This window comes from Diadema antillarum, unplaced genomic scaffold (assembly GCF_040938485.1).
Source record: "Diadema antillarum isolate AM-2024a unplaced genomic scaffold, OU_Dant_1.0 seq00001158_RagTag, whole genome shotgun sequence".
NCBI classification, from domain to species: domain Eukaryota; kingdom Metazoa; phylum Echinodermata; class Echinoidea; order Diadematoida; family Diadematidae; genus Diadema; species Diadema antillarum.
The window spans coordinates 262,071-334,159 of NW_027271968.1; the positions used below are offsets into that span (position 1 = coordinate 262,071).

The 72,089-nt window shown below is 39.3% G+C and overlaps 1 protein-coding gene, 1 long non-coding RNA gene and 2 pseudogenes across 2 annotated transcripts; 2 read left to right on the plus strand and 2 right to left on the minus strand.

The window, feature by feature from the left end:
• Positions 1-219: 219 nt before the first annotated feature.
• LOC139744321 (uncharacterized) lies at positions 220-15,240 on the minus strand. The gene is made up of 3 exons (XR_011711823.1): positions 15,145-15,240; positions 2,683-2,802; positions 220-1,616 (listed from the first exon to the last, which is right to left on the minus strand). It is a non-coding gene; the product is annotated as an uncharacterized lncRNA (long non-coding RNA).
• A 17,911-nt stretch (positions 15,241-33,151) lies between these two features.
• Positions 33,152-51,327, minus strand: LOC139744318 (uncharacterized). Its single transcript, XM_071654762.1, has 3 exons — positions 51,311-51,327; positions 45,816-45,999; positions 33,152-33,838 (listed from the first exon to the last, which is right to left on the minus strand). Exons 1-3 carry the CDS (start codon positions 51,325-51,327, stop codon positions 33,152-33,154), a joined length of 888 nt encoding a protein of 295 aa, XP_071510863.1.
• Positions 51,328-58,523: 7,196 nt separating this feature from the next.
• LOC139744319 (uncharacterized) lies at positions 58,524-59,634 on the plus strand (annotated as a pseudogene).
• Positions 59,635-61,790: 2,156 nt separating this feature from the next.
• On the plus strand, positions 61,791-63,771 carry LOC139744320 (uncharacterized; annotated as a pseudogene).
• Positions 63,772-72,089: the final 8,318 nt, after the last annotated feature.

The window sequence follows — 72,089 nt, forward strand, 5'->3', positions numbered from 1 at the left end:
TTCTTTACTGGTTTTTCTCACTCACTCGTAACCACGAGAGTGCACACACAAACACACACACTTTCACACAGGCAAAGCCATTCATACATGCTGCCACTGCAAATAAAACAGTAATCACTTAAATATGCTTACTAAATGCACCACATACAAGACAGTTAATATGTAATCTACATTAGAGTGTGATTAGAAGACACAGGAAGGATTTTACAGACTCGAATGTACATTTTCCTTAACTTTATTTGACCTGCAGGCATGGACCAGAATGCACAGGTGGAAGGTAGTGCCATTTCTTGGGTCCTTAGAGCATACAACATTTCTTTTTGAACCTCAAGAGATTACAACAGAAGTCACCATACAAAAGGAGTGCTTGTTTTACAAGATTTTTTTTTCCTCGAATGTTGCTAATACTTTGATCCGTAAACCATGATACAGCATACAATGAAGACATTATACACTACACATATATGGTGCCCATTATTGTACTTGCTGTTCGCCATGACCAAATGTTACTCACAAATGCCGATTGAGTGAAAGATTAGCTGACATGAATGCTCTATTGTTCCTTCTTGTCTTGTTTTTTATTTCTTGTGAAAGAACATTACTATATTTTTCCTTTCTGTATCCTCTGGCTCTTATTGGGGTTTGTGGTATGGTAGAAATGTGTCCTGCCTTTGTGCTTCAGGTACATGAGTGTTTATTGCACCAAAAATCACAGAGACTTGTCATGCTAGGGGTGATCCATGCCTTGAGGACTGTACCATTACTTAATGGAAACCAGCATCTCTGTCCTTGTCAAGATGCATGGTTGTATCCATGCTATCGCTGCAATAATAAATTAAGCAAAAGGCACTGCTAGCAGTAAAACGCACCCCTACATTTTTATGTCAGGTTACGTTTGCCTAAAAAGAATGTAAACCATACACCAATCCTCGAGTACCCCTATGGAAGTTTGGGTTTTTGTACACGTTACAGCCAATAGTAGCAGCTGACATCACCCTTGACAATAAGTTATTACAGATAATTCTTGTTCAATCATCAAAATGTACTGTTCATCAAAGTTTGCCCTGGGCTTTGATCTTTTGATTCAAGCCTTCCACTTGGTGGAACTTTCACACAATACAAATAGATACATCCATGGCTTCATGTTTACACAAGTACATTTACAGATAGGTTGGTTATTAGCTGGCAAAGTCCCATTCATTTCCTCCTTTGTATGGTTTTGTTCAACAAAAAAAGATTCACACACATTTTTACCTTTCGCCAATGTAGTTACTGATGTTATCGTACGAAAGACTTGTTCTTTGGTGCATGTTTGGAACTCTTGAAACCAAAGCCAAACATACCACTGAGCTAAGCCAGCCAAGAACTTCCCAAAAATTAAACAAGAAAAATCATGTTTGTTTTTTTTTATTCTTTCCTGTACGCTTGAATTTATCCTCACTCAATATACAGAAACTGCTTTGTCTTCGATAATATCTATTTAAATCAGAAAATATAAAAAATGAATTTGCTAACTAGTAGAACAATGTACAGATGGGATAGGTGAAGAGGCCATGTTGTCCCTCGGAAAGTGATGACAAGACAACAGCATCAGCCCTGCTTCTCCTGCTCAATGGCTGGGGGGAAAAAAAAACAAAGGGGAAAGAAAAATCAGCCATTAATATCTATTAGGGGGCCCCACAGAGAGTACAAGTGTATTAACTTTTCTTAGATATAAGAACAGTACAGTACGAGCCGAGAGTTTCACATATGAATGCTTTTACAAATTGCTACTTGTCAGACATTTCATGTGTTGTTAATTTTGCAGTTGCAGGGGTCTCATAATCACTATTTCACCACTCATGAAATACATAGGTAATACCTCATAATCTGAATTAATAACAAGCAACAATACTGGTACTGAACGTTTTTACTCCATGCTTCATCTTCATAAATAAGTACAGCCAACCTCACTTACATTGACCTCATGCAAGTCAAAAAATTGGCTACATCAAGAGAAAATATACCACTTATAAATATGAACACGTTGATTCCATTGTGCATGTTAAAATTCACGCGAGTAGAAGCATTTTCTCTGATCCCTTTTAATTCAACCGAGGTAAGGTTGACTGGCGTGTGTTTTGCATTCAAAGTTCTGTATGATGTACTGTATTATACTGTAAAATTTCAGCTCGTACAGTATTCAGTATAGAACACAAGAATTCATTTCCACATTTATACCACCATTTGTGTTAAAATGTCCTTCAAAAGCAAAGAGAAACTTCCTTAGAATCATGTTTATAATTTCCCAACATTCCTGCAAAAATGGGGGGGGGGGATCTTGCCACTGTCAGGTGCCCTGGTTACATATTTAAAGCTTGAAATAGACAGCATTGGGCCTACTAAATTCAATGGAATATGATCCTACACCTTTTTAACCTAATTGAATGTGATTGTTCTTTTAAATCAATCAAATAGTAAAGTCAGCGCATGTACTTTGTCGATTCTCTTGGTTATTTTCTAAAATGCACAGATACAGTGTATGTGATTCTAATAAGAAGTGTGAAATATGCAGCATGATATGGTTTCCATTTAATGCATATTCAAAAGTATTTCTTTTTTCCCCAACAGGATAAAACTACATGAAATAAAGAGATCATCTGAATTTCATAGGGTAATAAAAGAAAAGAAAAAAAAACTTACTCTCTTTTGTTGGTAAGGGGTTCTTCTCTTGGGTCTCAGTTTTCTTTAGCTTTGACTTGTCGAAGGTTGTGACTTCTGTAACGTCTGGCTTGTCGCCCATGTTGCTGGAAGGTGGTTATTCTACATGTGAAACATGTAATGGCAAGCTGTGACTTAATTCATGCACCACCCATATAAGAAGCATTGTATAATTTCAAGCACTTTACAGAAAAACAGTGTTCTCAGCATTATCAATTAATTTTTCAAAACAGCAAAATCAAATCAATCCTTTCTACCTTACACTGAACAAATCTGCTACAGACATTTGTACTCATAAGCCTTTGACCTTTCTTTTCATCATGTGATGCAAGGTAAAGCTTTCCAATATGCTCTTAGTATGTCCTGGTATTCCCAGGCCTAAAAATGTGCTGAAGAGGAACTGCCTTTCATTGAGCAAGCAGACACATGTGTCAGTGTTACTGTAATTGTCCACATAATACTCGGGGAACACAGAATGCATCAGTTATTTCTGGTACATGTATCCACGATTGAATGAACACAAGCAGAGCAGGGATCTGCTCTTCTATTGATGCTTTTAAAAAGAACCTCAAGACCTACCTTTTCAATTTAAATTGACAATTGTTTACCGGTATGTATATATGTACGTATATTGTTTGTTTATAGTTCTTATATCTTCTGTGATACTCTGTTGTAATGTGATACATTTGTGTACTCTGTTGTACAGCGCCATGAGTATCTTTTTAGGTAGAATGAGCACTTTATAAGTGTTTCTCTATTATTATTATTATTATTATTATTATTATTATTATTATTATTATTATTATTATTATTATCTTGTATCCCTTTACATATACAGCTGAACACAATTCTGTACCAGCATCCAGTGGAAACATTTCAGCAGAGGTCCTCCAAAATAAATGCTCAAAAAGCCAAAGCTCAAGATATTTGACAAATTTTGGACAACACATGCATGAAGTGTATCTACAATGTACAATGCATATTGGAAAAAAAAAAAGTGGTATGGACAATTCATCAGTAACTGGATCAGATGAAGCTCTTTCGTAAACAATGTGATCAGAACTTCAGTGACAGGGCAGCATACATGAATACAGTGAAACCCCATTATAACGATGTCACTTAAAAACAAGGAGCTACTTTTTAACAAGGAGATGTCGATCCCATTTTCCTTTGCGTGTAAACCTAAAGCAGAACGGCTTGATTTTAACAAGCTTGGTTAGAGCAAGGACATTTTCAAATCACCATGTTGAAGAAAAACATAAGCAATCTGATGAGTTGCGAAGTTCTATTTCTTGACCTGCCACTTTAAAACACAAAACAAAAGAAAGAACTGCTATCCATTCATTCTCTTTCCCATTCTGCAGCTGTAATTAACGCATGTGCATTATTATTCAATACATGAGGAAGATGAGATAGGTGTACAAGGATCAGGAATTCAACCCGTCAACCTTTCAAGATCGCATGTTGCAAAGAGATTTTCAGAAGAGAAATAGGCAAGGCCTTTTTTCTCTCTTTCGTATCAATTCACAAATGATTCTTTTCATTCTTTCTCAGTACTAATGATCTATATTGTAATAACAATGTGAAAACTGGTCAAAGGTTTGGTTAATGGGTGTATGACTTCATGTTTATGTTTTTCTTTGTTGTTTAATGCATACAGTTATTGCAAGAAACAGGTTATAACAGTACAGTCGGGCCTGTCTGAGATAAAGACCACTCGAGGGAGACGCAAAGTGGTTTACAGAGTCGACCAGTCAAATCCATCTATGACCCCATTTTGAATCCCCCCCCCCCCCCCCCACAACCAACACTGTATAATCTAATCACATGTATATGTGAGCCTTGTTTTTTTATTCTACAACAGAGTGTAAAAATTAATTGAATCACGAATGTGACCACCTCCTTCTTACATTCTTTTTCCTTGAAAATCAATTGATAACTATACAAGATTTATTCATGAAATTCTATATATTTTCACAATTTTCTAATTAAAAATAAGGAAACAATTTTTTAAAGAGCCAAAAAAAATTTATTGCACATTTTTAGTGCAAATATCTATTTTGGTGTACAAGTGTAATTGTTAACGAGCCTGCCACATATCAAACCTTGAAATGTGAAGTGTGAAAATTTTAGCATATCGATCCACCAGCTTGCAGCATCATCCAGCTCATATTGTTACAAATTACTGAGTGTAAGAAACATTCCCTCTAGGTATTCTTTTCATTCTATAGTGTGGATTTACAGGGTGTTCAGATGCAAAAAATTTATGCAAGAACGGTATAGCTATACCAAAACGGTATAGCTAGATGATGGATTTACACATCTGAACGCTAACGAAACGACGTATAACGAAACAATGCATAGTGAAACTACGGTCAGAGCATCGTTTCGAACTAGAACTCGATAACAAATCAGCATTCCATCGTGTCCATTGTACATCTGAATGTATGGCGACCATAGAACGGTATAACTGGACAGGGCTTAATGCAAGAAAGGTGACCCTTGCACCCTATTCCTGTCACTCATGACCATAACAGCATGCGCAGTGAGAAACTGCACATCTATACGATGTTCTCCAGAATAGTCGAAATTAGCGTCTGAATGGTCTGTCGGCTATACGACGATTCTTTATACGTCGTTTCTTTATCGAGTTTTGGTATAAACTGGCTTGCGTCTGAACAGGGGGTTTGTGACAATTCATGATTGAATCTAGACGTTTTCTTAGGCTTAGCATAGGATTCGGTCGCTTCAAACTGTGGTTTGAAGCGACCACTATTGGACTGCCATGTTTGTGTTTGGATATCATGATTTCGCAGTGGATCAACTGTGTTTTAGGCCTGCACACAAAGTGAATGACTGTTCACAGCTCCGCTGATGGGGCAGGCAGTCATTGTAGCAATGTTATCCCCCACAATGGGCGACAAAATTGGCGGTCGCTGGTCACATAAGACAGGTGGTCACTATACATACACAGGTATTTAGTACATAGTACATAAATTGGCTGTGGGGGAATTATAGTGTAGTTATTGGGGACGGGTAGTCATTGAAAACAGGTAGTCATTAAGGTAGGTTTGACTGTATCAGCAGTCCAACAGAGTTTCACTGTCCACTGAAAGACATGCAGGCACTAGCACACCTTCTGGTATAACCAACGCTTACAAGCACACAAAAATTCTTTCACGACAGGTTCTTGTAAATTCCAAACACATACCTGTCCATCATGTGGCAGTATAAATATTGACAAACGGAATAAATTTACATCCACATTTACAAAATAGGGACTTCTTTATTCAAAAAAAGGGGGAATTTTCATAATAAAAAGGAAGAATTGGAAGGTATGAAAATTCCACATTTGGGGGATATACACTGGAAAGTGACCAACTCAATAGCACCACTGAGAATATGAAAAAGAGACAACCTCCTGCAGTTCTTGGTAATGCATGCAGAATTTCACCCTCAAGAAGCATCCGATTCTTCAGAATCATAAATCCGTGTCTATCATACCATGTCTTCACTGAAGTGTAATTTGCTGGTTAGAGGTCAACATGTTTGCCTTCTTTCATATGATGATGATGATGGACGTGTGACAATCCTATTTCCTTTTATCCTGTATTCCTATCCACATAGTAGGTAAGTACAATAAATGCAGTTTCAATTTGCTGATGCTTGGCATGGTGGAGACATAAATTCTTTGAACTTTCTCCTCAAGTTTTAAACAAAACCAGGGAACAAGACTTCATTTGTGGAGCCAGAGCTGCCTTCACAACCTAAGATCTTTTAACTTCCATCAGAGGTCAGTGTTATCACTTGACAGGTACCACCTGTATAACTAGAGGAGCACTCTGACAGTGCAGACCTCTGCCAAGCAGCTCATTTCCACCACTGATCTTGTTCTTCCGTAGAGATCAGTGATTTTTACCCGTGATACGTATGTATGCTGAAAATCGCCCAATTTCCCATAATAGAAACCTTTTGTTACGTCATCAATGCCAGCTGCGCGGCACGCCTCGCCCCTCGCCCTGGACCAGAAACTAGAGCACGCCTCTAGTGTGCCTATGAAGACCTCAAAAATACGCAGCTTGAACTCCCAAGTTCATTGACCCTACCTGCCAAAATATTGAAAATCCTTAAAGTCCATAAAAATTCAAGGATCACTACCAAAATTAATCATCTGTTCCTTGTGTCATTATCAACCTTTTCTGCAAGTTTCATCCAACTCCGTTCCCACCTTTTCGAGTTATTTCGCACACAGACAAACAAACCAACAGTAAGGAAAACATAACCTCCTCCCTTGGTGGAGGTAACAACTTAAAGGTAGGGGATACCTTTTACAGACCTCCCAAAATGCAGCAAAACATTAAATATGAACCTCAGGGGACTTGCTTAGGCCACTGCTTAGAAATTTGGAAGTCAACAGTTATCTAAAATTTGAATAATGCACAAAACTCAACTACTCAGTAGTTCTGTGTGTCAGCCACACTTAAGCCTTTTTGTTGCATTCTTCTGTATTTGTGATCTATAAACACAAATCTAAAAGTACAAGAGCTGATGTAATAACATATATATGTGTGGTAAGAATGTATATAGAAATGTTTGTAAGTGTTGATGAACTTTCTTCACAAAATATACATGATGGACACACATGCAGTACATGGGTCTGCAAAGGTAGCCTAGTAATGTATTGGAATTTACGGTGAGCCCCGAAAACAATTCAATTCAAAATCTAACCGTCAAAAAAATGAACTAAATGTTACCTTCCACTTTTAATACTTTATGGGAGTTTCTAAAATGATATTCTCTTCAACATACCACTGTATTTATACAACTCTTCATTTAAGGCGTGCAAATGGGATTCCCTACCTTTAACAGGTTCAAAAATCTGTTCTCTGATAAAAATATCAGAAATTGCATGGCTAATTGCCCCAATCACAAATTAAATGGATCACCTTATTTGTCACTTACGACAAATTTCTAAAGTGTAGTGTTAACCTGATAATTTTGGCATGGACCTAATATAACATGGACTATTCACGGCAGTCTCTCTTTGATGTAATGATCGTCACCGACACCCGATCATGTGCATCTTAATGAGTACATTCAGTTGTCTCGACAATAACAATTGTGTAATCATGTATCGTCACTAACAAAAGAATCGTTTCCCTCATTTCAGTCTTGTTTCGCTGATGTGCCTTTTTTCAGACAGAAATGTCTTTGAATAAATACAGATGATGAGGAGCAGCAAACCTGAGATCATTACAAATTTTGTGTCAAAAGATGGGTAATTGCTGATTCGCACATTTTCGCACATGCATAACACCTTGCCTAATGGCAAGATATATCTGTTCTCTACCATTACCATCCCTTTTTGCTCTGGAATAAGCAAGCTGGAGAAAAGTGAAATATTGAGATCACAAATGACAATCATTCTGCCAAAATGTTAGCTTTCTTTTAAAAACTGCCTGCTTCTCCCAAACGATATTGTTTGAGGTATGATTTCCTAACATACACCACAACTGCACATTCACTTTACTTGTTTTTTTTGTGAGCTATTTTCTTCTGCGCATATAGTTTTAGATTTCTTAAAGCTCTGTCTTGTTCTTCTCCCCGGCTTGCTGGCGGTGACGATCATGGGATCAAAGCAGTGAAGCATGCTAAAAATGTCTTTGTGGCGCTTTTGAGATGTACGGGTGCATAAATTAATTAACGATACAATGAATGTCCATGTGTATTAGGTCCATGATTTTGGACATGTTCAAAATCAAATATACATCGGCTCCAGCATACCCTCTGCGAATCCCTACGAATAGCTAATGAATACTAAGAACTTCAAACATGTTATGAACTTATTGTAGTATCAGCAACAGATGCAAATGAATCTTAAAATTTTTGAATTCGTTGGGCATTTGTTGGCTTGATACGCTCTAGCGTGATGTGGCCTTTATGTTTGTTATGCAGCCACATGCTGCAGCAAATTTTGTTGTCCTCTGATCGAAAGGTTAGAGTCTTTAAGATGAACTAGACTTAGAATTTGTCAACACTGACAAATTAGGTGATCCGATATATTCGGAAATAAATGTTATGACCATTGACCCTAATTTACCGAGAAAAGACAGTGTCTGATTAATTAGTTATTTTATGAGAAATACGTACTTGACATGGACTAAACTTGTGCAAAATGTGGGGGTGAAAGGGCGTGTTTTTCTTGAGCTATTGCAAAGAAAATCACCGAAAGAAAGATATATCTCCTGACATTGAAACTAAGCGTCAATATCAACCAGGTCTTTGGACGTAATCCCGACTTCCAATAAAAATATGGATCACATGAACGATAGCTCAATCTACACTATATCAAAATCTGGGAGAAATTCACAGAAGGATGAATTAGCTAGTGCTCGATAAAGACAGTCATGTCATTTTTCATTTCCAGAAAAAAATGTACTCCCATAGAGATAATACCTCATTTGCACAGCCAAAATGGCGTCCGACCAAAGCGTCGTTATTTTACAAAATGATCCATCTATCGAGGTCCATGTGTGTGCAAAATATGACATTGATACCATATACACTAATGAGATTACAGAATGAAGTATACTTGACCTTTGACCCCACTTTACACAGACAAGATGGCATCTGCGCAAAAAGTTGTTATTTTGTGAATGATTCTTGCATGTTCCTTACGTGTGCAAAATATGGGAAAGACAGGACGTGTATTTACCAAGATACAGGATTAAACACTTTTTGACCTTTGACCCTAATTCACCTACCCAAGATGGTGTCGGAGGAAGTAGTTGTTAATTTATGGAATAATGTTCGTGACATGAACTAAACATGTGCAAAATATGGGGTTGATAGCCATTGTTGTTGTTGATCTATTGCACAGAAAATAGAAGAAAGAAAGACAAATAAAAAAAAAAAATGTTATTTTATAGAAATTTGAAGGAGACGCATAAAAAAATCAGAAAAAGATAAAAGTTAGGAAGGGAGAATAAGACTAACTAAAGAAAAAGAAGAAAAAAGTGTCTAAAAAATTTAAAAAATATATATTGGCAGGGGTGAGCTCCGAACAGGGACCTTAGGATCAATTGATTACGAGTCGGATGCGCTATGCACTGACCTATTTCATCCTCCATAGGCCCTGTGTATTAAGCAAAATGACGCTGCACTCGAAGCCAAGTGCCAATTTGAACCAAGTTTTTCGACGTGATGCCGACTTCGTATGAAAAAACAGAGGGCACACTAACGATAGCCCAAAGTCTCAGCTACAACATATTACAATCTGGGAGAAATTCACCGAAGCATAAGAGCTAGTGCTCGAAAAAGATAGTCATGTCAATTTTCATTCCCAGAAAAACTGCACTCCCATTGAGATAACACGTAAACTGGTCAAATTTGACAAGATTACTTTCAATCCATTTTTACGAGGTGATGCCGTTATCCAATCAAAATTTTGTAATTACACTTATGAAAGAGCATTTAATAAGCTACAACATACTGAAATCTGGGTGAAAATCGGAAAAGGATAAGTGAGATACGCTCGAGTGAACTTGAAATTTGATGACGTCATTTTGAAAATTTACTTTTGTTATTTTATTAAGAAATTTGATATCTTTTAATCATTTTTTCAGCATCGCCAACCCACAAAATGACATGTACAACTCAAAGAAAATGGGGGTCACCATCCATCCTGACGAGTAAAATTGGATTTAAAATTGGTGGTTTTTGGCATAGTTGCACTGTATATCGCCACTGACGCGCACGCGGACTTTCAACTTTGACGGGCCCGTATGACGTCATATTGAGTCGGATTGACTTGAAACTTGGTAGAAATATTCCTTGACATTTCAGACATCCGATCCGTGTGAAAAAAAAAAAAAAGGAAATTTCTATTGCATATGAGCTGTGCGTGCATATATGTGCGCGCGCATACGCATCCGTCCAATTTTTTCAATTAAAAAAAAAAATGCTCCAAATGGTCTGAAACGTGTGCAAAAAAAATTTTGAGCTTGATTGGAGCATGTAAATATTTCAACACGGGCGTACGCGCACGTTTGCGCTTGACTTGAAATATATGTGAAGTAAATTTCATTGAAAAATTCCATTCCATTACTGAGACATGAATGAGAATGTGTTTTCATATAATGACGTCATAGTGACATCACGGTCGACTGATCACTATGATTTTATTAGATCTGTCGTCTTTGGGACATGATACATATATGGTATTATTTTGAAATTGATAGGAAGAGGACTTTCTGAGCTAACCTCTTTATCCAGAAATAAAGAAGAAGAAGAAGAAAAACAAAGAATCAGTACAGATACAGAAGGTGATCCGAGAGGATACTCGGATCACCTAAAAAATGAAAAGGTGAATAGTTCATTACTGTCTGCATTAGACACTGGTTTGGAGACCAGGTGGTGACCTGGTGGCGCCCGAGTCTGGCTGGTTTTGGAAGGTGTTGCAGAGAATCTCCATGTCTCCGGAGACTAGTCTGATCTCCAGGGAGTTGACAAATTCAAACATGTTTGATTTTCTGAGACTCTTTCCAGTCTCCAGCTCCATCACAGAGAAGTCCTCTGCAACATCTCCTTGGTGCAACCAAGTCCTAGAAAATAACTTTTTCCACGAGGTCCACATGATGTCTCTACGACCTTGCAGACACATTGGCGACTCTCCCACTTGAAGGGGGGAGGGGTTCTACAGAACAACCCCATACTAAAAAACCCTCCCCCCTCCCCATCAAGATTGAATTGGGCATGTATTCAAAACATCCTGAACCCAAGAGTACCAGGTAACGGTACCATGGTTGCTCACTTTGTGTGTGCCTCCTTGTTCTCCCTTTGTCACACATCACAATTGATTGCAAAATGCCAGGTGTTAGTTGGCAACCAGACCATGCATTTAGCACACTATTGCCATATCACATGCTCACATTTCACATGGTAGGCCTAAATCAATTCTCACACACTGTTCTGTGTGGTAAGCTCAACACTAAACAAAAAGTAAAAATTTACCCACAAGGGATGCCTCAAGAGTCAGTTTGTGGATTGTAAATTAGTACATGTGAGGCATCCACTATTAGCTGAATTGCAAATCACATAACTCCTGTCATTTGGAATTAGAGATATACATGTAGTTAAAGTAAGGATATAAATGCTAGATTTGGAATTAATCTCCTCATATTTCCAGGGTATTTTTATCTAGATTACAATTGCTGTACAAGGGTATTGGCATTTTACAGTCGATCCATGTGATTTGGCCGGATATGGGAGAAACGATAAAATGGAGGACAAGTTGGCTGCCGGCCCCCGTGGTAGCTACTTAGGTAGTGTACACCTAATCAGCAGTGTAGGTAGGCCATACTAGTAAGTCATGGATTTTATTGTAAAATTCATGACATTATTTTGTTAGGAGTATCATAGGTAAATTACATAAGTTAAAATTGTGTTTGAAATCACTTTTTTTTTCTTGTCTTTATTGCCTGAAGGCATCTGGATAATAGAGAATTATGGATAAGAGAGGGCTGGATAATCGAGGTCAGACTTTCTATGTAAAGCTTAAATTAAATTCTTACTCCAAGTGTATATCAAGCTCTTTGGCAGTGTAGCCAGCCAAACTGTTGGTGGAGATTGCATTTCTCAGTCATCTGCATCCACCACTATGCCATACTCCGTTAACCCAGACAGCTTGAAAAATCAATGTCTCAAGGCTACTGGAGTTGGCCTTTTCATTCTGTAAGACTAGAGAGACAAATCAATAGCAAAAGTCTGAATACAAAAAAGTACCAAATACAGCTGTAATTGAGGTGTGAGTCATCCATCAATGGCAGGATGTCTCCCTTTCTCCCTCTTTGTGACTTGCTCTTTCTTTCTTTCTCTGTTTACCTCCACTTCTCCTTTCTATCAAGTGCTATCCCCTCCCTCTTTCCTCAATCTACACTCAGCCCTCCCACTTTTTAAAGAGATTCTCTGCATGTACCAGTCACTGTCAGTAGGTAATACATAGGATTTTGACATGAAATGCTCCAAGTTCAGCATTTTCAACAGTGACTTTATGGATGGATGTTTCAATTTTCATCTTGCATTAGCCCGACCAGACGCCGTGCGAAGCACACTTGTGTATAGTAACAGGGCTGTTATATAGGTAATCTTACATATAAAATGTAATCATTTGGGAGAGTTCCACATTATATTTTTGAAGCTTTTTTTTCTATAGATTAATCAGATTCTTGCACATGTGACATCTAACCTGGAATAGTCTTCTCATTCAGCAATGACTGCACAGAAACTTTCAAAATTCGTAACTTTTGAACGGATTGTCCAATTTTCCTCAAACCTTTCACTGACGTATTCTAATGATATTGCTGCATTCGCTCCATCAACATGTATACTACGGTGAATTTGTCCTTTAAATACAGAGGAAAATGCACTGGCCAATCACTTAATCCAAAAGACTTTACATTCACCTGGCAAACAAAATTATGCACAAAGTGCGCAAGGTGGTTAAATGTTTAACTTTTTATGCGGTACTTATACTCCTTTTCTGTCCTTGGGTATTAATAACAAGATATGAAAAAACACAGAAAGGATTTATACAATATCATATTACCAAAAAGTTCCATACTGTGTAGGATTTCAATATTTCCTCTGAAATACAGCTCAAAATTGTTAAAATCAAAACTCTGTGGAAGAGCGGCTTTTATTGGAGCATGGAACATAAAAGCCAGTGGAATGCTTAGCATTCAATTGTCATGTGCTAGAACCTACACATACAACATGTATATTTGCACAAATTAGGAAGACATTCCACTCCTTTTCTAACATATCCATGTACACAGCATTTTCATTTCATATTTTCATGCACACTCTACCTTATATTCAGCTATGCGTCATTTTGGGTGATTTAGTTCCATAACATAAATGCAGATTTGATGTTGGAAGTATGGATATTTATTTCAAGCATTAATTCTCTTCATACATTTCATCCTTCCAAAGCACTGAAAATGCAGGAGTCTTTCACTATAACACAATTAAATACCTTATTGAAAAATAAATTGACTTCACATCCAGGTTTTCCTTACTTTTTAGCAAGATCTACAGGACTTAACTTATTAATTTATACTTGGGAACAAGCATTAATGTATAATTATTCTATCCAATCCACTAGGTCCACAGATTTTAGAAGAGAGCAAACTCTATAGCTAAAAAAAAAAAATTTAAAAAAAATCTCTCCTGAAGAATTGGAAATTTAGCTCTTCCAGGATATGGGAAACATGACAGAGTGTTTTTACCATATCTTCATAGAGAAATTCACTACTGTATTAATTCCATGGCATACTATCCACTATCTCTGACAAATGCACTTCTCACATTTTCGCACACATAATTATTTCCGAAGGGGAATACAGGTACATACTGCTATAGCTTCTGACCACACCAGCATTGAGAATTACAGGTTTCTGGGACGAACACTATACTAGGGCTTTCTATAGCTCAGTCGGTCAAGCAACGGGCTAGCATCCAGAGGTCTCGGGTTTGAATCCCGATGGAATCCCATTTTCTTTGCTCATCTTTCCACTTATTCTGAGATTATTGGTCATGCTTGGGCAAAATGTACTGGGTAGTTTGCAGACTTTAAATAAACATGCGCAAACATAAATCTCGCCAGAACTCAGATTACAGCTGTGACTCTAGACTAGAAAAAGTAGGGTGGGGGCTTTACACGGGACCCTGAGGAAATATTTGCCCTGCCCTGCATGCCAAAAATTTATATAACCACAATATCACCTTCACAAATAAATAAGGTGATTTCCTCATTCAGTTCAAGATATCACACATAAGAACAGATGACTTCTGAGAAAGAATGCCCGCATGCAGCTTCCAGACCCGCAAATGAAATACATTAAAATCAAATAGTTCCTGGTTCGCTCACTTCCGCGTGCATTTACTAATACACGGACAGCGCAGCCGAATACTGGGCGTGGTCCGGGCCCTCGATCTCATTGGAAGAGGAAGTGGTCCGCATGAAAATGCTCGAACACAGACTAAGTAACAGGTGCAGACTTCAGCTCTGAGCAAGGGCAGTTAAAACTGGACTAATCTTTTTCCTCCTACGTTCCCACGAATAAACATTTCAATTCCATGGCAAATACTGCGATGCTTGGACCAAGTAGCGAACATGTCCATGTAACAAATCTTTCAAATGAACATAGAAATCTATTGCAAGTTTACAGTGTGTTAAATACACCAGTGCACACACCAGTAAATGTACAGCCCTCTTCGAAATCATTGTACTTTAAAAAAAACATAATGCGAGGTGCCGTTAAATTAAGATGGGGGAAAGGATTACCAAAGAAATCTCATTCCGATACAGAGACGGTAATGCACAAAATTGTGTGCATAGGGTGTACCAAAGAGTGGTTACGAGAAATACTCTATATATCTTACCTGCCTGCGCAAGGAGAAAAAATCTGGTTACAGCGTGTCCGCTAGTGTGACGTGTGCTGGTGTGACTACCTTACTGCGACAGAGACAGCGATTGCCACGGTTTTTATGCGTCGTAATATGTGTTGAGTAAACGGGAGAGGAACCTGACTGGAGTCGCTCCACCCCTCTATGAATAAATATAATTCCGTAATTACTTTGCCACACACCGCCGAGTTTGGCGAGACAGACCACACCCTATATTCCATATCATAATGATAGATGGCGCCCTTCAAGAAAGGCGTACGATACTGTATTACACCTCACTCCCTGTTCTTTACTGATCCGAGCAGAAGAATTTTCAAGTACGTGCATCTACTACGGCAATATCATTAATATTAAATTCGCATATAAATCAATTACTATGTTGTCTGCTTAAGTCTCTTTGCGAATAGACTTTCAAGACTGGATTCTACATTTCCAGTCATATTTTTTTTTCTGTGTACGTGTGTATGTGTATGTGTGTATAATTCGTTTGTGCACATGCCTTGTCGGACTTTCATACAATAATAACTTGTTTTACCTTAATCACAATGCTCATGGGTCTGTGGTTTGTCGGTATTGTCAAGTCTTTATAGTTATGTTAAATGTTTAATACATTGTATCCGTGATATGACATTGTAATTCAATCCAAAGTTAGGCCATTATTCATAAGGTTTATGTTCTTGCACAATCGTGTATCGTGTATATTACACATGGCTTGCACACCGGCTATGACAAATTTTGAATTTACAAAAGAATGAAAACACAGGATATGAAAAACACCTAACCCAGAGAAAGTACATTACAGCAAGCATTTAATGCTACTATATTCGACAGCATTTGATAGATTTGGCAGTGGCTTCTTTATCTGAGGTCATTATTCATAAGGTTTATGTTCTTACACTTTCGTGTATTGTGTAAAGTTTCTATATTGCTAAATGTATGATTATATCGTTCTCTTAGTTTTGAAGAGCATAATATCTGTTTAGTGAGATGACGGTAGGCCGAGATTAACAAGAACACACTAAAAATCATTTACCAACCTATTAGTGCAATGGTATACTGTTTATCCTCTCTTAAACACATTACGAAAAGACATGACATTGCGTTTGCTGAACTTCTTTTCTTTAATAAAAAAAAAGAATACTTTTATTCTTAGATGTTATGGACAAATAATCCAAATAATGAATCGGAGTTTTTGTTTTATAATTTGTGATGGTCCAGCATTATCTTCAGCTCAATTTCAAAACAACTGCTATTCTAGGTTCGAATCTTTTGGGCAATCTGTATTACCCACCATGTTCCTAATTAGTGTGTAATTGACAGGTGATCTTCGATAATGACCACACTGAAGAGGCTACTTACCTGTGGTAGATGAGATCACAAGAAGTAGTGCAATATATTATTGCATTACTTCTATCATGGGCAGTAAAATCACAATGGTAATGATGTGATGTACCACAGAGATATCCAATAACAACAATATTTATATCGAAAATGACAATGATGATGATAAGTATATTTTTGCATTATTCATTGTTATCATTATGAATATTACTACCATTTTTGGAGTTGAAATCATCTTTGGTGCTCATCAAACCCCGACATGATTTACAAAAGCAAATGTTGATGATAGGACATAAGTTCAACGATATAGGCCCTTTATGTGTATGTTGTAAAAATTAAGTAGCAGGTAGTACATGAGTTTAACACGAAATAGCTGTGGACGTTGATGTTAATTGAAATGACACTCCCGTTTCTGGGATATGGAAAGAGTATAATTATTGACCTAAATCGTCAAGAAGGCGTGGGGAGGCTATTTGCCTTGAAGTCTCAGGGACAAGTCAATGACATGTGTTCTTTTGAATTTCTGTGTTTCTTTTTTTCTCTCTTTCTCTCTCTCTCTCTCCCTCTCTCTCTCTCTCATTGTTATAGGGCTCACACCTGTAAATAAAATGGAATGTCCCAGACCCCTTCACAAATTCTGACCAAAGATACCAAAATAAATGAAGAAAAAAATTGATTAAAAATAATTAATGCAGTTTGGCATAAAACTGAATAGCTGCAGATATTGAGTATGAATTCCTCTACAAACTGCATTCTGGTTTGAAGATGAAAGCTTTTCTTATGGAATTTGAAGGGACCATATTTCATTGGGTACGTGTACGGAAAAAAAAAGGTGATTTTTTGAGTGACAAGAACTCGTAGTCTGGCTTTGCGGACCCTTGGACAGAGTTTGAGCAGAAGAACCTGCCTTGCAAATGACGGATGACAGGGTATAGCTCACTTATTCAGGTTAGTGAAGATGAAACACCTCATTTGAATTATTTACCCGTGTGAGCCCATTAGTGTGACATGAAGATTTGTTGGAGGCAGAGTTCCCGTCAAGAGAGGGCGGCATAGCTGGAATGCTTGCAGGTGAGAGTGCGTTAGTGGAGATGCAGCGCACTCGAGGGTACCAGCCTTAAAAGGGTACCACAGTGTGTATACCCGAGAGTTCCACTCCTGTCACGAACTTAAACCTGTGAATAATTTGTTTTATAAAATGAATCTTTAAACTATATTTCATTTACCCTTATCGGTAAATACCAGTCAGCTACCTGCAGAACTTGCTCAAAAGTTCGGCGTCCGATGAAATGTTCAAAGCACACTGAACATGAACTTAGAAATTGTTTAAAGTATATCAAACAAGACTTTGCGATTGAGTGTGCACTTTTAAAGTACCATGTACATTGCGACGTCAGTGAGCGTGCATTATCATGCTGCTGTTGTTGTTATTGTTGTTGTTGCTACACACATGAAATGGCACCCGCTTACTTACGTGATAAATTTATTTACATATCGGTTACTCTTTAAGACAATGTGAGAAATTAATTTTACCGAAACCTAATTCTCAAAATTGTAAACTTACGTTTTTATATCTTGGGAGTGAATTATACAATAATCAGTTAGACAGTCCAGCAGCTTTACTGATTTCAATGAACAAATCAAAAATTGTGTATGTAGATTTTGAAATGTAAAATAGTAGAATTATTCAAAATGAATTGATGAAGATATTTTTGTATACACGTATATATATATATATATATATATATATATATACATATACATATAAGTAAACGAATCAGTAGAAGAAGAACGCCGTAAAAAATAATAATAAATCCTAGATCTTGAAGATCTTAAAAACGGAGCATAGCTCTCAAATACTGAAAGGCAAGGTCACACTCTTCATCAGTGCCCATGGTGTGACAAAAGATCTTAATCAAACCCGTTTCTGAAACAGACATGAAAACACGTCTGATCATGGACGTGTTTTCATGTCTGTTTCAGAAACGGGTTTGATTAAGATCTTTTGTCACACCATGGGCACTGATGAAGAGTGTGACCTTGCCTTTCAGTATTTGAGAGCTATGCTCCGTTTTTAAGATCTTCAAGATCTAGGATTTATTATTATTTTTTACGGCGTTCTTCTTCTACTGATTCGTTTACTTATTATCATCAAGATGCCGAGCAGACCAATTTTCTTATTACGTTTCTGTACATATACATATATATATTATATATATATATATATATGTATATATATATTTATTACCCTATATCATCGGAGACTTTAAAAGATGAGTACCCTGGAGGGAAGGGGGAAGGGGTTGTTTTGGGGGATTGTTTTGTGATGAAATTATGATTGTAAAAGATGTTTGGTATGAATTAAAGACATGTTAGTTATTATATAGGTCTATGAATATTGGACCCCATGGAAGAACAGATCTATCATGTACAGCTGAACAACGGCGTAGCCAGGATTTCATCTTAGGGGGGGGGGGGGGGCGGTTAGTCTGCGAGGGAGCGAAGCGACCGAGCCCGAGCGAGCGGAGCGAGCGAGGGGGGGGGGGGAGGGTGTGGGAGGGGGGTTTCCCCCTCCCACGGTAAGAACTTTTTGCATTTGGATGTTGTAAATGGTGCAATTTGATGCATGTTTTTGCGCGTTTTATCGACGTGAAACAGTCCCACTTGTTTATAGTGGCAGTTCGTTTTGATGTAGATAATCATTGAACAATTTGCCTATAAAATGGTATATATTTTAGATTCACTTCTTGTATTAATTCTTTTCACTGAATATCATGAACGCAACTGAACCCGAGCGAGCGGAGCGAGTGAGGGGGTAGGGGAGGGTGTGGGAGGGGGGTGTCCCCCCTCCCACAGTAAGAACTTTTTGCATTTTGATGTTGCAAATGGTGCAATTTGATGCATGGTTTTGCGCGTTTTATCGACGTGAAACAGTCCCACTTGTTTATGGTAGCAGTTTATTTTGATGTAGATTATTATTGAACAATTTGCCTATAAAATGGTATAATTTAGATTCACTTCTTGTATCAATTCTTTTCACTGAATATTATGAACGCGACTGAACCCGAGCGAGCGGAGCGAGCGAGGGGGGAGGGGAGGGTGTGGGAGGGGGGTGTCCCCCCTCCCACGGTAAGAACTTTTTGCATTTTGATGTTGCAAATGGTGCAATTTGATGCATGTTTTTGCGCGTTTTATCGACGTGAAACAGTCCCACTTGTTTAAGGTAGCACTATATTTTAGTGTAGATTATTATTGAAAAATTCACCTATCAAATGGTATAATTTAAATACACTTCTTGCATTAATTCTGTTCACTGAATATCATGAACGCGACTGAACCCGAGCGAGCGGAGTGAGCGAGGGGGGAGGGGAGGGTGTGGGAGAGGGGTGTCCCCCTCCCACGGTGAGAACTTTTTGCATTTTGATGTTGCAAATGGCGCAATTTGATGCATGTTTTTGCGCGTTTTATCGACGTGAAACAGTCCCACTTGTTTAAGGTAGCAGTATATTTTAGTGTAGATTATCATTGAACAATTTGCCAATAAAATGGTATAATTTAAATACACTTCTTACATTAATTCTGTTCACTGAATATCATGAACGCGACTGAACCCGAGCGAGCCTAGCGAGCGAGGGGGGAGGGGAGGGTGTGGGAGGGGGGTGTCCCCCCTCCCACGGTAAGAACTTTTTGCATTTTGATGTTGCAAATGGTGCAATTTGATGCATGTTTTTGCGCGTTTTATCGACGTGAAACAGTCCCACTTGTTTAAGGTAGCAGTATATTTTAGTGTAGATTATCATTGAACAATTTTTCCTATAAAATGGTATAATTCAAATACACTTCTTGTATCAATTCTTTTCATTGAATATCATGAACGCGACTGAACCCGAGCGAGGGGGTAGGGGAGGATGTGGGAGGGGGGTGTCCCCCCTCCCATGGTGAGAACTTTTTGCATTTTGATGTTGCAAATGGTGCAATTTGATGCATGTTTTTGCGTGTTTTTTAACGAGTTGAAACAGTCCCACTTGTTTAAGGTTGCAGTATATCTTAGTGTAGATTATTATTGAACAATTTGCCTATAAAATGGTATAATTTAGATACACTTCTTGTATTAATTCTTTTCACTGAATATCATGAACGCGACTAAACCCGAGCGAGCGGAGCGAGCGAGGGTGTAGGGGAGGGGTGGGAGGGGGTGTCCCCCTCTCACGGTGAGAACTTTTTGCATTTTGATGTTGCAAATGGTGCAATTTGATGCATGTTTTTGCGTGTTTTAACGAGTTGAAACAGTCCCACTTGTTTAAGGTTGCAGTACATTTTAGTGTAGATTATTATTGAACAATTTGCCTATGAAATGGTATAATATGAATACACTAGTCTTCTTGTATCAATTCTTACACTGAATATCATGAACGCTGTCTGTTCAGCAATCAAACAGAAAAAGCATGCACACGAGGGTGTAGATAGGGGCATATCCCCTCCCACACGAAGGTGATTTTGCGTTTTCAGACCTGAAATTCCGCGATCTGGTGCAAATTTTTGGTGCGATACTTTTTCATCGAAGTGTTAAAATCACGGAATTTAGCTCTTATTCCGAATGTGCACCATCTGTGCGTATGTATAAAGTCTAGTGAGGTAGAGCTTAGGGGAAGGGGGATTTCCCCTCCCGCTCGCGGAGCTTTTGCGTTTTTAGAATTGAAATAAAGCGATCTGGGTATAGCCACAGTCTACTTCTTTGCACGGCGGGGGGCGAGCAGGGAGAATGCGTGGGCGAGTGTTATCTCCACCCTTCCCTTCCCATGGAGCTTTTATCTTTTTAAGGTTGAAATTGAGATATCTCGTATACGCATATTTGATGGAATCAACATTTGGGAAATCACAAAAAAAAAAAAAAAAAAAAAAAACCTGATGGGGGGGGGGGGGGCTGAGGGAGGAAAGGGTCGATTAAAATGGGAAATTCCCCTTATACATGAGGGAACCTTCAGTTTTCGGAATATACGTGATACGTCTTGTGCACTCAGAATTATTCAGAATTTTTTGTAAATCTAAAAAGTGTACTTAGCTAGGGAAAGAGGCACAGAGGGGGAGGGTTTGGGAGGGGGATACCCCCTCCCAAGCACGAGAGATTTTGCATATTTTGAATTGAAATTCAACGATCTGGTGCACACTTTTGAGTAAAATGTATGTGCATGCATACAGTATACACGCATATTTTTTTTTCCGCCTCCCAAATCCCCGGTCCAAATCTTAGGGGGGGGGGGGGCGACCGCCCCCATCGCCCCCCCCCCCCCCCCCCCCCTGGCTACGCCAGTGCAGCTGAAATGGGCTGTCCACCATTACATAACCGTTATCATTATTGTCACATGTCAATATGTTTTCATTGTGTTTTGATTCGTGTTTCAATTATGTCACGTTCAACACTGCTTATTTTGTACATGAAATAAAAACAAAGAACAAACAAACAACTTTTTCATGCCCGCGCATGTTATAAGTAGAAAAATAAAGAGCACACACGTGTATGACTCATTTCAGCGCTTCTGATTTGCCACATTCTTGAACCCGTTTTATAACAATTTATAACACTTGAAAGAATTATCAAACTCTCTTTAGAGGGAGCTTTAAAGAAATTCCACATTTTTAAAGTGTTTTCACCTGAAGACAATTTCACGTATTTTTTCTAACCTGTAAGATAGAGGACTTGATTTAGTATAGGGGGATATTATCCGAATAATGTCAGTGGCAAATCGTGAATGAATGTGCAGGGCCTACTTATCATGACAGTTTTCCGCTAAGTATTCTGCACATCTTTTCTACATTCACTTCATCTAAGTAAATGATTGGGGGAGGGGGTGGGGGAGAGGGGTGCCAGGTAAAAATGGCAGAGGTAAAAATGGCAGAGGTAAAAATGGCAGAGGTAAAAATGGCGGAGGTAAAAATGTCGGAGGTAAAAATGTCGGAGGTAAAAAAGTCAGAGGTAGAAATGTCAGAGGTTAAAAATGTCAGAGGTAAAAATGTCAGAGGTAAAATGTCAGAGGTAATAATGTCAGAGGTAATAATTTCAGAGGTAAAAATGTCAGAGGTAATGTCAGAGGTAAAAATGTCAGAAGTAATGAGAGCGATTTCGTCAGAGGTAAACTAATGAAGAGATTTTGAACAATAACCTAGCCAGAGCAAACTGTATTTATCGAATTATCAAATCCAAACTGCAGATTTGAAGAATATTTATGGAATTATATTTTTAAAAAATTAGAGCACTCTCATTGTTCTGAGTTTGATTTAAGTGCAGTGGCGTAATCTGTCTGTTCAGAGGAATATTAAACCAGCTAAGAGCCTAGTAGGCCTATGGGAAATTATTATTATTAGTATTAATATCATTATTACTATTATTTATCATTGTAAGGGGGTTCCAACAATGCTGCAAACCCCTTAAACAGTATAATCCTACGCTGTTTCGCCCAATGAAGTTATCACACACACAAACACACACACACGCACGAACCCACTTTTGGTATAAACATATACTTCTATACGCAAATATACATACACACTCTTACACAAACGAATTCCGCTCACGTCCAGGCTAGTATATATTTTTCATTTTTTTGAACTGTTTAGTGTAAAGAAGTGAAGGAGACATAGTCGAGGCAATTTTTCACCTGTTCTATGTTATTTTCTCACATTCAGGTTTCGTAGGAGCCTATCTATGTCACAAGGCCTGATCACGACATAATGTAGAAGTAAAAATACAAAACGCAAGAAACAAACTACAGCAGATGTATCGGCAGACACATTCATAGTAAGCTCTTGCAATATATCTTATTACATTGTTCAAGTATCACATGGCGCAAAAACAAATATCTCGAAGTGTAATGAACACTTTGCGGTCACTTTACAAACTTATGCCTATTAAAACTGGAGACGAACTTTAGCAATAAACTGTTCTAGTGAGAGTAAAAACCGATAGTTTGCCATGGGATTTCTTTCAGTTATTGTTGAACGAATCCGCAGGCGAAAAAAAAATGTAGATGTTTGATGCCTTTCAAACTTAGCTGTTGCTCCAAAGTCAGATTCCATTATGTTTAAAGGGTGTGTGCAGTTCTGGTTGAGGTGAGGATTTAGGTTTTAACGTTTTGCGAGATATTCAGAAACCACTCTCCCAAGATGTCAAAGAGCATGCAACTCTAAAGGGTATCAAAAATTTATTAGATGAAAATCGTTTTTGAAATGGCTGAGATATCCAAAAATAAGGTGAAAAAAAAAGATCCTAATAAAAAGCGTGGCCTGTCGCCTTTTATTATTGTCACTTTTTTGGATATCTCAGCCATTTGAAAACCAATTTTCATCAAATAAACGTTGAATCCTTCTTAAAATTACATGCTTTTTCATACTTCATAAAAGGTTTCTTATTATCTCACTTAGGAATGTTCAAAACATGAATCTCCACCTCAACCAGTACTGTACAGTCCCTTTAACGTAGTAAATTTATCAACATGGTGTGTTGCTAAAGATTGGTAGATTCAGCCTCCGAAAATGACGTTGTTCTCTCGTTATACAACAACAGTAAGAAAACTTCACTAAAAAGTAATACGAATCTTTCAGTTGAAATTACAAAAGGGGAGTAACAAAAATATACAGGCTCAAAATTCGTTAATATTTGTTAGCAAAAATATGGATATACCCAGGTGTCAAACCAAGATTTTACCATTCTGATCGTTAAAAACATTTCATGAGATTCACAAAGAAAACATTTTTTTTTTCGGGGGGGGGGGGGGTAGTTCAGTAGTATGTAGCACAGGAGTGTAGGAACATTTTGGGGCTCGTGATTGACTTCCAGATTTTGATTTATAATGTATGCATTCAAAAACTGTTTACAAATTTTGATTATCTACGTGACTATACAGATTGCACCATGTCAGTTTAAAGGTGAGATCTAATGCTACTCGTTTTCATGGGAAGTCACTGAATTCGGCAGAGTTTGTACTATAGGGCCTTTTACACTTGCTTGGAAAGACCACAATGCTACGAAAGCTGTGGCACTTTGATGATTTAATAGATGCAAATAGATAAACGACAATATTACGGTGAGCTTACACTATACAGGGTGGCCCAAAAAATGGAACAGCAGGTTTTTAGGACTTTGCTGGGATAAAATGCGATAAATAGCTTGTTGGGTGAAGCATCCATTCTTCATTGAAATAACATCAGAATCAATTTGGTGGAGAACTCTTTATTTTATTAGCTCACAATGCTATCAGTACGTATCTGGGTGGAAATCACTGATATCTCTATGGAAGAACAAGATCAGTGGCAGAAATGAGCTGCATGCTTGGCGGAGGTCTGCACTCTCAGAGTGCTTCTCTATTTTTTATGCCTCCGCCACGAAGTGGTGCGGAGGCATTATGTTTTCGGGTTGTCCGTCCGTCCGTACGTCCGTATGTCCGTATGTCCGTATGTCCGTCCGTCCGTCCGCTTTCGTTTACGCGATAACTTGAGTAATATTTACTGGAATTTTACCAAACTTGGTCCAAGTATGAAGTATGATGGGGCAATTATTTGATTAGATTTTGGGTGAAATCGGCTAAAGGTCAAAGGTCAAAGGTCAAGGTCAAATCATGAAATTGTATCCGTTTACGCGATAACTCAAGACTGGATAGAGCACATTTCACCAATCTTTTATGGAGGATGATGTATAATGGGACAATTACTTGATTAGTTTTTCAGTGAAATCGGACAGAGGTCAAAGGTCAAAGATCAAGGTCAAATCCTACAATGTATCTGTTTACGTGATAACTCAAAACTGGATGAAGCAGCTTTCACCAAACTTGGTCCAAGGATGATGTATAATAGGACCAGAATTAGGTGAGTAGATTTTAGTGACATTGGCAAGAGGTCAGAGGTCAAACGGTCAAGGTCAAATGCTACAAATGTTGCAATTTCCCCCATATCTATGCAATGCCCAAAGGTATTTTCTTGAAACTTGGTGTGGACATGTACTACTGCGTAGAGATTCTCCAGAGAGAGTTTCATGTCATAAGGTCAAAAGGTCAAAGATCAAAGGTTAGGTGAAAATGTTGCAATATCACTTTTCTCGCAAATGGTTCAATGTATCTTCGTGGAACTTGGTACATACGCATTTACTGACTGGCAGGGATTACCTAGGGAATTTAGGGGTCATGGGTCAATAGTCAGGGGGTCAAAGATCAAGGTCATCTCAAAATTTTACTTTTTCCCTCATATACTAGTATATGAGAGAGCGAGCTTGAAAATTTTGACATTTCACAGTCCAAAAATTGCCGTTTATAGCTATATTTTTTCGCTTTGAAAAATAAGGGGGGGGGGCGCACCGGGCGCAACTGCTGGTAATTACCCGGCAGCAACATCAGGGGAATGGCTTGACGATTAAATGCGAGCGAGCGAAGCGAGCGAGCTTGAAAATTTTGACATTTTACAGTCCAAAAACTGCCGTTTGTAGCTGTACTTTTTTTCGCTTAGGAAATTAAGGGGGGGGGGCGCACCGGGCGCAACTGCTGGCAATTACTGGCAGCAACATCAGGAGAATGACATAACGATTAAATGCGAGCAGGGTGGTGTTTCTCTTCCCACCTCCCTGATGCGAGCGAGCGGAGCGAGCGAGCTTGAAAATTTTGACATGTTACAGTCCAAAAACTGCCGTTTGAAGCTATATTTTTTCGCTTTGAAAATCAGGGGGGGGGGGCACCGGGCGCAACTGCTGGCAATTACCCGGCAGCAACATCAGGAGAATGGCATGACGATTAAATGCGAGCGAGCGAAGCAAGCGAGCTTGAAAATTTTGACATTGTACAGTCCAAAAATGGCAGTTTGTAGCTATATTTTTTCGCTGAAGAAATTAAGGGGGGTTGGGGCGCACCGGGCGCAACTGCTGGCAATTACTGGCAGCAACATCAGGAGAATGACATAGCGATTAAATGCGAGCAAGCTTGAAAATTTTGACATTTCACAGTCCAAAAACTGCCGTTTGTAGCTAGATTTTTTCGCTTTGAAAAAAAGGGGGGCACCGGGCGCAACTGCTGGTAATTACCCGGCAGCAACATCAGGAGAATGGCATGACGATTAAATGCGAGCGAGCTAAGCGAGCAAGCTTGAAAATTGTGACATTTTACAGTCCAAAAACTGCCCGGCGTTTGTAGCTGTACTTTTTTCGCTTAGGAAATAAAGGGGGGTGGGGGCGCACCGGGCGCAACTGCTGGCAATTACCCGGCAGCAACATCAGGAGAATGGCATGACGATTAAATGCGAGCGAGCGAAGCAAGCGAGCTTGAAAATTTTGACATTGTACAGTCCAAAAATGGCAGTTTGTAGCTATATTTTTTCGCTGAAGAAATCAAGGGGGGTTGGGGCGCACCGGGCGCAACTGCTGGCAATTACTGGCAGCAACATCAGGAGAATGACATAGCGATTAAAATTAATGCGAGCAAGCTTGAAAATTTTGACATTTCACAGTCCAAAAACTGCCGTTTGTAGCTAGATTTTTTCGCTTTGAAAAAAAGGGGGGCACCGGGCGCAACTGCTGGTAATTACCCGGCAGCAACATCAGGAGAATGGCATGACGATTAAATGCGAGCGAGCTAAGCGAGCAAGCTTGAAAATTGTGACATTTTACAGTCCAAAAACTGCCCGGCGTTTGTAGCTGTACTTTTTTCGCTTAGGAAATAAAGGGGGGTGGGGGCGCACCGGGCGCAACTGCTGGCAATTACTGGCAGCAACATAAGGAGAATGACATAACGATTGAATGCGAGCAGGGAGGTGTTTCTCTTAACACCTCCCTGATGCGAGCGAGCGGAGCGAGCGAGCTTGAAAATTTTGACATCTTACAGTCTAAAAACTGCCGTTTGTAGCTACATTTTTTTCGCTTTGAAAAATAAGGGGGGGGGGGGGGCTCACCGGGCGCAACTGCTGGCAATTACCGTACCCGGCAGCAACATCAGGAGCATAGCATGACGATTAAATGCGAGCGAGCTTGAAATTTTTGACATTTTACAGTCCAAAAACTGCCGTTTGTAGCTGTACTTTTTTCGCTTTGGAAATTAAGGGGCGCACCGGGCGCAACTGCTGGAAATCACTGGCAGCAACAAATCTCTCGTAATCACATTTATGATGTAATCTATGGAAATTTCAATCCCAGAAGTGTATGCTATTTTTTTTTTTTAGGGGGGGGGGAACTAATTGAAAGCATCTAGATGTCTCCTCCCACCCAAGGAACATTTGTATTTCTTTAAACTGAAGTAACAGACGTGGCGCACACTTTAGATGAAACATTTTGAAATCCGTCAATCTAAAGTGTATTAAGTATATGATTGAACGGGAGGGTATGGGAGGGGTTAGGCCTATCCCTCTCTTACGCGAGGGAGATTTTGCATTTTCAGAATTGAAATTCAGCCATCTTTGGGTGAAATATTTAGACAGTCTTCTATCAAAAAAAGTAAGAACATTTCCACATCTCGGGAGTTACGAAGAGGAGAAAAATGATCTGTTTGTCCCCAATACTTTTATGGGGGAACCATCCCACTCCCCCTCCATCGACGCCTCTGCATATGAGGGAGCTTTTGTAAGTGAAAGATCTGCTGCACACTCTTTGATAAATATAAGGAAATAAAACGTCAATCTCAAAAGTGTACAAAGTTTATCGAAAGGGACCCAGTAGCGGAGCTTTTTCATATTTATGATTGCAATTCAGCGATCCGGTGCATAATTCTAGCTGTAGTTGTCCAATTTTCCATAAAGAAAGTTCGAGATTTGCCCTCATCTCGGGAATTGCTTGGGGGACAAATGATTTGTCTGCCCCCAACATTTCCGTAGGGGCGGGGCAAATTCCCCTTTGCCCCCCCCCCCCCCCCCCTAAGATAGATTCGACGCCCCTGATCATCCCTAGGTATGCCCATAGCTGTATCAGACTCATCATCGTTTCAGGAAGGATTCACCAGAAATGGAGGGGGGTTCAATTATGGCGTTATAGTTTTTGTTATTGTTTGTTTGTTTTCGTACATAATTTGCAGATGGTCCCGAGTTGCTCGCTTCATAGCATGTTTACATGTAAGCCTATGCTAGCTGACGTTGTCAATGTCTGGACCAAGGGGGTATCTCACTGAGCGGCGAACGTTTACGAACGTAGCGAATTTGGGAATTCGCCAGGGTTCGTAAACGGTTGCAAAAGGTTCGTTAACATTCGCAAGAAAGTTCGCAAACGGTTTTTATTGTCGCAAACAGTGTTTCTTATCGCAAAGAAATTTTGAACATGTTCAAAATTTCTTTGCGAACCTTTGCGAATTCGTATTTTCGCTAACGGTTGCAAACATTCGCAAAACATTCGCAAGAATTCGCAAAACATTCGCAAGAATTCGCAAACGGTCGTAATAAGCTGTCGCTAACATTCTTTTTGATTCGCCACTGCTAGCGAACACGTAAACACATGGTTCCTATGTAAAATTGGTCCATTGAGAGAAATTTGTCATATTAGTTCGTCATGCCGAAGAAGAAAGTTGTAAAAAGGAAAGTTAAGGCCCTTCGGGGGACGGGGGAAGACCATGCCCTGGACCCGGTTGAAGAAGATCTCCCTCCAGTCCAGGAGGTTGCTGCTGACCCCCCTGGTGCTGCTGATGAACCCACTGAGGTTGAAGAGGATGAGGAGTCTTCTGTCTCATCACCCTCTGATGATGGGGAAGGAAAACAGACGAAGAAGAAGAAGTCGGGTGTCTCCTATACTTGGACATCAGAGGACAAAGAACTTTTAGCTGCTTTTTTTTGAAGAATACCCCATGTTCTACAACTCCTATTTGGAAGAGTTCAAGGACACAACTACCAAGAGAGAGGTGGTGAAGCAGTTTGTCAAGGAGAAATTCGAAGACAAGGGCCGGCCCGCACCGACCTGTAAGTTGATTAATATATTTCATTTGGAGTATTGTGAATTAATGCGATTATGCTATAATGCAATAAGGCAATGCAGCAGAGATTAGGACAGAACGTATCCCTCTCGAGCCACGAGGCAGAAGTTAAAAGTTTCGCTCAGTACCTCGCAACTCTGATGACTAGGATTCCGGAAGGCCAGGAATGGATTGACTACAGCCAGCAGGTGCTGGCCCTGACTCTGGAGTTTGGCAGTAGGCGCTGCCTTCAGCAGCAGCAGCAGCATCAACAACATCACACTCAACAGCATCAGTACAGTCAGCAGCAGCAGCACAGTCAGCAGCAGCAGCACAGTCAGCAGCAGCAGCACAGTCAGCAGCAGCAGCACAGTCAGCAGCAGCAACACAGTCAGCAGCAGCAACACAGTCAGCAGCAACAGAAGCAGTACTTTTATCAGCCACAGCAGTACGTTCACCATCAACAATACCCTCCGCAGCCGCAACAGCTATACCCTCCACATCAGCTAGAGTATACCCGCCAGCCAGCTACCCTGCAGGTAGAGCCAAGCGCCACCAGCACCACCACCTTGACACCTACGACCACAGGCAGTGATGGCATAAACTCCAGTCTCGGTTCGCCAGTGAACTTCTCCGGACGTGATTTCGTAGCCAGCCCAATCACTTGCCAGACCAGTACACCCACCACCACTACTTAATCCGGTTAAAAACTCTAAAAACAATGTTATATTATCGTTTGTGTAATGTTCTTATTACATGTTGTGTTATCGATTTTAAGATTCAGAATTCATGAATAACCTTCCTTTTATATGGGTACTTACATGTTTATACTCATTTTACCAAGAGAAGAAACAAGTGTGATATAATTTCAGTTCATAGGTATGGAGTTATCTTGCAAGTTAGTAAAGTTTGAAAACTTGTTTTTACATTTCACATTGAAACCCTACAGAAAACGTAGACAAGATAAGTTTTTTTGTGTGTAATTTTTAACGACATCTTTTACATTCTCTGTTGTTGATTTCAAGAGCTGGAATTCATGAATGGTCATTTCCTTTTTTTTTTTATTTGCGTACGTATGCTTATACTTATGCTACCAAGAATAGAAATAAGTGTGATATAATTTCAGTGCATAGGTATGGAGTCACCTTTGCAAGTTAGTCAATTTTGAAAACGTGTTTTTTGTCTTATTTCGTACTGAAACCCCACAGAAAAACCTAGACAAGAGAGGGTTTTGCATATTGTAGTCTATAACTTTTTTATTTCATTTGATTGTAATTTCGTGTGTTGTTGATTTTGAGGTTTTTTAATTCTTTTTTTATTTCGGTATTTATGTCTTTACTCCCTTACCAGGAAAGACCGTCTGATATGATTTGGTTAATTAGTATAGAGTAAACTATATACACTTGTATGTTAAACAAACACTGTCATGTACGTTTCATATTACAAACACACATAAAGAAGGTACGTAGATAGAATAGGAGAGGTTTTTTTTTTCATTGTAGTTTATTCATATTTCTTATTGGCATTTCCGTTGTTGTTGATCATTTCAGTTCACAAGTATGAAGCTGAATCATTGCCAGCAAATGAAAATATTTGGAAGCTGTAGTAATCATTTATTATTACACCTTATACAGATAACTCGAGATAGACTCGAGACTGAGTTCGTTACATTGTAATAAATGTAATTTTCTTATATCTTTTTTGTCTTGTTGATATTTAATATAAAATTGTCTTCTTTTTTTCATTTCAGGATTTATGGCTTTTCTCATATATATTACCAATAAGCTGTAAGTAATTTCATTTATGGAGTGCACTCTGTGAATTTGGAGGGGGGAAAGGTTTCTCAACTCAACTACACAATTTTGTACCATAGATCTTTAACAGATTTATTAAGGAATGACTCTTTATCTTTATTCATTGACACCTACTTTGCATCACCACTGTCGAGCATCACTTTTTTTTTTACCATTCAGAATGTGACAGGTACCAACCCACTTTTTCCAAGTTTCAAATGTTCCAAGAAAATCTAAAATTGAAGTGATCAATGTCACGCTGTTTCCATTTGATTCATGAGCTCGTTAAATTCTGATAACTGAACGATTTCCGTCGTCGCTTGTTCAATTACTAACTACTTGATTAACCGACCGTTTCTCACGACACAGATACAAAAGTTGCATTAAAAAATTAATTAACTTAATAAAGAAAAAAACAATAAAAAAAAGAGTACAAGACCAGTCAAATCCACGTTAAACCACAACATTTTAATAAACAGATTGGTCCTGACCTGACACATTTTCCCGTCCATGAAAGGAATCTGGAATGACAGTTGTCTCTGCACTGAACTTCTATTACCTTTTTTTTTTTTTTTTTTTTTTTTTTTTTAGGAACGCACTGTGTATAGTTTAATTTGCTTCAGTAGTTAACATAAATATGATGTTGTCATTTTCTATACCGTTGATTTTGAGATGTAATAAAACACTATTTTATCCTGGTATATATGTATGTCTACCTTCATTCTATGCCAACTGATTATGAGTTCAACATAATTTCAATAGAGAAAGAAATTGTATGTACATTGGGGAAAACTCTATTTTACATGTCACATTGAACCCCTGCAAAGATAACTCGGATGTTTCTTTGAATGCATTATCATTTGTAGCAGACCAAATAAACCGGATTTTGTAATCTGGTCTATCCGTGAATCTGAAACCACAATGGACCGAAAATACATAGCGAGAGACATTGTAGATAATTAGAATTGTTAAAACCACAACTTTCGGTGATCGGTACCCTATCTAGAAACAAAATGAACTCACGGTATTTCATCAGTAACAATTTCACAGGGATCAATAAACAAGGTCTTACGATAGTTCTTATTCATTCCCAAAGACCTGTAATTACATTCTTCACAATCATAATGCGCATACCAACAAAACCACGGTGAACAAACTGAACTTGGTCATACTAATCAAACTTTGCCTATTATTGACAGAACACTTCTTTTCTGCGCTGAATTTGTTCTTTTTCTTCGATAAGCATAATACACATTACGTGACACAATGACACAATCGACACATTACGTGACACAATCGACAGGGACGATTTTGTAGTGTCAAAGAATTGAATTTTACGTCATGATGTCAGAAAAAAAATGGAAATCCGATACACAATACTTTCAGAGTACACTTTTCTGCTAAATCATAGAAATGAGATAGTCATGACCGAGTTGAGCAAGATAGAGCTTCCGAGAACTGGAGAGGGGGGGGGGGGGACCCCAGAATGACCCTTCAAAAAATTGATATTTACACATAATGATAACGTCATAACTTTCCATCATCAGTCTTTGGCATTGCGGAACACAGTTCAAAATCAGGTAGATCTCTTCCTGTACTTGTTCACATCAATAGCCTTGTCCTGCCAAGAAACCTTGCCAATTGTGGCATAGTAGTCTCTGAGATAGTCTCTCTGGGCTCTAGCACTTCTGGTTCCAACATTTCCTCCGACAACTTGCAAAGAGGCAAGTGTGTCTTCGGACCTCCAGCTTCCATCTGTCCACTGGTAATGGTCTGCATCAGTCTCTTCTCTGTCAGCTCTTCTGGCGATCTTCTGTGGTGTTCTAGCGGCTAACAAGTTGTGGAGACAGCAGCAAGCCAGCACAATCGTTTCCACATTTTCAGGCTTCTGGAGCATTGTGGTTAACAGGCATCTGAATCTGTGTGCTAATATGCCAAATGTATTTTCAACTATTCGCCTTGCTCTGGAGGACGATAGTTGAACAATCTCTCAGGCTTCGTCATGTTCCTGGTGGCATAGGGCTTCATCATCCAGTCTTTGAGGCCAAAAGCGTCATCCCCCACAAAGAATAAGGGGATTGGATGATCATCGTCAGGCAGGGGTTCTGGTGGAGGTAGGGCTGCTGCTCCCTCTTCCAAAGCTGAGTACAGCTCACTATCTTTGAAGATTCCAGCGTCTGAGCAGCTGCCATTGGAACCAACATCCAAATACATGAATTTGTACTGGGAATCCACAACTGCCAACATTACAACAGAGAAATAGCCCTTATAGTTATGGTAGGCGGATCCTGAGTGAGACGGAGCCTGGATAGCCACATGTTTGCCGTCAATGGCTCCCAGCGTGTGGTGGAAGTTCCATCTGTCGGAGAAGCCCTGGGCAACTTCCTTCCACTCTTCCTCAGTTGTAGGAAGCTTGATGCATTCTTCATGAAGTTCCTCATAGATGGCCTGGCAGACCTCTGGCACAATGGTCGAAATGGTGTTGGGTGCAACACGAAACCCGTAGGACAGGGACTTATAACTATCACCACTGGCTATGTATCTCAATGCAATGGCCAGCTTCAGACCAGGCTCAAGAGCTCGTCTTAGGTTTGTGTCCTTCTTCTGGATGCGGGGGGTTAACCTCTCAACATGCTCCTGAAACAGGCCAGGATCCACTCTGAGAAAGTTCCTAAAGCTCTTTACATCTCCATCATGCAACTGCTGCAAGAGCTTTTCGTATTGGCCAAAGTCTGTCCTCTGCAGCAACCACTCTCTGACCCAAACGGTCTTTCTTTTTTTCTTTCTTTCTTTTTTTTCTTCATCTTCTCTTTTTCTCTTTTGCTGCACGATAGCTGTAGCTGCAGCAGCTAGGCAAAGAAGCTCTTCAAGGATAGCCGCACGTTGAGCTTCTTCTTGGCAGAAATTCATTTCCATGCTTTTGAAATCCATCTTGAGCGGTGGTCACAAGAGATCTGGATGCAGTGGAAGGCTGTACGCTCGTTTTATGGGTCTGACTATGCATAATCGCCTGGTAATTTTCCAGGTCCCAAGGCATTCGCAATTGTCGCAAGGGATTTGCAAACAGTTGCTAACATTTGCAAAACTGTCGCTAACATTTGCAAAACTGTCGCTAACATTCGCTAACATTCGCTAATAGTCGCCACCTGTGTTTCGCAAACACTTTCGCAAACGTTCGCTAAAGTGTTGCTAATTGTCGCTAAACATCGCTAAAAGTCGCTAACTGTCGCTAATGGCAGAAGCGAACCTTGATTTTTCGCAAACATTCGCCAGAAAAGTTGGCGAATCTCAAATTCGCTACGTTCGCAAACGTTCGCCGCTCAGTGAGATACCAGTCGATATTACTTTCTTCGCGAGCGAGCGAAGCGTGTGAGCGCTTGAGAAAATTATGTATACATTATCCTACAAGATAGAATACTGTTCAGCTCTGTTAACACAGTGCTGTCTGAAGGCGGGCGTACGAACGTCATGCAATATGCCAAAATTGATACAATCACAGTTCTGCTTCCTCCATTTTTTTCTCAAATTTCAGGGGGGGGGATGATTTTACAGGTCATCCCCCTCCTCCATTTTAGGGGGGATATATCCCCATCCCCCCCCCCCCCCCCCCCGGGATTTACGCCCATGCTACTGGGTTAATTTGGGTTTATCCTCCAACTTCACTATGAGAGTGCTTAAAAATGACTCAGAAAGGCGTAGTATAGGCTCCTCTTTAGTTCAGGGTCATGATGTATATCAAGATATAATTATATTCTCATGCAATAACATCAAAGATGAAGATGGGGGAGGGAAGAGAAACTGGGGGAGAGTACAAACAGAGAAATTACGGTTCTAATTTGCACCCTAGAGGGTGCATATCGTTGTAACACCAGCGGCTCCATTTAGGGTTCTATTTTTGGGGGTGCTTATTTAGCACCCTATATTTAACACCATATATGGTGCATATTTGCACCCCTCCATTGGGTTCCCTTTCTGCACCCAATAGGGTTCATATCGTTGTAACACCAGCGGCTCCATTTAGGGTTCTATTTTTTGGGGTGCATATTTGCACCCCTCCATTGGGTTCCCTTTCTGCACCCCATAGGGTGAACAAAAATTCAGGTGCAAATTTGCACCCTTTCTGGTTCATATCGTTGTAACACCAGCGGCTCCATTTAGGGTTCTATTTTTGGGGGTTCTTATTTAGCACCCTATATTCAACACCCAAAAGGTGCAAATATAGACCTCTATGCAGGGTTCCTCTTCTGCACCTCATACCTGCACCCATTATGGTTCATATTGTTATTGTTGTAATTTTGCACCCTATGGGGTGATAAAGTCACCGCAATATAGGATGCAATACAATTTGCACACGTCTCTATATAGGGTTACCTTTCTGCACCCCATATGGTGAAAATTATAACCTTTTTGTTAAAACCAAAATAATTATATACTGGATGCCTTCACTAACTTCACAAACAATTACCTAAGGTCTACTGGATGCCTTCACTGACTTCACAATTAACTAAGGTAACACTCCAGACATGAAGCAAAATAGCATGCATACAGTAGATTTACACACAGTTTCTCAGTCAATTAAATCCACAATCTTTCGAAAACTGAAGTCAGAGACTTCAATTCAACAACAAATAGAACATAAACATGATGAATACAGTGCATACTTACATATAGATTATTAACATTTTAATACATGTCTCATGGAAGAGGGACAAGTTAACAGCGATTTTCTTTTTCATGGTTTACTTTAAAGTGAACATGAAATATACATTGTATTTCTACAAATTCTAATACGAGATGCATATTTTGTCATAAAAAGGGCAATGTAAATCAAAAATGTATGAAATTTGGTCAGTGCATTGAATAAGAAAAATACTATTCGTTCTTTCCATCACATGATTACCTTTTCTTCTTTTAAAGGAAGTTACCACATTGACAAAAAGCACTAATTCTTTTTACTCAAAAAATCCCTGAAGCTTGCGCAGAGTAATAGTAAACTACAGATATGTGACAAATATCTTTCACATTGTCCTTCTACTTCTAGAATGGATCATAGATATGCACCTTGAATTTACCGGTACATCTTACGGTAATCAAAAGCACCTTTATGACGCTCTTAGACATTAACAGCGATATGTCAACTCTGATTTCTGGTACACAAGTTATTGCCAAAACAATGAAGGGTATGGCAAAGTTCTGTCATATATATTTGAAACTCACTACTTGTACTGACATATTCCATCCAATTCCAAGCTTGAGAGCTTGCAAATGTGCCCCATTATACAATTAGTATACTTCACATTTTGTTTTTCATATATAGTTACACCAATGATAAGAAAGGTGAAAAAAAGAATTAAAAAATGAAGAATGCACATCTAAATTTGGTTACTTTTTTATGCACACAGCTAAAGATATGTCCCAGTTATAAATCTTGGGCAGATTAGCACATCTGAAAACACTTTTCATTGCATCAAATTAACATTAACAATTCCACAGAAAATGTTAATTCAGAAAGGGAAAATAAGGTTAACCAATAAGTGGTATTACAAACTGGACATAAAGAGGAAGGAATATGTCTTGTGAGACAAGTTTAAAAACAAATTTTTTGATACATTGTGCTTTTTTTTTCAAGCGATGGAAACAAGAAGCACATTGTACTCAGTAGACCATAAATATAATTACACAATGTATGCAGTTTAGCCCCAACATTCAAAATATTGTAAAGAGCAGTCGATTTTTCACATTCATAAAGCAGGTATTGGTATTGGCACCATCACAAGCATAATGATCAGGAGCAAAATATATTTTTATTACTATTATTATTATTATCATCATTATTATCATTATTACTATTACCATTAATATTTTACAGATTTATGATCATGCATGAGAAATACCTCAAGTGTTGATGTATACAGTCTCACAACTCTTCCAATCATTTTAACACTTAATTTTCACCAAACCTTACACAAATATATCAGCACTTTATACAACCTACTTAAAGAAAGCTTAAAATTATAATCAGAGTTAGAGGGCAAGTCCACCTTCATATAGACCTACATGTGGATTGAGTGAATGCGCTGCAATAAGCCAGTCCGGAGATAGCTCATGTGCACAAAGGTACAAATGACCTTTCATTTTTCTCAGTTGGTTAGGCACTTCACTCAACTCAAAGTGACATAATGCAGCAGCTTGCCCACCATAGCCATGTATGGAACTCATATTCAAAGAAAGAATGAACCTAACCAGTGTAGATGAAGTGACCAGTATGGTTCGTCAATCAACACTTAGGGAATCATCTATTTTATCAAGTGCTGTTTTGAATATGTTAACAAACTTTTTTTGTGTGTTAACATTGCCAAATACCAGGCTTGCTGTCAAGTGGATGTACTGGCAGGCACCATTTATACGGATTCCATGAATAATCCTAGCATTACAGATGCTTATCTCAGTGAAATTAAAAAAACAACCTGTCTCTCGGTACAAATAACCTTTTTTTCGCACATGCTCAAACTGGTACCCCGAACTGGCTTATACGATTAGAACACATCAGTAAAAAAATTGAAAAGCGGACATTCAATTCAAAAGTTAATAATCTTTAAATCCTTTGTGCAGTCGCATGCATAGAACAATTCAAGGAAAACCTAAAGAGAATTTCACATTTCTTTTCTCTTAGGAAAAACATGCACATTTCCTCGACAAGTCACTGACGTAAGGGCAATGATAATAGTTTCTGCCTTCTTAAAGAGTGAAGTCCAGTGTTCTTTTATATGCAAAAAAAGTAGATATGATATGTTGAGTTTTCTCAGGTTTTGGAACAAACTCTATTTTTCAATCCTTATATCATACATAAAGGGTTTGTGAGAAAATCATGCTTTTGTCAAGTGTCACAAAGCTACTCCACTTATGACATTGCATTGCCAGAGATTGCCCAAAATTGACATACATTGTGTGACTGTCTACTACAAAAAACATCAGGCGACTTATTTTTTTTTTTGTTCTCTACTTAAACAATCGATTCAAAGTGTGCAGGTGTTGTTGAAGCACTGAGGCTATCGATGGTGAAGAAATATCTAAAATATGAACAATACAAACTAACCCTATGTAGTATGAAATATAATGGAAAGCATACTTTGAGTATTTTATATCCATTAGCAGATTCATATTTTCATCCATAATCCACCCTCCCCCCTAAAAAAAAAGAAGATAAAAGTGAATAGAAGTCAAGTTCTCTTAAGTTCGTTCTCTTGTATTTTTCTATTATATATTTCTTTATAGTGTTCATGTAAATATTCAAGGCCAGTGCATTCTAAGAAAGGGAATAACCTGACAACAGTTTAAAAGACAGAATAAATAGTTATCATTATCTATGAAATTAAACATTTTCACATATATTTTGCAAAAGAAAAAATGCTAATCTTCATTTCATGGAGTGGCTTCATGCTCACCCTCGGCTAAAAACATGGAGTTGATTACTTTCTGGATTAAAATGGAAAGATGTTTCTAGAGCCGTGGTGTTAAGCAATTCTAATGGGGGGGGGGGGGGAGGGGGGAGATTCAATGTGACCCGTCTCAAATTTTATATGGTTTAAACATACATGACATATTATAGGAGTCTCATTATTATGCCTCCACCCTGAATGGTGCCGGAGGCATATGTTTTCAGGTTGCCTGTCTGTCTCCCGGTCTGTACGGATGTATCTACGGAAAGATTGATGGGCTTTCATCAAACCTGGTTAAGGGATACTACATGATGCTGATGATCTTATTGGTTTTTGGACTATATCTGCTAAAAGTCAAAGAAAATTTGAAAATAACTTTTTTGCTACTTCTCTAGTCAGGGAAATCGGTGTACTCGTGTGTACTGGTTGGTTGGCGCATTCAGTTGGATACAGCAAGGTTTCATCCTCTGCTTTCACAGGAAAGCCGACTCCCAACTTCTTGTTCTCGTAGTCAAGGTATATCTGCTCCTCTGCTTCAGCAACCTGCAGCTTGGTCTCAAAGCTAATCTCATCTTACGCTGCATAAGTCGAAACTCCTCGAGCTCTAGTTTTTGATGCGTTTCTATAGCAGCTGCTTCAGCTGCCAAATAGTATGCCCTTCAGGCCATCACTCTCAGAAGAACTGGCATGGCTTCCACACTGACTCAACGAGGAACCAGGATTGACATCCTGAACATCTTCCATCTCCAGCTCTGGCATCCTATATGGCTCACCAGTCTCTCGAGGTTGACCTGCATCACTCATCCTGAAGACCATTATTGAACTTGATGCATAGCGAACTCGATGATAAATAATCAATCAAACACAGGTCCCTTTGGCCCAGTATGAGACCAAGCTAACACCATGCATCAGCATGGATCAGCAAGGTTCAACCTGTAATTGAATAAAACAAAGTTCAACATACAATCAATATTGGAATAGGCCTACATGTATCTACCTGCTAAAGTATGGGATCAAGTGGTTGTACTTCTGAAGTGATTTACCGTTTACATTACAGACCTTGTTTGTGTGACTTATTTTATGTCATGTCTAGCACATGCAACTTCTCCAGTGGATATTATCTAAATTCACATATCGTGTATCATTGCTTATGCTCTGTGACTATGGCATTGCTAATTTATAACACACATTCTAGTTTCATTGATAGACAACAAGGGGTTAAGGCCAACCTAAATTTTCTGACTTCAATCTTCATACATGTCTTAAATTCTCCTAAATGAACCAGGAACACTATTTTTCTTCATTAGGCACATCATACATGCATACATCGTTCTTTCTGTCAACTTCACAGAAACCAATATCCAACTGAGCCTCAACTCGGCTCAAACGTAATAATTCCCATTAACGAAAATGATGCGACTATATCCGGTCACCTATTTACGTACATACCTTGGTAACTGCGTCCAGCAGCCCCATACGCATAGCGTAATTACGCTATGCGTATGGGGCTGTTGGTCGTAGTTAGTACCTTGGTTGAGGCTTTCCGTATTACCGTGCACTTTCATTGACTTATTCGCTATGCTTTACTGTAGGTATGATCGCACTTCTGACATGTTAGTACACATGTACCTCGATACAACTCTTTCGCATCAGTTTTCACCACTCAGCATTCTATGAGCATAATTCACACATATCATCATCGATACTGTGAAATATTTTCAACGGAATTACAGTACAATTATCTACTCACAACGTTTGGCTCATCAAAAAGATTAATTCATCACCCCAACCTCACGGTCGTCTGTCCATTCCAAACGAGGAACTTCAGTAGTATGCACGTACGTATACCGCGCGACCTACGGCGTGGCGTGCGCATCCAATTTTAGCTTTGCCATTGACCAAGTGCTCAACGGTCCACGCGTGCACGCATAATACGTGTACTTGTACTCGTTTGCTTTCTCTCTATGATAACGTCATTGAAATGATATTCTTGACCGGTGCGAGAAGGAAAAACAAATGTTTAATTCAAGTACTAATTTTTTTAGTACAGTATTACTGATGACACTGTTACTCTTTAACAACGTGTAGTTATATTTTCAAATAAAAATATACGATAATATCCAAAAATAGTGTGGCATTTTAAGCAAACACCATTCAACACCCACATGTCAGCTTTCGGGAAAGACTATGGAATGGTTCCAAATTCGAACCCTTAAGACTTGGCTCCCATTAGGGTTCGGATTTGCACCCCTACATCCATCCCGAACCCTATAAGGTGCCACGTAGTTAGATTTGCTCGTAGGGTGAAAATAAGAACCCTAAAAGAACCCTAATTTCTCTGTGTGGTAATCTTCGATTTTGATCGATAAAATTTCTTTATTAATAGTTTAATTCAATCAGTTTTAAAAAGTCATTTTGAATCAGCATTTTAAAAATCAAAAGAAGTGCTATTTCCAACAAGCAACAATTCATTGCTGTAGTATCACGGTTTGATTTGATCTATCAATATATATTTAATGTTCCAGGAAACCAACCCCCCCCCCCAAAAAAAAAAAATGTGGATTGAGTGAAAGCAGCAACATTATAGTAGAGCACATCAGTGAAAGTTTAAGGAAATCGGGCAATCGATGCAAAAGTTATGAATTTTTAACGTTTTGATGTTGGAACCTCTGGGTAAGGGGATACTTGAGTTCTTGACATCAAATTGTGTGGGCAAAATATAAAGAAAAAAAAAACATGTTTTCACTTTTACTGCGTAATGAAAGAGCATTCGACTAACCGCTTTCAAAAAGAAGAGGGAATGATTACTATACCCTTAACATAAATTATACGTCAGTATCAATTAAGTTGATGGAATGTGTAATTTTCATGAAATTTTTTTTTTTGGAATTCTCTTCATATTTTCTTTACATTGTTGTTGTCCAATAAAGATGTCATGGACTCTAGTAGTCTCCTTATCCAGTAATTACAACACCAAAACTATGAAAATGCCGACTTTTGCATCGATTGTCCGATTTTTTCCCTCAAAATTTCACTAATGTTGTTGCGTTCACTCAATCCATATTGCTCTTTGGGCTTTGGTTTTCTTTAATATCAACCAATCATCACTACCATCATTAGATTACCATGCATGACCATAAACATCAGTACTATCATTTCACAACTCGATATCATTCTGATCATCATCACCACGAATATCACTTGTATTACCATCGTATACATATCACCACAGGCAATCTATCCTCCACCACTATCAATATAATTTTTTTTTCATAACAATGATAATAATTGATTTGACTTATATAGTGCCAAATCCACTCTGTAGAGTGTTCTAGGCGCGGAAGGAAGAGAAAGTGAAGGAGGTAAAAACATATAGGCATACAAAATTCAAAATAATGAGTAATCAAAAGGAGGCCTTAAACAGGTGAGTTTTTAGACTGCTTTTAAAGGAATCTGATGAAGAACATTTTTTTTTTTCATGGCTGAAGGTAAATTATTCTATAAGGTGGAATCAATCACCAATCCATCCACAACAACTTCACGAAATCTCTTTCATAGTTTTCAGCATCATCACCATATCATCAGTCTAAATAAGCTTTGCGACTGGCAATATATTCCTACTCAACCCTCCCTCCAATGCCCACATGTCCTAGCACCCTGTAAATGACGAAGAGAAACGATTGAATATTAAATCACTGATTTTGTTTGTTTGTTTGCTTGTTTGTTTGTTTGTAAGAACACTAGCCGCATTCACACGTACAAAATAGCTGGTTACCGAGCGCGCTCCAAAACTCTAGTTCTTGTTATACTCGTAACTTTTTATGAAACTTCATGATCTTCGGAATAACGGCTCGTTTATTCGAAAATGAAATTGGGGTCGTTATTACGGAGATTCGTTAATCCGAACGCTTGTGGCGTTATTCCGAAGGTTCATTTATCCGAAAATAATATATGGTCCGCTATTCCAAAGGCTCGTTTATTCAAAATGAAATAGATTTCGTTATTCCGAAGATCGTTCATCCGAAATGAAATAGGGTTCGTTATTCCGAAGGTTCGTTGATCCGACAATGAAATAGGGTCCGTAACGAACCTTCAGAATACCGAGCTTTGTTTCATTTTCGGATTAACGAACCTTCGGAATAACGAGCCTTATTTCATTTTCGGATTAACAAACCTTCGGAATAGCGAACCCTACTTTAATTTCGGATTAACGAACCTTCGGAATAACGAATCTTCAGAATAACGAACCTTCGGAATAAAGAACCTTCTAAATAAAGAACCTTCGGAATAACGAACTGTAACCCAGTAAACGCATAACGTTTTCAGAACGTTTCATAAACATTTTTTTTTTAGGTTCCGTACGCTTTCGTAAAAAAGGGACATTTTTTAAAACGTACATACAACGTAAAAGTTGGGAAGTAGCATTTACCGCAAAGCACAGGATTTTTGCGGTAACGTTTTAAAAACGTCAATGGACGTTACAAAAGGTTTTCATTATGTCTGCTACGTCTTCGTCCTTTAAATAAACGTCCACAAAACATCATCGATAGTCTTAGACTTCGTCTTTAATGAACGTTAAAAAACGTTTTTATTTGGTCCGCTACGTGTTCGTCATTGGTTTCATTATCATGAGTATTCATGCCTATTTGTAAATATTCAAATAAGAAAGTATTAAAATAATGTGAAAACTAGTGGAAATAGATAAAAGACATTGAAATCTAAAGATTTATGCTGGGTCCAAACTTTCTGTGTTAAAAATAAGCTTACCAAAGTTATTGTTCATTTCAGATTCTGTTATGAAGAGGTATTTTCAGATGTTAATAGGCCTAATTAAAGTGTGTGTGATCTAATCTTAGTAACCATGCAGAGACTCCAACCCTAAGCACCCTCTGATCTGGAGATTCTCCCGCCTGAAACCCCTAGCAAACGGGAGACTCCAACTTGATGTGCGCGAAGCGCATGTCACGAGCGCAAAGTTCCTTGCGGCCGGGGTCCAGGGCCCTCTTGGGCCCTAGAAGCTCAAATAATTAAGGTTCTTGATGCTCTCTCGTGCTATCTAAAGGCTTATTTTTCAACATACGAAGACAAAAAGAAAGAAATCATTTCAAACGGGAGACACAGAGCCAGGGCGGGAGAAATCAAATCTCAAACGGGAGAACGGGAGATTTTGCAAAAGTGGGCTTTCGGCGGGAGATCTCCCGTCGAAAGCGGGAGAGTTGGAGTCTCTGACCATGTCTTCATGCATCTGATCATTTTGCTGGTATATAAAAGAATGTGATACAGATTCATCAATCAACCCAGCTAGGCTGTCATCGGTGGTGGACGTATTTCTTCACCTCTCCGCCTCTAGCTCCCTCCGCCTCTCTCCTCACGTGGACCTCTCTCGCGAGCGATACGGGTGAAGGCTGAGCTGGGTTTTGATGAGTACCACTTTAGATAATTAGTAGATAATGTTAGTTTAATGAATACTAAGATAATTTATAAATAAATAAAATTTGTATGATTTACAGTAGCTCCTCTCTGAATACCGTAAATACCTTTGTCTGTTTATGCTGTTTTCTTTTTTTTCTCTCCCCCTCTCCCTACTCTTCACTTGTGCTTTCCGTGATACACACGGTTCTGCTTTATTTACTCATCGGTTTCAGAGTGATACATCTCGTCAATTTGCTTCTGCTGTATACTGTATATACTTTGTAATAGAACACTCTGCCTGTATACGATTTGTTCCTCATATCTTCAGTTTGTATTGATTACCTGTATACTCATACACGATTTATTCCTCATATACAATTTGTTCCTCATATCCTGTATACGATTTGTTCCTCATATCTTCAGTTTGTATTGATTACCTGTATACTCATACACGATTTATTCCTCATACCTTTATTTGTATCGATTATCTATATACAAACCCATACACGATCTTTCCCCCATATCTTTGTTGGTATCGATTATCTGCATACACATCACTGTGCTTATTACACCAATCTTGGTTTCGCAGACTAAGGTGGGGAAGTTTCCATCACATCCCGCATTGCTTTTCTTTTTTTCTTTTTTTTTTCTTTTTTTTTCTTTTTTTTTTTATTATCAACTATTTCTAGTTTCAACTTTTCAACCTATTATCAACTTTTCTAGTTTCCATTTGAGAGCGGTATAACTGCAACGCTTCTTATCCTTTCCCACATAGTTGTCATTACATACCCATAGGTCACTGTTAAGCGCACTAAGATCTGTACAGTTTCTCTTTACTCCATAGCTATACTCTGTCTTTCATTCACCGAACAGTGGACTTTCCTAAGCACGGAGATTAGCCCAGATACTCACTGCAAGCTCCTCTGAAACTCTCCGGGAATTTCTTTTCTTCCCTTAGCAATAACTATCCGTATTTCAGCACACTCTCTTCCTCGCATTTCCATAATCCCTTCATCCGTGAATTAGGTCTGTGCCCGTGGTAGCAGTATATAGGTCGTCTCCTGTGCTCCTGTCACAGTCCCCTTTCTCTCATTTTCTTTGTGTTTTTCAGCACTCCCATACAATCACTACAAGACATAGGTTCAGCTCAATCAAATCCATCAAATATGGAGGACACTGAAACGGAACCTGACCCTGACCCCAATGACACTATGTTCACTCCTGTCAAAAGAAAAAACGATCCCGAAAAGACACCATATCACTCGAAGACAACGAAGATGAATTCCACACCCCCTCACGACCGTCAATCTCACTCGGAGTTTGTTACAATAACCGGAGTTGACAAAAACATAACTCAATCCAACCCTATCCAAGTAGCAAGGGAAATCAACCGCATAGCAGGACACGTCCTACAAGTACAACGCCACCCCAAATCGTTCGTGATTAAATGCGCCAATTCAAAACAAGTATACATTCTTTTTTAGCGACAACCAACTTCTGCAACACTTCAGTCTCCGTGACCAACACCAATACCCCCCTCACCTTAACAAAGGGAGTAATAAAGCGCGTTCCAGTTGATTTATCAGACGACTCAATTCATCAAGAATTACGGGATCAGGGAGTCACCGATGTACGCCGTATTTACAAAAAGATCAATAATACTCGCTCTGCCACATCATTCTGTTGTCATTGTCACTTTCAATCTCAAATCTCTTCCTTCAGCTGTATCATTAGGGTACGAACGTTTCGAAGTATCGACGTACATTCCCCCTATCACGCGATGCTTCAGATGCCAACGATTTGGGCATGGCATCGACACCTGCCGGTTCAAGCTGCGATGTGTCAGGACGTTTGGTGAGCCCCACCAACTTGACCAGTGTCCCATCAAAGGTACCCCTCGATGCTTGAGATGTGGAGGGCCCCACAGTGCCGCTTATGCCGGTTGCCCTGAATACAAACAGGCAAGGAAAATACAGTCAGTTAAAGTACTAAACAAGTTATCTTATGCAGATGCGGTCCAGCAAGTACGGAACTCAACACAACCTGCCCATAACTCTCCGCCCGAAAACCCAACAGCTTCTCAAGTCATCTCAGACCCCGTCACTCTCCCCACGCCGATTAACCAACCCTCTTCTTCCCATACGAACCAGGCGCGCCGGAAGCAGTTTTGGATTGGGGGGGCAAATATTGGAGGGGGCTCACGATAGACCATACATATGTTACACAATATATACACATACACACACACACACACACACACACACATATATATATATATATATATATATATATATATATATATGTGTGTGTGTGTGTGTGTGTGTGTGTGTGTGTGTGTATAAAGTGGCGTACGATGGGTCGAAACATTGGGGGTGGGCACCTTGTGGAAAAGTAATTTTGACGGTGTGTATGCTGGTGCATGTGTGCGTGCGCAATAATGCTGGGTCTTCAATACATTACGGAATTTGATACATTCAACAACGCAGTCATTGAGCAACATTGTAAGTTTTCCTTACATGGATTATGAAATGACGGTGTGAAACGACAAATTATATACTGTCAGCAACATCAGGAGAATTGCATAACAATAAAATGCGAGCGAGCGGAGCGAGAGAGCTTGAAAATTTTGGCATTTTACAGTCCAAAAACTGCCGTTTGTAGCTATATCTTTCGCTTTGGAAATTAAGGGGGGGGGGCATCGGGCGCAACTGCTGGCAATTACTGGCGGCAACATTAGGAGAATGGCATAACCATTCAATGCGAGCGAGCGAAGCGAGCGAGCTTGAAAATTTTGACATTCTACAGTCCCCAAACTGGCGTTTGTAGCTATATCTTTCGCTTTAGAAATTAATGGGGGCGCATCGGGCGCAACTGCTGGCAATTACTGGCAGCAACATTAGGAGAATGGCATAACCATTCAATGCGAGCGAGCGAAGCGAGCGAGCTTGAAAATTTTGACATTCTACAATCCCCAAACTGGCGTTTGTAGCTGTATCTTTCGCTTTGGAAATTAATGGGGGGCGCATCGGGCGCAACTGCTGGCAATTACTGGCAGCAACATTAGGAGAATGGCATAATGATTCAATGCGAGTAAGCGAAGCGAGCGAGCTTGAAAATTTTGACATTCTACAGTACAAAAACTGCCGTTGTAGCTATATTTTTCGCTTTGGAAATTAAGGGGGAGGCGCACCGGGCTCAACTGCTGGCAATTACTGGCTGCAACGTTAGGAAAATGGCATAACGAATAAATTTGACGATTAATTTTGACATTTTACAGTCCCCAAACTGCCGTTTGTAGCTATATTTTTTTTTCGCTTTGGAAATTAAGGGGGGGGGGGGCGACCCAGGCACAACTGCTGGCAATTACTGGCAGCAACATCAGGAGAATGGCATAGCGATTGAATGCGAGCGAGCGGAGCGAGCGAGTTTGGAAATTTTGACATTTTACAGTCCAAAAACTGCCGTTTGTAGCTATGTTTTTTCGCGTTTATTCATTTATATACATATCTATCTTATTTCATCTATTTTTATTTATTTGTTTATTCATTCTTTTTTTTTTTGGAGGGGGGCTTTTTGGGGGGGCAAAAATGCGTTTTGCCCCCCCCCCCCACTTTTTGGATTGGGGGGGCGGCCGCCCCCCCTGCCCCCCCACTTCCGGCGCCTATGATACGAACCCATCCCTTACTGTTACATCGTCTGCCACCCCTCATCCTCAACATCCTCCCGCTACAGCCAAACACTCATCTCAAGTCCTCCCAACCCCTAATCTTCCCCCCACAAGACCTTCGACTTCAGACGCTTCAACACAGGTAGACAAGGTCAACCAGTCTTCGCAATGCTCTCCTGGTTCTCCACTTACAGTCGAAAACCATGGTCATCTTCCTTGTTTTTGTTATCAATAACCTAGAGACTGCCAACTCGAAGAGCAACAGAATAAAGCTAACAGTACAGGCCGCCAACACCTGCTTCGGCACAATAATACCTCCTGAAAAAATCCATGAGCTGTTAACATCCATTTCTCAATTATAATGGATATACAGCTGCTCTGTTTCATACTGTTTTCCCTTCCCCTGTTCACTATGCAGTTCACCCTCTGGCAGTGGAACGCCCGTGGAATATCGTCCAACGGACACGAATTAGTTTACCACATTAAAGGACAAGTTCACCTTCATAAACATAAGGATTGAGAAAATGCAACAATATTAGTAGAACACATCAGTGAAAGTTTGAGGAAAATTGGACAATCGATGCAAAAGTTATGAATTTTTTAAATTTTTGTGTTGGAACCGCTGGATGAGGAGACTACTACAGCTTGTGAGTCATATGCGTACAACAGTATAAAGAAAATATAAAAGAAAATTCAACATATTTTCACTTTTTTCGCATAATAAAAGAGCAATTGACTTGCCTCTTTCTAAAGGCAGGGGGAATAATATTACCTCTAACATTTATCAGTAACGAGTCAGGGGAATGTGTACTTTTTTCAAAAGATGGAATTTTGTGAAATTTTCTTTATATTTTCCTTATATTGTTGTACGCATGTGACATCTAAGTTATTCATACACTGCAGTAGTCTTCTCATCCAGCGGGTACTGCACAAAAACTTCAAAAATTCATAACTTTTGAACGGATTGTCTGATTTTCCTCAAACTTTCAGTGATGTGTTCTACTAATATTGCTACATTCTCTCAATCCTTATGTTTATGAAGGTGAACTTGTCCTTTAACACCTCAACCGATCCCCCCCCCCCCCACATCATTTTGATTCAAGAGACTTGGGATCATATACACACTGATTTTTCTATTCCTCGTTATGTATCCATCTGGCGTCACCGTCCCAACTCCCGTAGAGGAGGATGCGCCATTTTCTTACGCTCCGGTATCGCACACGACATCATTAACTGCGCCCCCTCGCTCGAGGCGCAACAAGTCAATGTTTTGTTAGGCGCCGCTAAATTGTCTGTTGTTAATTTTTACAATCCACTAAAAAAACTTACATTAGATAATCTCAAAGCTTTAACCTCCAATTGCCTCCCAAATTTTATATTAGCAGGTGATTTTAACGCTCACGATCCTATATGGGGCGGAACCACGGAAGATCATAACGGGAGACTGATAGCTGATTATATATTATCCAACAACATATCTATATTGAATGATTCCTCCCCTACACGAATCGATATTTCACGCGGGACATCTCTCTCAAGTCCCTCTCTAGCCGCACGATGCAACTGGTCTGTCTCTACTACCACTATGGGAAGTGATCACTTCCTGATCAAATGTGATATAGCACTTAATGCACCTGTACCCAACATCACTCCCACTGATTTCAGATTACCTAAACCATCCCTATCCTTCCACAGGGCCAACTGGGAGCTGTTTGAAAAGGAATTACACAATACTTACAAGATGAAAAATGTTGACATTGAAAACATTTATGATTTCTACAACTTTTTCATTCTGTGCATCCAGAAAGCAGCGGAAACCGTCATTCCAATTAATGAAATAAAAAAACTTCCTCCTAATCCGTGGTGGAATTCAACATGCACCCAGGTTATCAAGGCTAAACACAGAGCTAAAAGAAGATTGGAAAGCTCATATTTATATTCTGATCTCTGTGATTACCTCAAAGCCTCCTCTGGCGAGGAAAACGATTAAATCTGCCAAACGTGCTCATTTTGAACAGTTCTGTAGTACATTAAACCGTTTTACTCCTCTCTCCACCATATGGCGTAAGATTAAAATACTTTCCAATAACCGCCAGCATGGCACGACTTTCCCTCCTCTCCATATCAATGGTACTCTTTCTTCTGACCCTCTAACTATAGCCAACGCTTTAGCAGCCTCATTCTGTGAGAAGTCCGCCTCTTCACATTTCTCAACACGTGAACTACCCACTCCGGCTACACCGAATATCATTCATGATACACCCCATTAAATTCCCCCTTTACACTCAGGGAACTAAAAAGAGCCATCCGCATAGCCAAAAATTCCTCACCTGGAGCTGACGGGATCAACAAAGCTCTCATATCCCACCTGACTGATAGCATGATTCATTCGCTGTTATACGAATAATAAATCACGTATGGGACACTTCCACACTACCACCCCAAGGGAAACACTCTATCGTTATACCCATTCTGAAACCCGGCAAGGATAAGCACGACATATACGTTCTCATCGTCCCATCTCTACTGACTCCATTCCTGTGCAAGATCATGGAACGAATGATAGCCAGCAGGTTAACCTAATTGTCATAAACAAACACCATCTGGTGTCTCACACTCAATCCGCTTTTTTACCTCATCGCAGAATAAACCAACAACCTTCTTCTTCTTGAATCAGATGTCCGTAAATCCTTAAACATTACACCGCAGCTATTTTTCTAGATCTCAGCCAAGCATTCGACACCGTCGAGCACAACGCTCTCATTGCCAAACTCCAATCCATCGGACTACAAGGTAGATTTCTTGAGTGGATTCGCAACTTTTTAGACTCGCGGACTCTACAAGTACGCATTGATTCTTCACTGTCCGACACTTATCACCAAAATATCGGTCTTCCTCAAGGAAGCGTTATTAGTCCAATTCTCTTTACTCTTTTCATCAACGACATCTCTTACTGCAGCAGATCCAATATATCTCTTTACGCAGATGATATAGCGATTTGGCGCACTTCCACCAACCTACGATACATCAATTTCAAATTATAGGTGGACATCAACAACATCGCCTCTTGGCTAAAACAATGGGGCCTCTCTTTATCAAGCAATAAATCCAAAGTAATGATTTTTTATCCACGTTCAGTTGCCGCCAGTAATTTCAATATACATGTATCTGATACTCCTTTAGAAATTATACAAAATTACAAATACCTCGGCGTCATTTTTGACTCCTCGTTATCGTGGTCATCTCATGTAAATTATATACTGAATAAAATTAGTAGACGCCTTAACCTTCTTCGGTCTGTATCCGGCACGTCCTGGGGCGCTGATACTAAAACCTTGTTATTATTATATCGTTCATTAGTTCGCCCCCACCTTGATTATTCATGTGAAATCTACAATTCCATTTCCCCAACACTCGCCAAGAAGCTGGACTCAGTTCAAGGCCACGCCCTACGTATAGCCACTGGTGCTCTCCCCTCCACCCCACTACACTCTCTCCAAGTGGAATGCCATGAAGCTCCCTAGATATACGCCGTGAGAGGGCCGCTTTCAACTACTGCATGCTTATCTGTTTTCTCTCTCCACCACTCACCAAGCTCGGGCCGCCATCTCGGACTGCTGGCAGTTTGCCACAGTCAATAACATGGCCTGAACACAAAAAACCGTTTGCCCTCCGCACTTCATATTTATTTCCCACTTTCAGCAAACTCATCCCGCTATCTGACTGCCCGTGCCCGCCATGGTCAATATTATATCCATCAATCGATCTCTCCATTCATGACCACTGCACAAAGACGTCCCACCCTGAAATGCAAAGACAAACTGCTCTCCAGATAATCAACACTACCTATGCTAAACACCTTCATCTCTACACAGACGGCTCTCACGACCCCACCAGCAACAGGGTTGGTATTGGGATTTATATCCCCCGCCACGAAATAAAAATCCACGAAAGAATCTCCCGCATTTCCATATGCCGTGCTGAACTCACTGCAATTTTAGAAGCTCTTACCTGGCTAGAAACTTCTTCTCCACAGAAAGCTGCAATATTTGCAGACTCCCGCAGCGCTCTGTCTTTATTAGAAAATTATTCCTCAAATAAACACGACCTATAACTTGCGATATTTTATTGAAATGTTCAAATTTATCATCTAATGGATTTTCTCTTTCCCTAGTCTGGATCCCCTCACATTGTGGTCTAAAAGGTAATGATTGTGCAGACTCTCTCGCGAAGAAAAGTCTAAAAAAAAGATTACATAACCATCATGATCCCTCCTACCGTTTCTGAGATTAGACATTTAATCTCGACAAAATGTCTGGACGCCTGGAACGAGACCTGGCGCACATCCACCCATGGTCGTCATCTATACTTCATTCATAGTAATGTCAAACAGCTTTTCTCCATCGATTGTACTTGCCGCCGAGACGAAATTATCATTCACAGACTCAGAATGGGTCGTGCTCGACTCCCTGCTTTCTTACACTTAATTCACAAACACCCTAATGGCCTTTGTCACACCTGCAACTCCCCGGAAACTGTAGGGCACTACCTGCTATACTGTACACGATTCCTAAAACAACGTACAGCATTAGCACAAAGATTACATAAATCTACCCTGCAGCTGTCTGATCTTTTCTCCAACCAGCAGTCCATGGACCACCTGCTTCAATATGTAAAGGACACAAACCAGTATTTCACAATTTGATATCTCTTCCCTTTTATCTCTATGCCACTACCTACATTAATTGTACCTAGGTATGATGTTTGTAGAGGTCTCAAACGACTGCAAGGGAGAACTCCATACGCATACATGGTACCATCGATATACTCAATACGTCTTTGTTCTATTCCGATACCACCGTCATATTCAACGCCATCCTTAGTTCTATATCTCTATTCTTTCTCTTCTTCTACACTTATCTGCATTTTTCTCTTAGGTTAGCATCATCGATGGCTCGTGACCGACGGTAACGCTTCTTTTAATTGTGATCCATTTTCACATCCCATGCATGTAACCTTGGTAACGGGCTGACCCTATGTCAGAGAGAGGAGCTCAGCAACCTCCACCCCCCCCCCCCCCTAGCTGTCTGTCTTCTCCGTTCTGTCTTCACCCTTTCCGCTATTATTCTATCAACACTTCTCTTCCACGATGTCTCTGCTTACTAGGCTAATAATAATTAACACCTAGGCCGATAAGACAACTAGAGGCGCCTGACCCCGGGAAAGGCCAAGACATCACCGCAGAGACTCCAACCCAAAGCACCATCTGATCTGGAGATTCTCCCGCCTGAAACCCCTCGCAAACGGGAGACTCAAATATGATGTGTGCGAAGCACGAAGTTCCTAGGGTTCTAGGTGCTCTCTGGTGCTATCTAAGGCTTATTTTTTCAACACACGATAGAAATAAGTAAGAAATCCTTTCCAACGGGAGACAAAGAGCCAGGGCGGGAGAAATTAAATCTCCAGCGGGAGAACGGGAGATTTTGCAAAAATGGGTTTTCGGCGGGAGATCTCCCGTCGAAAACGGGAGAGTTGGAGTCTCTGTCACCGGCGTCGGCGGGCGGGTCCTATACTAGTCTGGGCTCCGTCCCCTTTTCCTTGGTGCGATAAACCAAGAGAGGGCGCAAATTTTCTGATGGCGATAATCGAGAGACTGCGCGCCCAACTCTTTCCCGGGTGCGTGTTTTTTTTTAGACGGCACAGATTGGGGAAACTAAAAATCTATCGGGGACCCTATCCCTAAACCTAACCCTAATCCTAATCCTAACCCTAACCATCAAACCCTAACCCTAACCCTAACCCTAACCCCAACCCTAACCCTAACCCTAACCCTAACCATAACCAAAAACCCTAACCCAACGTTCTTCCCATAGGTTTAACACGCGCCATGCCCCAATCTGTGCCGTCTTAAAAAAAAAACGCTTCCCGGGTATCGTAGTTCTCGGCGTATCGCAATCCTCGGGTGTCACGCCCTCATACGTCTTGTCGCGTACACTGAATCACCCCTACGAGTAAAAAGAGTCCAGAAGCTAGACTAGTCCTATACCTGCTTTGCCGACGGGAACGGCGTAACCCTGCATTTCTCTCGATGCAGGAGTAGGCAGATGACATCATTTCCGGAACCCTGTCCCCTTCCTTCCGATGTATATATATCATTGTAAATATAAAAATAAATGTAATTGGGTTTTTTGTAAATAATTAAGAGTATTTTAGGTTTTTATAATTAAATTTAAGGTATATCTGAATAATTATATTTTTGGAGCAAATTGCCCACCCGGCAGAGAGCTCCACAATCCAAAAGAACAACAACAACATTCATCAATTGGGAATAGGATGTAGTATAGGTATAGGTTGTATAGGACATTAGGAACAGGTTAGGATAGGATTATTCAATTCAATTCAATTCAATTCAATTCAATTTATTCATTTTATGAAATGACATATAAAATATTCACATAAATGTGTGAGTCAAAGAAGGAAATCACGCAAAAGCCCAGGGCTTGGAAATGGAGATTCCCTTTACAATATAGTTTAAAATCACAGTCTTGAATGAAACATATATATATATATATATATCAAAAATAGAACTTAGATTAGAGACCGTTACAAAATCAACAATATATTATGATGGAAACAGGAAACAGGAAACAAAACAACGACTGAACTAATACAACATATTACAACACAATACAATACAAAACAAAACAAACATGCATGATATTTGTCAAAGGTTTGTATAGGAATTGCACAATTTTCATCATTCATTCATATATAATAAACAATCAGTACAGATTAAGAAAAAGCTGCTTATAGTAGACGGCGAGTTGTAATGTTCTTAAAATTTTCTGTAGATTTTGATTTTTTGTGCTATTTCCCCTATTTTGGGGGTGCTTAACACGAATCCACTTGTTGCCATTTTTCTAACCGACGTCTTCACCCGTTGCCATGGCAACACATTATTTTCCTTGAAAGAACATGTATTCTTCATTAAACATCATAAAAACGTGATGTAAACACCAAAATATGTAATTATAAATCCTTTTTAATCACACTTGAGAAAGAATACAATTTTCATAATGTCATGGTTACCTTATAGCAATGACGGTTACCATGGCAACAACTATTTATAGAGAAAAAATCATATTTTTCATGAAAAGGCAAGAAAACATGACAAGATTGAGTGGAATATTTATCATAAATTGCTATCTAGATTATCAGCTTATTTTTCCACTATGTTAATTTCACATCATTTTCGTTGCTATAGCAACAGCATGACAAAAGCTGCCTTTTAAAGAAAAATACTAGCATTGCAATTGAAAGAAAAGCAAGAATACGTCCATAGATGATAAATTTCTGTATAGTGAGATTTTTTTAGCTATTTCCTTTATTTTGTCGGTGCCAAACACGAATCGACCTATTGCCATATTTCTAAATGACATCTTTAGCCGTTGCCATGGCAACAAATTATTTTCTTTGAAATAGCATGTATTCTTCATTAAACATCACAAAAGCATGCTAAAAACATCAAAATAAGTCAACATGAACATATCACGCTTCAATCAAATTAAAACTCACAATTTCCGACTGTCACAGCAACCTCATAGCAATACCGGTTGCCATGGTAACAGCTATTTTTTTTTAAAGAAAATGATTTTTTTTTATCAAAAAGCATGAAAAGATGAAAAGTTTGAGTAGCATACTCATTACAAATTGCTATGATAATTATCAGTTTTTCTCACTACGTTCATGCCACATTATTATCGTTGCTATGGCAACAACTTTTTTTCCCCTAGAAAGGAGAAGTTCCCCAGTAAAAGAAAAACTAGATAAATAAATAATCAATTTTTGTAGAGTTTAATTTTTCGGCCCTTTTTTTTTACACTTTTGGGAATGATGAAAAGGAATCCAACTATGGCCACTTTTCTAAATGATGTCTTCAGCCGTTACCATGGAAACAAATTATTTTCTTTAAAAGAACATGTGTTTTTCATTAACATCATAAAAACATGTTGTTAAGGCCAAAATATGTCATTATACATTTTTCCTCAATTAGTAAAAACAATCCTTTTTTTTCAATTACATTGATACCTCATAGCAATGACAGTTGCCATAGTAACAATTCTTAAAAAGAAAATACTGATATTTTAATAAAAAATGAAAAAATGACGAGATTGAATACCATATTCATTACAAATTACTATCAGCTTTTGTTTTCACAACGTTCATTCCACACCATTTCTGTTGCCATAGCAATAACATGAGAAAAATGTTTTTTAAGGATTTTAAAGTTCTATAGCAATCTGTTGGAAATTACTATAGAGGAGGTATCATAGTCATTTAAGGTTATCAAATGTCTCGGAGACATTAATGCTGAAACAGAGTACATCATGACGAGAAAATTGGAACTTTTGGGAAGGTTTTTAGACATTTGTATTGCTTATCATTATGTTTCCTGGGTATATATAGTTAAAAAAAATCTATTCCTTAACATGTTGTTGCGATATAGGAACAGAAATTATGTGAATAGAATTATATATGGCTAATAGTCTTGCTCATTTGCAATACTTCAAAAGTTAGGCCATAATTTCACATTTTTTTCTTGAAGATTTTTTTCTACAAAAATTGATGCATTTCGATGGCAACCATGTTAAATATTAACCATTATTTCGGATATTTCAGGTTTTAAAGGTGCAATGTGATCAGAAATTCAGGAAGCTGACTAAACTTTTGTGTTTTTACTTATTTGTTTTTTGTTTAGTGAATTCTTTCCTTCCTTATCTAATGAGTAACGTTAATTTTTTCTTTAAAAAGTAGTTTTCTCATGTTAATTCTATAGCAACAAGAACGAAGTGGGATGACTATAGTGAAAAAAAGAGAACCGACAGTAATTTGTTATAAATATGTTACTCAATCTTGTCATTTTTTATGTTTTTCATACTAAATTGTTATTACCATGACAACTGTCATTGTTATGAGGTAACCATGAAATTGAAAAATCGTGATGTTTTACTAAATTAAAGAGACATGTTTATCTGGACACATTATGGTGTTAACAGCATGTTTTCATAATGTTTAAAGAAGAACACATGTTCTTTTAAAGAAAATAATTTGTTGCCATGGCAACGGCTGAAGACATCATTTTAAAAAATGACCACGCACAGGTGCATTCCTGTTCACCATCCCCAAAAGAGGTGAAAATGCACAAAAGATTTAAACTTTTTTGAAATTGATCACTTGTTTATGTTATTCTTTATTTCTTTTTTAATGAAACAGTTTTTCTTTCTATGAAAGAAAGTTTTCCTCATGTTTTTGCTATAGCAACGATAATAATGTGAGATTAGCATAGTGAAAAAAAAAAGCTGACAATCATTGTTAGACCCAAACTGGTAATGAAATAACTTTTTCCATCAATCTTTTCATGATTTCATGCTTTTTGATTAAAAAAAATCATTATTTTCTTTAAAAAATAGCTGTTTCCATGGTGACCGTCATCACTATGAGGTAGCCGTGATATTCGGAAATTGTGATATTTAATTTAATCAGAGAAATATGTTCATATTGACATCTGTTGGAAATTACAGTAAGTTTTTATAATGTTTAATGAGGAATACATGCTCTTTTAAAGAAAATAACTGGTTGCCATGGCAACGGCTAAAGATGTCAATTAGAAATGTGGCAACAGGTGGATTCGTGTACGGCACTCCCAAAATAAGGGAAAGAACACAAAAAAATCTAACTCTTACAGAAATGTATTATCTACGGATTTACTTCATTCTTACTTTCCTGTTAATTGAAATACTTATTATTTTTTCTTTAAAAGGCAGTTTTTGTCATGTTGTTGCTATAGCAACGAAAAGGAAGTGAAATGAACATAATGTGAAAGAGGGGTAAACTGGCACCTCGTCTACAACCATACTGTCCACTGTTCACCTAGTCTAATGCCATCTCGTCTAAACTCACTTCGTCTACTACCAACTTGTCTACCAACCGTTTTGTCTAAATGCCAATTAGTCTAATTGCCATTTCGTCTACTAACCATTTAATCTAATCTCTAATTTGTCTAAGTCACATTTCGTCTAATACCCATTATGTTTATTGGCCATTTCGTCTATTAATCGTAAGGTCTATGAATGAAATAGTCAAACAGCTCATTTTGTCTAATAGCCAATTGGTCTACATCCACCTTGTCTAATACTCAATTAGTCTAATAACCACTTAGTCTACTCCCAACTGGTCTACACCCAACTGGTCTACTCCCAACTGGTCTACTCCCAACTGGTCTACTCCTAACTGGTCTACTCCCTACTGGTCTACTCCCAGCTGGTCTACACCCAACTGGTCTACACCCAACTGGTCTACTCCCAACTCCCAACTGGTCTACTTGTTATATAGTGTGTTTTTTTGTCTACTCCAAACTCCTTACTTAAGTCTACTTCATCTACTTTCCTTTCCCATTGAAATAGGTTGAACACTCTTGGTGCCCCATTTGGTTTAATTTTTTTTTCTTCTAATTATGACTTTTTATAAAAAGAATAATGTCACAGCGTGAAAAACTTGCTGTGTTGTGGTGCTGGATGTGTAATTCTATCACGTAATACTTCGTACAAGCTTCAGAGGGTTGCATATTCCTCGTGCTTTAGGCAGGAGCTTCACACAGATGGAGGATTCAAAGTCTATTGTCATGATAATGAGTTTGAGTCTTCGAGTGTATATAAAGGAGGTGGATATTCCACGCCTCTCATCTTTTTCTTGTGTAAACGGCAGGAGGTTACGTCTTCATCTTATCATACGCAGTTTCTCAACTATGGATATGTCGGAAGTCGGGGGACAGTCGACGGGCCCAGTCCCGTACACAGCTGCTGTGCCGTCGATGGCGGATTTCGAACTGTTAAAAACGCAGTTAGCAGCTTTAATGGACAACCAACCATCTGACGCTCAACATCCCGCCGGGCAGCATGCGAAGCATGTGCCCCAAACTGCCCGCGGGCATCCTCGGCGTAGCCGGGATGATGAAGATGACTTGTTAAGCATCTTTGCGGAAGAGTCTGTTGTATCAGGCGTGTCATCCCCCAGCCGTCAGGTCAGCTATGACCCAGAAGCGGACCTTGAGATTTTCTCCGCTGCACAAGTGAACAAAAACACTGGCTTTGACTCTGACGACGAATTATATGGCCATGGCCCCGAGGTGCTTGGAATTAAAGCCCGTTTTCGACGCACTTTCTACCCGGCTAACAAAAGCCGTGACCATACCGCCAAAGACTGAGTGTCTTGAAAAACTGGATAAGCAATATCTAACGCCTGCAACACCCCGTGTCGATGAACAGCTATGGGCGTCCATTCCTACCAAAGCTAGAGCGGCCGACTCTCGAGCCCAAAAACTTCAAAAAGCCGTAGTACGGGGAATGATCCCTTACGCCCATATCCTGGCAGAACTTCATGATGCCGCCGACGACAAGAGGGCAGTTGATGTGAGCCGCGTCAAACGATTGGCGCTGGATGGGATAACGCTGGCGGGACATGCCACGTATGAAATCTCGATGAAGCGCCGAAAAGATTTAAAGCCATCTTTCAACCCAAAGTATCGGGGAATTTGCAGCCGAACCGTGCCAGTGGGTCAGACACTTTTCGGTGGTGACCTTTCGGCGACATTGAAATCAGTGGGAGATACCTATTTGGTGGGGCAGAAGATCGCCCCGTCAGTAGGAAGATACCGCCGCCGTTTCGGCAACCTCACGAGTGGCAGACGTCCGGCGTTTCGCCCTCATGACAACTACCGCGATACGCGGTCAGGCAACCGTCACGGACCTCCACAGAGATCGTTCCGGCCTGCCACGATCTCTCGTCCTCCCCCTCCGAGATTTCGGGAGACTGCTGGCCAGCAGCGAAATGCCCTTGACGACTCTTCAAAAAACTAATAAGTTCAAAACATCAACAATTCCAGGCAGGAAGACTCAGGTTCTTCAGACACGCTTGGTCGGCTATAACATCCAATCAGTGGATAATTGATGCCATCACTGGCTACAAAATCAATTTCGATTCTACTCCCAAACAATCACGAAACTCCCTTTCCTTTCCTTTCTCCCACGAGGAGAAAGCTGCCATCGAAAAAGAAGTCAATTTGCTTTGCCAGAAAGGTGCAATTAGCGAAATTGCTAGGGGAGATGTTGCCTTCTTATCCACTATATTCACAGTTCCTAAAAAATTAGGAGATCTGCGACCAATTATCAATCTGAAGAATCTGAACGCCTTTGTAAAACATGAACATTTTAAAATGGAAACGTTCAGAGATGTTAAGGAACTGTTATCGCCATTCGATTATTTAACGACAATTGATTTGAAAGACGCTTATTTTACAATTTCAATGGCTGATGAGCATCGAAAGTTTCTATGTTTTTCGTGGAATGGAAAATTCTACTGTTTTAATTGTTTACCTTTCGGCCTATGCTCGGCCCCACGTGTTTTTACTAAAGTCATGAAACCTGTCATTTCGTTCCTTCGATGTAAGGGAATTCGTGCAGTTATTTATTTGGATGACATTCTCATTTTTGCACGTTCCCAAGAAGAGAGCGCACAAAATACTACATGTGCCGTCGAATTGTTGACAAACTTAGGGTTCCTAGTCAACTTCGAGAAGTCAAGTACTACACCAAAGACGGCTTTGATTTATTTGGGTCTTCAGCTAAATTCGGTTGAAATGACAGTTAGTCTACCTCTCGAAAAAGTGGTGAAATTAAAGAGTTGCGGTCGAATTCTGTTATCGTCAAACCGAGTTACTATCAGGGACCTGGCAAAGTTTATTGGTTTGATTATTTCCACTTTTGATGCGATCCCCACGGGGCGGCTGCATTTTCGCACATTAGAATGGTTCAAGACAAAGGAGCTTAGGGTGGGATTTCACGGAGCACGCGAACGATTTGCGAAGGACGCGAATGGCAAAATCCAGCATTCGCATTTTGGTCTGCAAAAGATCGCCAAACGAACGTGAGGGTTCGGAAGCGTCGTCAATTGTTCGCGAATGTCGTTTTTACTTCGGCGAGAATTTCAAAAAAGTTTGAAATTTTCTGCGAACCTTTTCCGCACACTTGGTCGTGATTTGCTCGTGAATTGTTCTCGAAAGTGTCTTTAAAGCCTCGTCATATGCGCAAGACCTTCGCAAGACAGGCGCGATGTTCGCAAAATGTTCGTGAAACCCCAAACAGACTCCGAAACTTTGGAGAATGTCTCGCGTATGTTACGCGAAATCTGCGAAGTTTTCCGATCATTTTACGACGTAATCGCAAACTGTTCGCGTACCTTTTCAGACATTCTCGCGAACGTTTAGCGCACGTTTGGGGATGTATGACCTATACGTTTTCTACAAATAAAAATCGTAGCATACACCTAAACATCAAACAATTATTAACAACTACAGTAACAAAAGAAATTAAAGACCAGCAAAGAGAAAGAAATGTTTGATATACACAAAAAAAATCGCAGAATACAGTTAAAATTAATCTAAAGTATGTAAAATTTCATTTGAAGTATAGAGATTATGTGTTGGAGGAACTGTCAAAAAAAAAAAGATCATATGCTTTACTAGTGGAGATACGTCCTAGGAAAAAAAAATGTAGGCAAGCACACAATAGAAAAATGAGAGAAAAAGAAAGGAGAAATAGAGGAAAGAAAAAAATTCAACTCAAGACAGCTTCCACCTCTCCTTGGGTACAATTTTTCTCCCATGATTATTGAAAATTTTTCGTTGTTCTTCGTGTACGTAACATGCTGTACTTTAGCAATGATACACACGACATTCGCACATACGTCGTGGAAACTTCGCACAAATTGCGCAAGAGTAGTTTTCGGCTTCATTGTCGGAAAACATTCGGAGAAAAAGTTTTCCGAATGCTGGATTTTGTCATTCGCGTCCTTCGCAAATCGTTCGCGTGCTCCGTGAAATCCCACCCTACAGAAATCAAACGGAAATTTCAACACTCATGTCCAGCTGGGGGAAAAGGAGCTCCGGGAGATAGTCTGGTGGGTTTCTCAGCCTATTGAAAGTTTTCAGACATGCTTAGTTTTGCCCGACATATCCATGACAGTGAGCACTGATGCAAGTAACTCAGGCTGGGGAGCCTTTTGTGAGAATGACGGCTCCTTTGTTCAAGCTAGGTGGTCGCAAGACGAATCACTTTTGCATATTAATGAGCTTGAACTCCTCGCAGCATATCGAGGAATCCAAGCGCTCTGTGATGTAACTACCAATACACACATTCACGTGAAATCGGATAGTAACACAACAGTGGTTTACGTGAACAAGATGGGAGGAAATACCCCAAATATAGACTGCATCGCAAGGGAAATTTGGTCGTGGTGCCTTAGTAGGAATGTTTGGCTCTCGGCCTCTTACATACCAGGCATTCATAACATCGAGGCCGACACTCTGTCTCGAAAGGACATGAACAAAGAACTTAGCCTTCGATCACATATTTTTGCGATGGTTCTGTCTAGGTCATTTACACCTGATGTTGATTTGTTCGCTACTAGACACAATGCCAAATTGCAGATGTTCGTGTCATGGAAACACGATCCACTTTCATGCGCTGTTAACGCATTTTCTTTATCATGGAGTTCGCTAACCCCATATCTATTTCCACCTATTTGCATTCTTTCTAGAGTCCTGCACAAGTTACATCAGGACAGCTGCCAGGTGGCGCTGCTCATCGCTCCATTGTGGAGAGCCCAGCCCTGGTACCCTAGTTTGCAGGCACAAACCCTTGTTGGTCGTAGAGGAGTCTGCGCCAAGACTACTATATGCACCACTTCGGCACTGCCCCATAGGCCCTGCGTTGTAGCTTCTCCCAACAGGCTGCAGTGCAGTGGTACGTGTATTAGTCTTGGCACATGCAGACTCCTATTACGACCAACAAGGGTTTGTGCCTACAAACTACTGGTACCCCATCCTCCTCGAGTCATTAATAGCCCCGCCCATTCTCCTCCCACGGGGGTGTCTAGAGCCCCTCCCCACGACGTTGCCAAACATCAGGCTAGTCGCCTGGACCATCTCGGCGAACAGTGGGAAGTAGAAGGCTTTTCGGAGGACGCTAGACGTCTTCTCTCCCGCTCATGGAGGGAAAATACCAACAAACAGCACGAGTCTGCTTGGTCCCAGCATGGACCTAGGCATGGACCTATAGTTGCTAGGTCCATGGTCCCAGTGGCTACATTGGTGTAATAGACGATCGTTTGATCCGTTTAATCCAACTATAGTTCATGTTGTTAATTTTTTGTCTTCCCAAAGTTTGGGGAAGAGCTATTCTACAGTGAACTGTTATCGCTCAGCGCTATCATCTGCGCTACCACCTATTAATGGTTATTCTGTTGGAAAGCATCCGCTTATCATACGTACGATTGATGAAGGGAATGTTTAATGAGAAACCTCCGAAACCGAGGTACACGAGCACTTGGGAAGTTTCCAAGGTTTTGGACTATTTAAGTTCCTTAGATGTTAATGAAAATCTCGATTTACTCCAGTTGAGTGAAAAGCTTATTTCTCTTACTGCTCTTGTTTCAGCTCAAAGAGTTCAGACGTTAGGTCTTCTTGATACATCGTACATGACTGTAAATGATGAGTGTGCAAGTTTTCAAATTATGGGTTTGTTAAAGACAACGTCACCCAAGGCGAAGATCGCTTCCCAGTCGGTTGAATTACCAGCTTACACTCCAAATGAAAAAAATTGTGTTTTGTCTACTCTAAAGGAATATCTCAACGAACGGAAGTGGCTCGTCAGGCTAATAAGGAGACAAAGCTGTTTCTTTCGACGAGGAAGCCACACAACAAGGCGTCGAACGCCACAATAGCAAGATGGTTAAAGAATGTTCTAGTCAAAGCAAAGATAGATGCATCAATTTTCTCGGCCCACAGCTATCGTAGTGCGGCCAGTTCAGCTGCCTTTTGCCACGGTGTTTCGATCCATGAAATAATGGCTAGAGCAAACTGGTCAAACTCCAGAAATAACAGAACAAAATTTTGCGTCCACTATCCTAAATCTTGGGACCTAGACGATCGTGAATGACGTTTGTGTATAAACTTGAATGTGGCGACATGTGTTCTGTTTAACATTGTATACAACAAGTGCCTTCATGTATAACCTCTGACATATATACAGCGACTTAATGTTATTACCAAGATTATTGTAACAGCCTTGTATTGCCGCATTGCTATCCAACTTGTCAACTGATGTTATTATTTTTGGTCGTGGTTCTCACTGAACGAAAGTGCGAGTATTATAAAACTGCTCAGAAATACACATGAATGCTACTTCGCCAGCTGTGTTTTCTTTCATAGTTGCCATCTGTACTGTATGACATACAAAACAGTTCCCGTGATGCTCTTTAAATTGTTATGCAACCCTCTGAAGCTTGTACGAAGTATTACGTGATAGAATTCCTAAATTATGCGAATAAATGAAGTATAATTGGAATTCTATCAGTAATAATGAAGTACAAGATGAGGAGGGTCCCGCCCACACGCTGCATACACACAGCATTGATAACAGCAGGTCTTATTCCCTCCCCTTGTTCCGCACGGAAACTGTTTTATCATTCTGTTGAGATTGTGATTGATGAGTGATAATGGCATATAAACGCAAGGCCCCTTTAGGGCGAACATAATACACAGTGCATGTATATGGAACGCCATTAAGGAAACAATACAAAATTCATTTCACTCCAGCCAATATTCATTTCACTTTTAACAAATACATTTCACTCACAAACATTGATTTTACTTTTTATAAAAATACATTTCACTTTTCACAATAATACATTTCACTTTTAAATTAAAATTCATTTCACTTTTCACAAAAATACATTTCACTTTTGAATTAAACTTCATCTCACTTTTCACAAAAATACATTTCACTTTTGAATTAAAATTCATTTCACTTTTCACAAAAATACATTTCACTTTTACATAAAGATTCATTTCACTTTTCACAAAAATACATTTCACTTTTACATAAAGATTCATTTCACTTTTCACAAAAATAAATTTCACTTTTAAATACAAATTCATTTCACTCTTCACAAAAATACATTTCACTTTGGCGTACCATATCACTCAGACGAAACCATTTCACTGCGCTAAAACCATTTCACTCTGATAAAACCATTTCACTCTGATAAAACCATTTCACTCTGATACAAAAAAATACGTTCCTCTTTTTTCCCGGCCAAAAGGTGGCGCCAGTCTGAGAGGAGTCACAGTGCCATGGCACTTAGCACTGAGCTGAGGTGAGTGGCCGGCCGGCCAGCTGGCCGGCTGGCTATGCAGTACCTAGATTTAGCGCGCTACGCTGGCGCGGAAGCGACGCGAGGCGAGCTAGCAGTCGACGGTCCTCGCCTCGGCCTCACTCACATGCACGCTCGTGCCGTTACATGCATACTACATCGAGAATTGAATCTACGCCTGACTTGCTGAATGATTAACGTGTGTTTTACAACGCTTTTCAACAGCGATGTTGTGGGGTAAGTTTGATGTCTGACTTCTTGTGATCGACATGCTATTTTTTCCTGTTCAAAATGAGTATTTTTTTGCCGTTTACTAGTATCTCGAAGTTGACATAGTATTTTTCCTCTTTCAAAACATTCCCGTGTTTATAGCTGGCTGCTGACCCATCTAAAAAGGGGATTGATGTGACTTTTTGTTCATCAGGTCGGCAATACTTCGTGCTTTACGCAGTGATCGCATCTAGTGCGGACGGGGACTTTTTCGGACCGTAAATGCACCGTTGTTGACGATCTCTGCGGAGGTGCAGGGTCAGTCCCATATATTGAAATTAGCGTTGTTCATTCGCTCAATTGGAACTTCGTGATATCGTGTGTTGTGTACACTTCTACTTCTACGAAGATACTCAGCAGGATCCATAAGTCAGGATGTAGTGCTAAGGAGTTGAACTTAGGTGCTCATTTGCAGTGCATGCTTGTTGGTGCATTAAAAATATATGGTGCGAGTAAAAATCTTGTTCCTCAGTCTAGATGCTGAGTGGAAGAGCTCCCTTAAAGGCCTCCAATGAAGTGGCTTCAAGGGCGTTTTTAGGAAGCCCATTCCAAGCAGTTACTGTACGTGGAAAAAATGAGTTCCGATAGAGTTGGGTTCGGGTAGGAATTGCCAGCAACTTGTTTGGATGGTACTGTCGTGTGTTGCTAACAATCATGGGTGATGTGTAGTGCTGTGCATTGATGGCTGCCATGTTGTGCTGAATCTTGTACATGAGGAAGAGGCTAGCAGCATTTCTTCTCCTCTCCAGACTTTCCCATTTAAGCTGTTCAATCATGGCAGAGACACTGTCTGGACAGTAATACCTCTGGAGGGTGAATCTTGCCGCTCGCCTTTGGATGGCTTCTATTTGGGAAATGTGTTTGTTTGTATGTGGGTTCCAGACTGAGCTGCAGTATTCTAGGTGTGGTCTCACTAGGGAGAAGTATGCTTGTTGGCGGATCCTTTGCGAGGTCTTTCGTAGGTTTCTGCTGACTAGTCCTAGCATCCGATTGGCCCGGGATGTGATGTTGTTGATGTGACTTTGCCAGGATAGGTTGGATGAAAAAGTTAACCTTAGATACCGGAGATCTGATACAGATGCAAGGGGAGTGTCTCCCAGGGTGTATGTATTTCTGATGGCTTTGTGTCCAGTGTACAGTGAGTCAGTGTAGGCCGGTGGCGGTAGGCCTACAATTGTATGTGGCGATGGCAATTTGTAAATTTGAATTTACAACTTATTCACAAAAATTGTACAGTGTACAATGTGTATGCTGTCTATAATAAACAGGGTCTTAGTCTTCATCTCTTAGCAGTTAATTATTATATGATTTAGGCACCTACTCATCACTTAATACAAACAAGAACAGTATAGATTCAATATTATTATTATTATTAGTTTTTTTCTTTCGCATGGAGAAAGAAGGCACAAGAGCGATTCTAGTATTTGATGTAAACATAATTTTCATGACATGTTTAAGAGTTGACCCGGCTGCAATGTTAACACTAATAGAGTACCAGGCTATTTGAATTTTTCAAGTTGGTATACAGGTTGTCGGTAAATATAGAGATGTATTATTAGTCTTCCGCATCTACAATTTGTAACAATAAAGTTTACGAGGATGTCTGAATGAATGCAATTATTCTCAGAATAATATGAAGAGTTTGTTCGCAAAAACCGATAAGTCCATATTTGCCAAATGGAGATATTTGCGATTAAAGGTCAGGAAAAATAAAGAGAATACTAAGAAAATTTTTGCTTCTTTTGACCATAATTTCAAAAATGCCCTTTTATATGTAGTGACCAATATCTCATTTAAAAGGTGTTATTTTGTACTTTATGACAGAGACCGTACTTGAAAATCTTCAAAAATGGACTTACCGGTTTTTGCGAACAGACTCTTCATATGTTTACCATAGTACAGTGCATGTCTGTAGTTTCTCTCTGCTTGAATTGGGGTTTACTCCAACATAATGTTTTCGGACATGTTATTGTGAATAATGGTTTATAATATCATCTATGATTAATTTTCTCTATTTGTGTCACATTGTATATGTAGGTATCCCCAGTACCTGACATCACACCGATGGAACATGCATATTTAAGGTGATTCTCTTCTCTGTGGCCTCCAGGAAAATCTGCATGACATAAACGAGGAGATCTACACTGTCAGTTCTATAGTGTATTTTGTTTTCTTGGATGCACACGTACCATTCAATCTCTGACAGATTTTTATCAAGGAGAGCACTGCTGTTTTGCAAGCGCTGAGTGACTTCCTCACAAGAATAGAAACAACTGATTAGTACACCTGTCAACTTTTTCATTTCATTGAAAAACCTAGAGCAGTATGTGATCATGATAACCTACCTCAGAAAGGTGCTAAATATGTGATATGATACAATAGGAAGAATGAAGTTGATATACAATTGTAACATATTACAGTATGTTACTGTATATCAACTTCACTCATCTTTACGGTAACATTTTTAGTAAAGAGGATGTACATGTATATTCTTTGAAAAGCACGGTTGTTGTAGTAAATGTGAAGTTCGACCATTACAGATACATCAATGTGTGGAACTATGCAAGATAGTATATGTTAAATTATGTGCATTTAAATTACTTTGGAGTTTGTACAGATGGCAGAATTATGAGCCCTGATTAAACTAAATATTATCCTTCATGATATTCTTGATAAATGTTATGGAAGCAAGTACATTGTACAGTATGAAGTAGTATCTGGACGTTGAAGGTATGAATTTAATTTGTACATCATCACTGAAGCACTATAAGAGGTTTAGTTAGTACATGTATGCATGTTTTATTGCTAATATTTTGGTTGTGACCCATTTCAGAAGAGGTTTCAAAGATGTAAGAATTCTGTTCGATCAGGAAGATACACAAGGTATGTCACCAAAAGGAATTGAACGGTCAAGAAGGGATAAGGAAGATGAAGATTTTGACACAACAGTTAGATAGATGATACATTACATTAGTACTTCTTCCAAATCAACCAAAATTTTGAACATGTTCGCATTGAACGGGCATGCTCTTATTAGATACCTATAAAGAAAAATTGTGGACCTTGTGAAAGGTAAGATGAGCAGATTTTTATAACACCTGGGGGGTTTCATGTTGGCCTGTAGTCTACCCCAGGGTTGTCGAGTGTTGTTACTGGTAAGGGGTTCGAATACACATTTGTATCATTCACTCAGTCATAACCATGAAGAGAGTGACACACGGATATTTTAAATGTGTATGATACTGCTTGTGTACATGTACTGATACATGTGTATTCAGTTGACAGAGATGTTGGGATGATTAGTTTGCCTTTCGACATTTCAGATAAGATTATATACAGTCAATGCTAAAGTTGGGAATGAAAGATTTCTTCACATAGATGTTTTGCAAGATGCTATAAGGCCAAATCTAATCTGTCTGCTTCGATTTCCAGTAATATTGATGTTTTAAAGTTACTTTAAATTTTTTATCTGTTTAGTTTCCAGTAAGTGTACTTCATACATTGGCGGATCCAGTTAGGACCGCAACTGGCACACGCCCCCCTTTATTTTTTGTTTAAACAAAAGAAATTAAAAGAAAAAATGGGGGGAGGGTGCTTGCACCCCCCTTTAATTTTGTAAACGCGTCCCCTCTTTACGGAATTCCTGGATCCGCCCCTGCTTCATATGTAGTATGTACACTTCTGAATTGTTGATGCAGCTGCCAGTTCATGTGTTTGAAACATTGGCAGTGTGACCAATAGATACATTGTACTTGCCTTCAAAGTATTTAAGGGCATATGGACACCTTCAAAACATTCTCTGCTGTTTGGACTGTCGATGAAGTTTATATATTTTGTACATGTTTCATTTTGTTTCCAGTAAGTACACTTCATATGTATACGTGTACACCTTCAAATTGCTCTTGCAGCTGCCAGTTTACTGTCACCCTCTGTTCATGTGTGTGAAACCTTGGCGATGTGAATACTATAGTAGATACATGTATGTGTACCTGGCTTCAGAGTACTCAAGGGCATTTGTACACCCTCAAACATTCATGCAGTTTGAACTATTAATGAAGTTATATCTGTACATGTATCATTTGAGTGAAACCTTGCCAAAAGTGTAGATGGCATGTAATTTACAGAGTATTGCCTCAAAACATTTGTGGTAGTCTTGCTTGATTTTATTCACTTACATAACATTCAAGCCATATTCACAACTGTTTCATGTTTGTGCAAAATCGGTATCAGTGTAGTTTGTTCTTTCAACACTTACATGTAATAAATAAATAAATAAATATATATATATATATATATATATATATATGGAGATGTAAATACATTTATAAAGAAAAAAAACTTGTGGATTGTGCTCCTTTCTCTGTTGTTATTAATGGAAAAAAAGGTATTTTATTAATTGATGAGAATGGCACGTGCAATAATGTATGTAAATTTCTCTGCCTAGTTAGGTAGGCCTATAGTAATAGAGTGAAGTAATGTAGTGAAGTCCTTGGGATCAACAGCTTTCTTTTGTTATATCAAAATGTTAGGTAGGCCTATAGTAATAGAGTGAAGTAATAGTGAAGTCCTTGGGATCAACAGCTTTCTTTTGTTATATCAAAATGTTGCTATAACCAAGCATGTAAAAAAAAAGTGGATAATGTAAGCGGAATTTCGATATAATGTAACTGTGTTCACTTTAGCGGAGTGAACGGTATAAGTAGTGGTTATAATGTATTTGAGTGGATGCTTAGGATGCTTTGAATTGAGAGAGAGTGATGTGAATGATTGATGGCAGAATGAAACTGAGAATCAGACACTTCCTGTTGACGAAATCAGAAGGGTGGACAAAAGCAAACAAAACAAACATACATTGTATTATGAATAACAAGAACAAGACATATAATCAAAAAAGAGGGGGAGAGAGAGAGAGAGAGGCCCAGCAAGAGGCTGTAGACTATTAATTAGTACGTAATGTCTAATGACAGACACAAGTACAGTATATCACAGCTAGACGCTCGAAACTGACCACTTGTATTTACGCTGGGGTCGCTCATACAGTTAGACACACACGTACAAAGGCATCGAGGACACACGTCAATTTCTATATGTGGGACAGTACAGTACTTCGCGATTTCGTGCCGAGAAAAAAAGGAATGGCATCCCTATGATATCAGCTGGCTGCTGACCCATCTACAAATCATCACATTACACTTTTAGGTATCATCTTAAAGCTGAATAAATTTCCTTTTACATGATATAACTTTTGTTGGTGCCCCACGATGAAAAAGAAGACTTTTAGGAGAATTTTAGAAGAATATCTGTATCCATTATTTCCGGAACATCTGCAACTAGTTAGCCACGAAGTTGATAATCTTTCATGTCGTTCTTGGAAAAATCAACAAGATAGCATCCAAGTTTTAACCTTTACCTATCAAATAAAAGAAAAATCATGTGAAAACGTAATTCAGTGACCAAGATATGAGCATTTCAAAACGATTCTCCAATCGCGCTCTCTATGACTTGCGGGGTCAACTCGCGTGCGAGGACTTGGATATTCTAGACGGGTTTTTTCGGGCTTGCCGACTGACTGGCTACTCAGTAAATCTAGGTACTGCATAGTCCAGGCTAGAAGGCACCCAACCTTGTTTTTTGATATATACAATGTTTTTTGATGGTTTCTTGTCAATTCGAGGGTGCTGATTCCAAATCCGATTGATGCCACTCGCGTAACCTTGAGCATTTTCGACAAAATGCAAAAATCCAAAATGGCCGCCAGATATGCTAATTCGGCCGTGATAAACACAATAATGTGCATTATATGACCAATTATTCCACCAAACATTGTACATTTCTGTTCCTAGAGTTACTCCATCTGCATTTGCAAGCGAATTTTCATTTCATATAGGTTCATTTAGCATTTAAAGCTCATTTTGTTATTCAAAATGGCCGCCATTCCTATGCTTATGTACTATATGAATGGCAAAACATATGCATGGAAATATAGAACAAATTTACTGTATTTCCAGTCCCGTACCTACGCTATCATAAAGTGTTGCATGTGCAATATGTTGGGTGTCACTTACAATATATAGGGGGCCTACATATATGAGCATTTAATATTCATAAACCTTACGATGTTGAACACAATTTCTTATATATTTCATTTTGTCTCAACAAAAGTCTCAACAATATAAGTTCACTAAACGTCTCGCAAGGAATCAATGTACCATCATATTCTACATGCCGGTTGAATATAAAAATGTAATACTAACACAATATATTAAGGAGCCTAGATACATGGTATTTATCAAATAATGTTAAAAATGGAGAGGAAGCTAGAAAGCAAAGCTTGTAATATGCATTCCCCTAAAACCATATCAACAAAGTACAAAAAAAAATCCTATACAGTAAGTGCAGAGATACATGGTTGCGGACAAAAACACATCAGACATTAATGACACAACTAAAAACCCTTTACACTGCAGATTTTTTTTCCAGCAAGGAGTTGGGGGGGGGGGGGGGGGAGGGAGCAGTCCTGAGGCGAGTTCGAAATGGATCATAACCTCCATCACTTTGATATGACTTAATGTAATTAGGAGTGCCGCCTTGATATTATCGAGCAAACCTGATTTTCTTCTTGAATTAAAACAACAACAAAAGCTGTTGAAGGCATAAACGAAACTGTCCTAATGAAATACCGTACAAACTGTTCATTAAACATCACCCAAGGAGCAATGTGAGATACCTCTTTCAGTTCTCTCACAGTTCCTAGGTGTTGATGATATACACTTTGACATCATGATCTCATTCAGTCTTGTCTTAAAACTAAAACTGTCATTTTATTGTCTTT

Excerpts from the sequence above, each read along its gene's own strand:
- LOC139744318 (XM_071654762.1), bottom strand. Across the intron at positions 33,839-45,815 it reads CATCGCGTGATAGGGGGAAT|GAGCATGTTGAGAGGTTAAC; the intron begins GTACGTCGATAC and ends GGCCTGTTTCAG.